This window comes from Columba livia, unplaced genomic scaffold (assembly GCF_036013475.1).
Source record: "Columba livia isolate bColLiv1 breed racing homer unplaced genomic scaffold, bColLiv1.pat.W.v2 Scaffold_102, whole genome shotgun sequence".
NCBI lineage: Eukaryota > Metazoa > Chordata > Aves > Columbiformes > Columbidae > Columba > Columba livia.
The window spans coordinates 140,322-207,653 of record NW_027043007.1 but is presented as its reverse complement, the minus strand read 5'-3'; the positions used below and the strand labels follow the sequence as shown (position 1 = coordinate 207,653).

The 67,332-nt window shown below is 56.7% G+C and overlaps 5 protein-coding genes across 5 annotated transcripts; 3 read left to right on the top strand and 2 right to left on the bottom strand.

Annotated features, from left to right (window-relative positions):
* The first annotated feature begins 10,393 nt into the window (after nt 1-10,393).
* On the top strand, nt 10,394-14,866 carry LOC135577553 (ubiquitin carboxyl-terminal hydrolase 36-like). The gene is made up of 11 exons (XM_065047689.1): nt 10,394-10,643; nt 10,717-10,938; nt 11,222-11,332; nt 11,627-11,729; nt 12,061-12,128; nt 12,499-12,569; nt 12,753-12,835; nt 13,161-13,272; nt 13,562-13,702; nt 13,974-14,074; nt 14,365-14,866. The coding sequence occupies exons 1-11, from the start codon at nt 10,394-10,396 to the stop codon at nt 14,864-14,866; spliced, it is 1,764 nt and encodes a 587-aa protein (XP_064903761.1).
* Nucleotides 14,867-23,704: 8,838 nt separating this feature from the next.
* On the top strand, nt 23,705-28,933 carry LOC135577552 (ubiquitin carboxyl-terminal hydrolase 36-like). Its single transcript, XM_065047688.1, has 11 exons — nt 23,705-24,215; nt 24,289-24,510; nt 25,257-25,367; nt 25,662-25,764; nt 26,096-26,163; nt 26,534-26,604; nt 26,789-26,871; nt 27,197-27,308; nt 27,598-27,738; nt 28,041-28,141; nt 28,432-28,933. Exons 1-11 carry the CDS (start codon nt 23,705-23,707, stop codon nt 28,931-28,933), a joined length of 2,025 nt encoding a protein of 674 aa, XP_064903760.1.
* A 7,081-nt stretch (nt 28,934-36,014) lies between these two features.
* On the bottom strand, nt 36,015-38,325 carry LOC135577598 (olfactory receptor 14I1-like). Its single transcript, XM_065047734.1, has one exon. It carries the CDS (start codon nt 37,155-37,157, stop codon nt 36,222-36,224), a length of 936 nt encoding a protein of 311 aa, XP_064903806.1. The 5' UTR covers nt 37,158-38,325; the 3' UTR covers nt 36,015-36,221.
* Nucleotides 38,326-52,843: 14,518 nt separating this feature from the next.
* Nucleotides 52,844-57,316, top strand: LOC135577551 (ubiquitin carboxyl-terminal hydrolase 36-like). The gene is made up of 11 exons (XM_065047687.1): nt 52,844-53,093; nt 53,167-53,388; nt 53,672-53,782; nt 54,077-54,179; nt 54,511-54,578; nt 54,949-55,019; nt 55,203-55,285; nt 55,611-55,722; nt 56,012-56,152; nt 56,424-56,524; nt 56,815-57,316. Exons 1-11 carry the CDS (start codon nt 52,844-52,846, stop codon nt 57,314-57,316), a joined length of 1,764 nt encoding a protein of 587 aa, XP_064903759.1.
* A 7,095-nt stretch (nt 57,317-64,411) lies between these two features.
* LOC135577600 (olfactory receptor 14I1-like) lies at nt 64,412-66,473 on the bottom strand. Its single transcript, XM_065047736.1, has one exon. The coding sequence runs from the start codon at nt 65,551-65,553 to the stop codon at nt 64,618-64,620; it is 936 nt and encodes a 311-aa protein (XP_064903808.1). The 5' UTR covers nt 65,554-66,473; the 3' UTR covers nt 64,412-64,617.
* Nucleotides 66,474-67,332: the final 859 nt, after the last annotated feature.

Sequence of the window (67,332 nt, the reverse complement as noted above, 5' to 3'; positions counted from 1 at the left end):
CCCCATCAGTGGCCGCTGCCTGTCAGGAGGCTGCTGCCGCGACTCCTGTGCCACCTGCTGGGAAGATGAACGGGAGGCTGGTCCTCAGTGGCCAGAGCATTTTTGCCAGGGTGATCTTTCAGCGCTTCACAATAAGGAAACTGTGTTTCTTACAGGCAAGAAAAATACTGGTCCTGCTGCCAGACATCATGGAGACCATGCAGGACACCAACAGTGATGTCAAGAGGAAGGCCCTGCTACTCTTCAGGAACACGATGGGTCACCTGGACCGGGAGGAGGCGAGCCCCATCGCTCTGCAGCTGGCGGAGAAGCTCCTGCCCCTCTTTGATGATGTAAGGCTGCCCTGGGAGCCCCAGCCCGAGCCCTACAGATGGGCACTCGGCAAAGACAGCTGCCCCTCAGCCCAGCCCCGTGGGCAGCCCTCGGGCAGGGCTCCCCTCATGCTCCTCTTGCATGGCCTTTCAGGGCTCTGGGGCCATCCAGCCTCAGCTGTAGATCTGCCCCACGGCTCCTGTGCTCAGGATCCGACCCCTCACATCAGCCACGCTGACGCCCTTTGCTCACCGTGGGCTGGGAGTGCCTGTTGCTGAAGTTCCCCATCCTCCACCCTACCAGGAGTCCAGCCTGGTGCGGGAGTTCTCCATCAGCCTCTTCAGAGATGTGATGGACACTGTGGTGGGGAGAAACAAGAAGATGCTGAGGAAGACAGTGAAGAGGGTCCTGGTCCCACTGTTCCTCCGTATGAATGACCAGAGCAAGAGCGTGGCCAAGGTGCAGTGACCAGAGTTGTTGGGAAGGCTGTGCTGCAGCAGCAGCCCAAGGCCACCCCACACAAGTCCCTACAGGCTTCCCAACTGTTCCTGCACGTGTGGGAGGCCAGGGCTGTGAGTCCCCATCACTGCCCCCAGGTCTTTGAGCCCCCAGCTCTGTCCCCCAGGGCTGTGCCCAAGAGACCCCCAGGTGTTTGGGCCGGAGACAACCCCAGCCCCTGAGGGCAGGATGGCCTCAGGACAAAGTCCTGCTCACCCAGTTCCCCCTGCCTTGGGCCAGCTAACTCGGGCTGTGCAGGGGGCTGCAGCACTTACAAGGGCTGCAGAGCCAGCTTGTTCAGGTGTCCTGCTGGGGGACGCCCGTGGGAGCTGCTGCTGGCTCCGTCCTGCCCCGGGGTCTCTGGGACTCCAGCCCTCACTGCCTGCAGCCGTGGGCCCTCAGCTCCTCTGCCCCTCAGGCTGCCCCCAGCCCCGGTGGAAGCTCAGCAGCTCTTGAGGATCTCTGTTCTGCTGGCCAGCAGCAGGCTACACCTGAGGTGGCAGCTGCCCCGTGTCCCTGCCCTGGGCACTGAACCCACTTCAGACTCCATTCCCTGATGCCTCTTCCCACAAGGGGCTGGGAACAGCTCATGCTGGGCCAAGAGGAGGGAAGGTGCCAGGTGTCTTCCCCCGGGGTGCGGTGCCATCTCCCAACCTCTGCTTCTCTGCAGGCCTCTAGGGACGCCCTGCTGGACTGTGCAGGGTTCCTGGGATGGAGGAACCTCAGCACCCTGGTCCAGACACATCAGATACACCGCATCGGAGAGTGTTTGGTAAGAATTGGACGAGGGCTGCCCCAGGTGCCCCGTGGGGAGGGCTGTGCAGCTGAGCCTCACCTGCCCTGTTCCAGCCCGGAGCCCACAGCCTGGAGCCACATCCTCCTTCCCTGCCTTCAAGCACAGACCCCCCAAGGGCTCTTCTCCAGGCCCCTCTCCCCTCCCTGCCCCCAGGTGCTAAATAAGACCCTGGCACATGTTGGCCCTGGCCGTGGGACAGAGGGCTCTCAGCACTGCCAGGCCCCCTCTGCCCTCTGCTCTCTCTGAACCTCAGCCCCACAGGGCTCCTGTCTGGGAGGGAAGAGGCCACTGGTAGGAGGGACTGGTCCGGGTGGCTGGGCAATGTCTGTACCAGACCCATGCCCTTGTGTTCTCGCCAGCTCCAGCAGGACAAGAGCAGGCTGGAAGAACAGCTGTGTCAGAGCCTGCTGTATGTGAAGGACGCTCAGGCCACCGTGCGACTGGAGGCCGTCAGGTTCACCGGTGAGCCACAGCCCCCGGGGACCCTCTGCTGGCAGCCTGGCCCCCGTCCCCACCGCTGCACGGGCAGCGGCCTTGGGTCCTGTCCTGCCCGGGGCCAGCCCTGCCCAGGGGTGCAGGGTGTGCAGCCGAGCCGGCCGGGCCGGGGCCGTGCTGCCGGGAGCGTGCTGGGGAGCAGAGGCCTGACAGGAGCTCTGTGCACAGGGCTTGGCGCGCGGTACCTGAAGAACCGCAGCAATAAGGTGGAGAAGCTGAATGAAATCACCAAAGGTGAGTGGGGGCCGTGCTGTGCTGGTGGGCAGGGGACAGGGCCTGGGCAGGGCGCTGCCATGCCTGGTCCTCCTCCAGGAAAGCGCTTCAGGGGCAGAGGATGTGGCAGGGGCACCTGGCACGTCCCGGAGCAGCAGCTTCCAGCTGGCCTGTTGCTCTCATCTGCTCCTCCCGGCCAGGGGAAGAGACGAGTGGGGCTGGCACAGTTCGGAGGGGACTCCTGGGGGTCTCTGCAGGCAGTGGGGGCTCATCTCTGCTCTGCGTCCCTCTCTTGCAGTCCTCCTGCCCTTGATGGAAGACCCTGATACCTGCGTCAAGCACTTGGCATTTCAGACACTCTACAACCTACTGATAGAGTTCCCAAGACCAAAACAGAGATGGTGGTTGCTGAGCTGCTGGATCTGTGGGAGCCAAAGAGAATAAATTCTCTCTCAAAAATGGCCATATTTGAATATCTTTTTTTCACTAAAGCTGGAAGACAAAGCCCAGTCCCATGGTGTCCTTCCCATGGGGACCACCCTGAGCGTTCCAAGCAGTGTCACTCCTGGCCTCTGCCGCTGCCCGCGGGACAACACAGCTGGACCCAGGGTGTCCTGGCAACAAAGCCCCAGTGACCCGTTGGTCCACATACTTCTGTATAACCTGTCCAAGGCCCTTTAGCTGGAGCCACACGTCCTGCCTTTCCCACATCGCAGAGCTCCAGCCTTGGGGATACATGAAGGTACTGAAAGAAAAGAGACAGGCAGTGTGTGTGGGGAGCAGGGCAGGGGATTGGAGAGGCTAGAGAATGGGAAAAGCTTTGCCTGGAGCAGTCCTAACTCATAAGTGTGCTTCCCTCCCATGGCAGTGCCTCATAAACAAAGGGTCGGATGTCCAACACAGCTTCATCACCCAGTTCCTCCTCCTGACATTCACAGACACACGGGAGCTGCAGCTCTTGCACTTCTGGCTCTTCCTGGGCATCTACCTGGCTGCCCTCCCGGGCAACGGCTTCATCATCACCACCATAGCCTGTGACCAGCACCTCCACACCCCCATGTACTTCTTCCTCCTCAACCTCTCCCTCCTAGATGTTGGCTTCATCTCCATCAGTGTTCCCAATGCAATGGCCAATTCCCTCACGGACACCAGGGCCACCTCCTACTTGCGTTGCTATGCAAAGTTATTTCTGCTTCATTCTTGATCGTAACAGAGTATTTTCTCCTCGCCATCATGTCCTACGACCGCTATGTTGCCATCTGCAAACCCCTGCACTACGGGACCCTCCTGGGTAGCAGAGCTTGTGTGCACATGGCAGCAGCTGCCTGGGCCAGTGGGTTTCTCGTTGCTCTGCTGCACACGGCCAATACATTTTCACTGCCACTGTGCACGGGCAATGACCTGGAACAGCTGTTCTGTGAAATCCCCCAGATCCTCAAGCTGTCCTGCTTAAACTCCTACCTCAGGGAAGTCTGGCTTCCCTTGGTCAGTGCCTGTTTACAGTTTGGGTGTTTTGTGTTCATTGTGGTGTCCTATGTGCAGATCTTCAGGGCCGTGCTGAGGATCCCCTCTGAGCAGGGACGGCACAAAGCCTTTTCCACGTGCCTCCCTCACCTGGCCGTGGTCTCCCTGTTTGTTAGCACCCCTTTTTTTGCCTACCTGAGTCCCCCTTCCATGTCCTCTCAGTCCCTGGACCTGGTGGTGTCATTTCTGTACCTGGTGGTACCTCCAGCAGTGAACCCCCTCATCTACAGCATGAGGAACAGAGAGATCAAGGATTCCCTGAGGAAAGGATTTGAACACATACTATTTCAGCATCATTAAGGTACCCATACAACTTAGAAGACTTCCAGGGTATCTCAGGAAAAATCAGGACTATTTTTGGTTTTTTCTTTATTTTATATATTTGCCTTTATACCTATGATAACAAGAAGTGCCATGAAATAGTATTACTCATCCCACCTCTTGACACTGGTGAAACCCCAGTAGGCGGCTCAGCGTCACACAGCTCACTCCTCCAAAGTAGGATGGGGGAGAGAATTGGAACTCTAAAAGTGAGACAACTCAGGAGTTGAGACGAAGGCAATTTGATAGATAAATCTAAAGTTGTGTGCATAAACAAAGCAAAACAAGAACTGCATTTGCTCCTCCCTGTCAGCAGGTGGGTGCCCAGCCACCTCTAGCTAAGCTGGGCTCCAGCACACCTAGCAGTTACTTGGGAAGATAAGCACCATCACTCCAAGTGTCCTGCCCTCCCTTCTTCTGCTCCCGACTTTTACTGCTGAACATGACATCATATGGTGTGGAAGGTCCCTTTGGTCAGCTGTCCCAGCTGTGTCCCCTCCCAGCTCCTTGTGGACCCCCAGCCCACTTGCTGCTGTGGTGTGTGAGAAAAAGAAACGGCCTTGGCGCTGGGTAAGCTCTGCTCAACAGTGACTAAAACATGCGTGTGTTACTAACACTGTTCTCATCCCAAGGGCAATACATAGCGTCATACAAGCATGAAGAAATTGAACTCTATCCCAGATGAAACCAGCACATGTACATACAGAACCAGTCTTCTTGCATAAATAAAGAACCCTGAAGAAAACAATTTGTCTGAGCTCCCATCTCTTCCAATCTTCTCTGGAGCTGGGGATACAGAAAGGGTTAAGGACCCAAAATCCCAGCTGACACGTGGAGGAGCTGCCCATGGGACCCAGAGGCTGCATCCTGCTGACTCAGCAGGCGCTGCCCCTCTGCCGCCTGATTGTCATCACAGCTGCTGCTTCCCTGGAGCCACGGACATGGAGGATGTGGCCTCTTCAATGCTGGCCTCTCCTCACTTCCACTGTCCTCTTGTGCTCTTGCATTTGTGCTGCCGCTAAGGTCTTGTGTACCTTGTGACAGTCCTGGTGTATCTACAGTGGCATCCCTGTGGCTGTGGACAGGAGCAGGCCATGGGAACCACTGTGTGAGATCTGGCCTCACTGCTGGCACCACCAAGAGCACAGGGGCTCCTCAGGGCGGGGTACCCTTCCAAAGCTGGTGTCAGGAATATGCCCGACAAACTGCTCCCTCAAAGGGACTTTTGCTACCTTGGGATGCCTAATGGAGTCACAGCAACAAGCTCAGAGTGCCAGGATGATGTGTGAGGAACCAAAGGATGGGAAAAAAACTTCTCTTTGTGGTGACAAATGTCCATGCAGATAGCACCTGCCTTGGGTCCTATGGCAAATGCTATCCTGGAGAAGAACCACAAGCTGCCAAGTGATGTCAGGAGATTTCCAGGAACAGCATATGAGTCCCAACAGGCAGTGACTGGCACCTCCTAAAATAAGTGACCATCCAAGAAGGAGCCTCCCAGACAAAAAGGTGAAATCAGGAGATCATGGGCTAATGAGAGGAGAGGCTGTGAGGAGCCAGCAGGCAAAGTAACATAAGACTGGAGAGTGTTTCAGGACACCCTCTGGTGAAGGCCCTGGCTGGATCTAGTGCAGCCCTGTCCTGCCCTTTGTGCCATTAGAGACACCCCACGGTCCTGCCCTTGGCTACTGAGCCAGCTGGGAAGATGGAAAGGGCTCAGCAGTGGCGATGCTCATCCAGCTGGGTCTGCTTCCCACCCCGAACAGCGTGGCCAGTGCAAAGACACCCCACGGCCCCAGGGCAACACAGCCCCTGGCTCTGCAGAGCAGCATCGCCAGATCAGGGCCATGCGGGGAGCACGGAGAGGAAACCAGAGCCAGCCAGAGCAGCCTGGACACCTGGAGAAAGGGATGTCCCTGGAGAAGAGCAGGGGAGCATTTCTGTGCCTGCAGGGGGGAATCCAGGAGGAAGAGAAACCCCTTTTTGCAGACGCTCATTTGGGGCCGGCTGCTCTGCTGCTGGAGCAGCACTCCTGTTCTGGCCTGGGGAGAGGGGCTGGCACTGAGGGGCACAGGCCGTCTGTGCTGGGACTCTACTGGAGCTGACACCAGCAGTCCTGGGTTTGCACTGGTCTCCATGCCCTCGTGCCATGTCCAGCTCCAGCCCTGGGGCTGTGGGTGGGGCTGAGACCCGTCTGTGCCCCCAGCAGCTGCTGAGCCCTTCAGAGGGGCTGGGGCTGTGGGCTGAGTGCCCAGAGCTCTGCAGCCCCTGTGCCGGGCACGGCCGTGGGCCAGCCCAGCCTGGGCTGCTCTGCTGGGCTGGGCTGGAGAGAAAGCCGGGGCTGTGGGGAGAGCTGGGCAGGGGCTGGGCTGAGCTGGAAAGTGCTGGCAGAGGACACCCCGGTGCTGGCTGAGCTGTGTGGCCATGCAGGGGGAGGACTCACTCAGCGGGGTGAGCTGCAGAGCCAGGACACGCAGGGGCAGGAGAGAGGAGGCCGCTCTGTGCCCTCGGTGCAGGGACAGGATGGGAAGGTGCCCAGGACATTGGTCTCTCCCGTCGCCATTTCCAGCACTGCGCCACAGTTGCTGGGTCAGGTTTGCTCTCTGTCCATCTCCTTCCTCAGGCGCTGGTGCTCCCTGGCACTGCTGCCATTCCGGGACTGTTTTCCCCTCTACCCACACACAGGAACTGTCCCTGCAGCTCCAAAAAGGCCTTTGAGAAAGGATCTCAGGGAAAAAAATAGTCTCTGAAAGTCCTTTATTTCAGGTAAAGACCCAGAGAGCAGGGCTCCTCGTTTACCCAGCAATTAGGTATGAAAAGAAAAACAGACAGTGAATCAGTAAAGGATGAAAACATTCACACAATTTTAAAATCCCAGCATCACAACAAAATAAAGAAGACATGTCGAGCCTGCAGTGAGTTAAATTAAGACTGCCATGCAGCAGATAAGGGGCAGTTATTGCTTCAGAAAAACATCCAGTCATCAGTTTCCACATGGCGTCCTTGAGATAGGGGGAAATATGGAATTGGTGAAGCTGTGGGGGATAACTGTGTTGTGTTGCTTCAGAAAATATTTGACATGCATATCATAATAATAGTAATAACAACAATAACAACAATAATGAAACAAGCAGGCAAACAAATAAACCCAACAACAACAAAACAAAACAAGCGAAGGTGAATAACCATGAAAGAAAGAGGAAGACTGCCCCGTCCATGGAGCTCTGCAGAAGGAGCGTGGAGCCGTACATCGTATGAGGCGATATAGTTGGCATCAGCACGTAGAGAAGACTTTTGTAGGGAAGACTTTGAAGGGAGCGGCCTGACTCCATGCAGCTGAAAACCTGAGAGCTGGCAGTGTGCTGAAGGGATGGGGAGAAGTGTCCTGGGCTGAACAGAAACCTGTGGATGACACAAGGTTGGAGAGATGTGCTTTGCAGAGACTGGCAGGAGTCCTTCCCAGGGATGAGCGGGATGAGCTTTGGACACACGGAAAAATAAATTGGCTCTCAAGCGTGGTTTGGAATTAGTGCCACTGTCACTAGTAGCAGAAAGAGGACCGTGCCGTAAGGGAACTCCTTGTTCTTCAGGAGAAAAACTGAAGCTTTTTCACGTCCTTCCTTGTCAAAGAAGGTGTAATTTTTCAGTAGTTAGCCTCTGGCACCACAGAATCCCAGAATGTCGGGGTTGGAAGGGACCTGGAAAGCTCATCCAGTGCAATCCCCCCATGGAGCAGGAACACCCAGATGAGGTTACACAGGAAGGTGTCCAGGCGGGTTGGAATGTCTGCAGAGAAGGAGACTCCACAACCTCCCAAGACTCTACACTTGCCCTTGTTATATTTATTAAATTTTTCCCCGCCCAACTCTCCAGCCTGTCCAGGTCTCTGGATGGCAGCACAGCCTCTGGCGTGTCAGCCACTGCTCCCAGCTCGGTGTCATCAGCAAACTTGCTGACAGTCACTCTATTCCCTCGTCCAAATTGTTGATGAATATATTAAATAATACAGGCCCCAGCACTGACCCCTGAGGCACTGCACTAGATACAGGCCTCAACTGGACTCCGCCCCGTTGACCACGATTCTCTTGCTTCTTCCCTTCAGCCAGTTCACAGTCACCTCACTACCTGGTCATCTAGACCGCACTCCCTCAGTTTAGCTGTGAGGATGCTGTGTGAAATGCTTTATTTAAATCACGGTAGACCACATCCACCACTCTGCCATCATCCATCCATCTTGTTATGTCCTCATAAAAGTCAATGAGGTTGGTCAAGCATGACTTACCTTTGGTAAAGCCATGTTGACTGCCCCTAATGACCCTCTTATCCCTGATATGACTTGAGATGGTACCAAGCATGAGTCGTTCCAGCAGTTTCCAGGGGATGGAGGTGAGGCTGACCGGCCTACAGTTGCCCGGGTCCTCCTTCTTGCCCTTTTTGAAGACTACAGTGACATTTGCTTTCCTCCAGTCCTGAGGCACCTTTCCTGTTTCTCAAGACTTGACAAAGATGATGGAGAGCAGTCCAGCAATGACCTCAGCCAGCTCCCTCAGCACCTGCGGGCGCATCCCATCCGGACCCATGGATTTATGGATCTCCAGATTGCCTAACTGCTCCCTAACCCAGTCCTCATCAACCCAGGCAAACTCCTCCATTGTCCTGCCTTCCTCTGGGGCCTCAGCAGTACGGGGCTCCCCAGGACAGCCTCCGGCAGAGCAGACAGAGACAAAGAAGCATTCAGTAACTCTGCCTTCTCTGTATCTTCTGTCACCAGGGCACCCGTCTCATTCATCAGTGGGCCTACATTGCCTCTGCTGTTAGTTTTATCTGCCACATATTTGAAAAAGGTTTTCCTGTTGTTCTTGACCCCTCTCGCCAGGTTTAATTCTAGGGAGGCCTTAGCTTTCCTAGTTGCCTCCCTACACTCTCTGACAACAGCCTTACATTCTCCCCAAGTGGCCAGCCCCTCCTTCCATGATCTATAAAACCTCCTCTTCCACTTGAGCTTACCCAGCATCTCCTGTTTGACCACGCAGGTCTCCTGGTTTTGCTCTCAGGGCTATTCCTTTGTTTAAGTTATATTTAAATGATATTTAAAGATTACACCTCTTAGACAGAATTGCCTTTTTATGATGCCTGATCAATGTATTTTCTCCCTGGTTTTGGTAGGTGGATGAGGGGTAGAATATGGTGGTTGTTTCTCTTTTAGGGTATCAGCCACCCCAGGGTGAGGCTGGGTGACATTTTGGTGAGCTGAAAACCTCCAAAGGCGGGGATCACCGAGAGTCCCCGGGTGTCCTGCTGCAGGGCAGCACCACCCGCCTGCTCAGTTTTTCCTAATGCTCCGTTCAAAGCTCCCTGGAGGGTGTTGGTGGCTGCTGCCTCTGTCCCACCAGCCGCCACTGCAGAAGGGTTTGCCTCCCCCATCATCTCCCCAAGCAGGAGTCGCTGCTTTTCCAGTGCCCTGTGTCCCCTTCAGCAGACTGAAGAGGCCCAATTGACTGAGCTGCTCCACAAAGCTCAAGTGCCCATGACCCCACCATGACAGATGTTCCTCTGGACCTTCACCCGTGTCGTGGTTTAACCCGAGCTGGCAACACAACCGCGGCAGCTGATCACTCACCCCCAACCCCTTCCCCTCCCAATAGGGGAGAGAATCGAAAGTGAAGGGAGAAATTTGGACTGAGAGAAACGCAGTTTAATAAAATGACAAAATGCTAAGAGACTTCTAGTAAATATAGATAAACCCATCATAACTCCCACGCCCTTCTCCTCAGGACTGCTCAGCCGGTCACATCCCAGCCTGTCCCGGGACACCAGGTTTGCTCCGCCCCCAGCGCACACGTTGCACCCTGGCCTTGTAAGACTTGCAGAGGCTTTTGTCGGCCAAATCCACCACGGTGTCCAGGTTCCCCTGCACTGAAACCACAGTGTGTGACCATTTAATGATTCTGGGGCGTGGCCGGAGCGCGATGGTGTCACAAACAAGCCCCGCCCCCGGCAGGCTCCGCCCCTGGCGTTGCCGGGACGCGCAGGCGCAGCTCAGTCCTGTTCTGGACGCGGAGCGGAGCGGACGGCGAAGGCGAGGGGAGGAGTCAGTGGGCCGAGCCGAGCGCGAGCGACCGCAGCGAAGGGCGGGACTTGAGGAGGAGACGCGGGAAGCGTGTGTGGTGGTGGAGAGGGAGAGGCCGAGAGACCGGCGCGACCTCGAGGCGGTGGCACGTGCGGCGACACGCCATGGCGGGCATGGCGAAGCCGAGGGAGCTGCTGAAAGCGCGGCGGGACGCGGGCAAGGCCGGGGCGCTGGGCCGGCTGCTGAGCACCTCGGCCACGAAGGTGCTGCTGCACAAGATCGAGTTCCAGCCCGCCAGCCACGGCTTCTCCGGCCAGCCGGAGCTGCTGCGGGCCAAGTACCTGCTGCTCAACCCCCGCACCGAGCCCGCCGAGCACCCCCGCGGCGCTGAGGAGGGACAGCCGGGCAAGCAGGGTGGGTGCAGAGGGCCGGGGGGCTCTCCCTGCGCTGCGCAGCCCGCGGCTCACCCGCCTCTCTCTCCCCGCAGGCAGCGACCGGACCCCGGGGCGCCTCGGGGACGGCGTCCCTGCGCCCCAGAAGGGGCTGTTCCCTGCAGGGCGCCTCGCCATGCAGTGGCAGCGTGTCCAGCGCATCGGCGCCGGGCTGCTCAACCTGGGAAACACCTGTTTCCTCAACGCCACCCTGCAGTGCCTCACGTACACGCCACCGCTCGCCAACTACCTGCTGTCCAGGGAGCACAGCCGCACCTGTGAGTGGGGAGGGGAGCGCCCGCCTGTCCCGGGGCTGCGCTCAGCACCCTGCGCACGGCTCTGCCGGGGCTGTGCGGCTGCCGGGATGTGCCTTCTCTGCTCCCTCCTGCCCGTTTCTCCGTGGAGAGGACATTCCTGCATACGGGAGCATCCACTTTTCCTGGCCGTAGCAGTGTTCCCGAGCTCTGCATCCTGCGTCTGAGAGGCTCTGTCTGTGCTGGACACAGCCAGGACTAAGATGAGTTTGTCCTCAACGTTCTGTCTTCTCCTCTCCCACTCCAGGTCACCAAAGCGGCTTCTGCATGATGTGCGTCATGCAGAACCACGTCACGCAGGCGTTCGCGAACAGCGGCAGCGTGATAAAGCCAGTGTCCCTTGTCCGAGACCTCAAGAGTAAGGATGGCTGCCCTCGCGTCCCCTCCTGTAGCCGTGCAGGAGGGCAGAGACTATTGCAGGAGCAGAACCTTTGAGATCAGGGCAGGTCTTGGCAGAAGTTCTTCCGAGACGACTCACTGAGCCTGCCAGGGCCTTCACGGGCCTTGTGGGGCTTCCCCCACGGCCCACATGAGTCTGACGTCTGGTTTGGGCCGAGGGAGCTCAAACCCCGCAGTCGCTGTCCCGAGGGAGGGCGGGAGGACCTGCCTCTGTTGCAGCGCGTGCTGCGGCTGATCCCTCCCTCTCCTGCAGAGATCGCCCCGCACATCCGCTTGGGCAGGCAAGAGGACGCACACGAGTTCCTCCGTTTCACCATCGATGCCATGCAGAAGGCCTGCCTGCCCGACTGCACCGAGTATGTGGGGCCTCTGGTGGTGACAACTGCCCTTGTCTGCTGGTCCCCTGTGCCCGTGGGAGGGGACTGTGGGGTGAACGTGTCCCCCGGGCTGGGCTCATGGAGGGAGGTGCTGACTCCAGGGTCTGGGGTGGATGGCCCAGCTCTCTGCCCCTCTGTGACACAGCCCTGGGCTGCTGTCTGCCTTCTCCTGACACCTCCACCCCAGCACAGCTGCGGTTCTGTCCCCAAATCCTGTGACTGGGCTGGGTTTGGATCCTGAGGACACAGCGCTGGCCCGTGGGGGTGGCTCTTGGGACGGGCGCTGTGTGATCCCAGCTGCCGTCTCTAGGTTGGATCGCCAGACCCAAGCCACCACCCTGATCCACCAGATCTTTGGCGGTTCCCTGCGGTCCCGTGGTGAGTGCTGGCTGCCAGGGCCTGGGCCTGTGACTCTCAGGGCTGCTGTTTCCCCGAGAGCCTTGCAATAACTTGGGAAAGTCACTAAGCATGTGCAAATTATGCAGAGCTGCAGCTGGTCAGTGTTTTGGTATCTGTGGGCCACGAAGCTGCTGGCTGTGGGTCCCCAGCTCATTGCCACCAGCAAAGGAACCCACGTTGCCAGCTGTCCCGCAACACTTGTTGTCCCAGCACGTACAGGCTGCGAATGCTGGTGCTGCCGTCCCAGAGCCCAAACGCGGAAAAGGGCAACACGGCAGCCGCCTGCGCTGTGCTGGGGGTGGTGGTGCCGTGTTGTGCCAGGGGGTGCTCACTGCTCGTTCTCTTGCAGTGAAGTGCTCGATGTGCAAAGCAGTCTCGGACACCTTTGACCCCTGTCTGGACCTGCCGGTGGAGATCACGGTACCGGGGCAGGGTCAGGTGGGGAGGAGCTCTGCTCTGCAGGGGATGTTCCTGCAGCTGCACCGCTACTGCTCGAGGCTGTTTAACCTGCCAGTGTCAGGCACGGTGCAGGCAAGAGGGAATCAGCTTCTGTTGTTGCGCTGCCTCCTCTGCCTGGCCCTGACCTCTCCTCTGTCCTGGAAGCAAGCCGCAAACGTAGAGCAGGCACTGGAGCTGTTTGTGAAGCCAGACCTGCTGGGCGGAGAGAACGCCTACCTGTGTGACAAGTGAGTGTGCGGGGCTGGGGCGGGAAGGGGCCGCGGGTGTGCTGGTGGGAAGCAGGAGGGCAGCTGCAGTACAGGAGGGCTTCTCTACCTGCTCCACCGCTAAACCGTGAGGTGCGTGGCTGTGAAGCCTGCGATGAAGCCTGTCACTCCTCATCTCCCTCGTCTTGAGACGGGGACCTGAGCCAGCAGACCTGGCTGTGAGCAGGTGCCCTGGAGCAGAACCCGCTCTCAGCAGGGTCACTTCCGTGGGGTTTGTGGCTTGGCCAGGGCTGGCAAGCACCTGGGTGGTGGAACAGCGTGAACAGCTCAAGCTCTCCCTGTGCAGATGCAAGAAGAAAGTGTCGGCAACCAAACGCTTCACCATCCACCGAGCGCCCAAGGTTCTCACGCTTGCTCTGAAGCGTTTTGCCGACTTCACCGGAGGCAAGATCACAAAGGTGAGTGCTCAGCAATCCAGAGCGGGGCTGTGTCCTGTCCCGAGGCCCTGCTGCCCCGAGCAGGGTGGGAGGTGGTTCTGTGCGCGGTGCGAGCTCTACCGCAGTCCTGCAGCCCTTCCCCAGCTGTGCTGTGCTGTGGTGGGAGTTTGGCTCATCCCGGCATCTTCCTCACCGTGGGCTCTGCCTGTGGACAGCGGGTTCCCCCTCCCTCGCGAGACGGGACTCGTAGGACAGCTGAGCTGCTCTTGCCATCTGCTGTGCAGGCTTCTGAGACATCCTCTCTCTGCAGGACGTGGGCTACCCTGAGCTCCTGAACATCCGCCCGTACATGTCCCAGACCAGCGGGGATCCGGTCATGTACGGGCTCTACGCGGTGCTGGTGCACTCGGGGTACAGCAGCCACGCAGGACACTACTACTGCTACGTGAAGGTGAGCCCAGGGCGCTCTCTTGGCACCTCTCTGTGCTGGGGGTCGGCAGGAGGATGCTCAGCAGAGGTGCGTGGTGTGGAGCACTGTGGGGTACGGGCTGTGCTCCATCACAGGAAGCGTGGAGTTCTGCTCTTGCAGAGACCCCTCACCTGCCCGGGGTCACCTGCGGGTTTTGGGGAGCGGAGCTCTGCCGACGGGCGCTGTTCCTGCTGCTTCTCAGGCCAGGAGCGTCCCTGGACACAGCCCAACCCCGTTCTCTCTCCCTCCGCAGGCCAGCGACAGGCAGTGGTACCAAATGAATGACAACGTGGTCCGCCCCAGTAACATCAAGGTGGTCCTTAACCAGCAGGCGTATGTGCTGTTCTACCTCAGGTGAGCGTGCCCTGTGTCCCCGGCCCCTCTGTCCCTGCTCAGAGTGTGGGACAGGGCTGGGGGCACATGCCTGGATGTGGGAAGGAGCTTGGCCCAAGTAGCCCCAGTGCCCACGTGCGTGTGCTGGCTCAGGGGAGGGCGGCAGCCGTTTGTTGTGGTTTTGCGGCAGCTCAAGAGCTCCTCACCTCCTCGGAGCTTCTGGCTCCTGGTTCTCGTGCGCAGCTATGACGAGAGTGTTGCAGTCGCTCCGACACTGGCAGTTAACACGCGCCCTGCTCTGCCTTCCCCAGGATCCCCAGCCCGGGGAAGAGCTCAGAGGGTCCCGTTTCCAAAGCTGCCTCCAGCCTGCCTGGCCGTGTCAAGCTGCCTTCTGGGTCACCGTCACCCAAGCTGGCCCTGAAAGCCAAACGCGCGGCTGCAGCGTTTCCCGGTGACGCAGCCCAGAGGCCCAAGAAGCCGCGCTCCTCGCAGCCGCCACCCGCGCCCAGAGCGGCTCCAGGACTTTGTGGCCCCAGTCACACCAGTGGGGCCAAAGCGCAGGTTCCCCGGAAGCGCTGCTGGGAGCCCGGGCCCCTGCCCGCCTCCCCTGGGCTGCCGGAGCCCATCCCTGGCCAGGAGCCGTGGAGCAGCGGGGAGAACACCGGGACACCGGCAAGGGACCCTCGCAGCAGGGCTTCTCCGAGCCTGGTGCTGGCAAATCTGAAAGCCTTCTTGTCGGCCAGGGCTGCTCCGCAGCCCAGCAGCACCATGTCACCACCACCGGCCAAGAAGCTGGCGCTTTCCGACACATAGGTGAGTCTGAGCTTCTGCCCAGAGACTTTAGTAGGTGCCTCGTGCCTCCGGAGCCGGGGCTTGTGTTGGGGAGTGCAGGAATGATGCTGGTACCTTGCTAAGCAGGAGGCGGGCGGGGAGAGCGCCTAAACCCCAGGGCTCTGCCCTCCCTCTGGGCTGGGGTGCGGAGCCAGGCCCCCGCTCTTGTTCCCATCCCTGCAGAGGCTGGAGAATTGGCTGCTGCCTCCTTGCTCAGGACGGCGGGGTGGCTGCGCCAGTCCCTGGAGCAGGGCAGCCTTGCCAGCCTTGTCAGGGCAGCGTGTCCCCGGGGGCGATGGGAGCTGGAGACACCACAGCTGGAGGCTGCAGAGTCGCCTCCTCCCCAGGCAGCGGCTGCACCGGCTCTCTGGGCGCCGCTGTGCAGCTGGGGCTGGGGACGGATCTGGGGGTTCTGTTCTTAAAGTTTCCTTCCTTTTTTCCTTTCTGCTTCTAAGGGAAAACCCTTCTGATTCTTCTACTCCCCCACTTCCCTCTCCCTGTCTGTGTCTTTTCCCCTCCCCTTTCTCTGGGCTCCCCTTTTTGTTTTCTCCTCTTAGCTCACAGCAGCCTCTTTTATTTAGACCACCAAGTTGTTCTTTATGTCAATAACTGCAGGGCGGCCCCCCAGGGAAGGAGAGCAGAGGGGACCACCGTGCACGTCCTCACCTGCTGCTGCCGGTTCCTGTGCCCGCCCCAGCCCCGCGCTGGGTCCCTGTGGGGCCGGGGCGCTGCCACCGGGACACCGGGCAAGAAACTGGAGCGTTCCCTCGGGAACCGGCTGGGCTGGCGGGACAGCGGGAGCGGCCAGAGGAGCCACAGGGAGGATCCGAGGCTGGAACAGCTCTGCTGGGAGGAACGGCTGAGAGACAGTCCTCAGCACTCGGACAACTCCTGGGAGAGCTTTCCGTCAGATACCTCATGGTGAAGATTTCAAACATGATCTCATAAAAGAGGGGTTTTTCTTTCCGAGTTGTTTTCTATCATTTTTCATCGTATACAAGAAGTGATAGCAGCATTCTACAATGGGTATTGATCCAGGGGGTCTCCTGGAGACATCTGGATGGGCAGGAGAGCAGCCCTGTGAGGCTGGACATTTTATGGATGAATTTGCCCCTCACCCCTCCCCAATCCCACCTGTTCCCTCACCGGCCACCTGGGACTTGGCCTCACCAAGCTGGAGCACATGTCTGATGAGGAGCGGCTGAGGGACCTGGAGGTTCATCTGGAGAACAGGAGCTGAGGGGAGACCTTCTGATCTCTGAACTGCCTGAAAGGAGCTTGGAGCCAGGGGGGTCGGGCTCTGCTCCCCAGGAACAAGCGCCAGGAGCAGAGGAAACGGCCTCAAGTTGCGCCAGGGGAGGTTGAGGTTGGATGTGGGGAACAATTTCTCCCCCAAAGGGCTGTGGGGCATTGGAACAGGCTGCCCAGGGCAGTGCTGGAGTCACCATCCCTGGAGGGTTGGACAGACCTGAGATGAGGGTCTCAGGACACAGGTCAGTGCCGGGGGTGGGGAACGGTTGGACTCCATGATCTTAGAGGTGTTTTTCAACCAAAATGATTCTATCGCACAGTCTATCTTTGCATTGTAATAGTGCCTCAAGGTCACAGCCAGGGTTTATATTTTCTTGTCCTGGTATTTTTGCAAACGGGTAGAAGTCTGTCTCAAAGGATGTAATGAAAACAAAACAAAAGAGCGTGGGTAGAGCGAACAATGGGAAGGAGGGAGGGCCAAGTATTAAGGTGAATCCCAGTGAGAGCAAGGATTTATAGATCACAAGTGATACGCATCACTTGCAGGCTGTAAATCATTGACACTCTTTTTGTTAGTAATGGAAATGTTTCCTGTGTCCCACAGGATCCTTGTGTCACTGTTGTGAACTGCAGATGCATTTTTGGCATCAAAACGAAGGTGCATCTCAAAGCTGGGTGGGTCAGATTGGAATTGTTACCGACAGTAACAATGGTAGCATAGGAAAGAAAAAGCCTCGCAGTGATCTTTAGCACTGGGAGCTTCTGGCAGGTGTTGATCTGCGAGAAGCAGCCTCAGCAGAGGTGAGAAGATTCTAAAAGATGGAAATAAGGAGAGTCAGAGAGAGAGAAGATTCTGAGGGATCTTAAGAGTGAACATGAAATAACTGAATGCAAAAGCAAGTGTTAATGCTGCGTTCTGACTGAGCTGGAGGGTAGGAGTCTGGGCTTTGGAAAGCTCGGAGTTTGCACAGGCTGGAAGACAAGAGTCATAACAGCAAAAAGGGAGAAGGGCTGGAGCTGACTTCTGCTGGGAAAAGCATTTTTGCCTCCCGTAGAAAAACAGGTGGCTTCCAGAAACATGTTCAGTACCCATTTTCTCAATCTGGAAGTGTCCTGGTGGAGGAAGCCTTAGCACCGCACTGACACACGCAGGGCAGGCGAGGCAGAAGAAGATGCGCTGTCTGGGTTACCGGCTCAGGCCACTGAACAGCGGCACCGACTGTGATAGAGAAAGCAGCGACCGAGGGGAGCTGGAAGGGGCCTTGGCTGCAGGTAACCGTGCCCTGGGCTGAGAGGGGCTGGCGCTGCACCTAATGAACGTGACTGAGCATCTTCCTTGTCTGTGTGCTGATCTTTTTCAATTGTTGTGTTTCACAAGGGAGAGAGAAAGAGAAAGGACATGAAAAGTAAATGTTGTGCTATCGGCATTTCAAAACTGCCTTTCTGTTGTTTTCAAACAGGCTCAGAATTTCTCTTTTCGGAACCTGTGTCTTTGGAGATGTTGGAGGAGACAAAGGAGGAGGACACCCAGGAGGAAGACACGCGAGGAAGATGTGGAGTCCCTGCACAGCCTTCAGGAGAGTCTGAGGAACCAACCAAGGAAGACGTGGAGACTCCACAGAGCATTCAAGAGGCAAGTCACTGGCGTACGGACCATTCTGTGTGACTAGGGGATATTTTAGAGACGGAGGAGGTAAAAACAAACAGCTCATAAAGAACCCAAACCCCAGCCTCCCCAAACCAGGATTTTGTTGCAGTGTCCTCGAAAGAAATCCTCTCTAATTTAGCTATTGCTGTGCTTAACGCTGTGGTACTTAAAAGCCCTGATATTTTAATTGTTCAAGCGCTGTGTATGATGACAAACATTATGCGGTTGCAGGGGGACCAGTATACGTATTTCAAAAGTTAATTGGTACCTCATTGTCTACTATTCTCTTGTTCTTTGCTCCTCCCTGCAAATCCAAACAGCGCTGAAAAGCAAGCTGTGAAGGAGGAGTCTGGTTTAATGATGCCCACTTGGCACTGTAGCAGGGCTGTGAGAGGGTCATAAAACCCTTGTAGGATTTAGTGAAATCAGATAGAATGAATGCAGCATGAAAGAAAAACAAGAGACCCACAGATAAGCTGAATTCTTGCAAGACTGCAATTATTTCCCTTTTAACCCAATGAAGAGAAGAAAAAAGAAGACAACACATTTTAGTCAGATTATTCAAGCCTGTATCTGCCTCAGCCTACTCTAGATCACTTCAGTATTACACAGAAAACCTAAATGCACAGCCCAGCAGATCAGATCAGTTCACCCGTGGCAACACAGCTCAGTCTTGGTTTTGTAGCTCAAAGCGATGTTCTTGCTTTCATGTGCTCCCTCCTGTTCACAGCTGCAAGTTCCAACAGTCTCTGCACCAGCAGAGCTCCTGAGAGAACTGGTACTAACCCTTGTGGATCAAAATGTTCATGCAGCGGCCGTCAGTGCTGGGTGTTAGTGCCCCTTCTCCTGGCAGGGCACAATTCAGGATGGGGTGAAGAAGCAAAAGAAGGAGCTGTTTACCGTGTCACTCTGAAAAGAGTGCAGATCCAGCAAGCTGCCGACGAAGGAGCAGGATGGCTCCGGGTAAATAAAGCTGGCGCGGTGGCATTTAGGACGGCTGCTAATGGACTCTGACACCCAGACCCCGGCTCCCTCCAGACCGCGGCGCCAGCTGCGTGCTGGGCACCATGGGTGTCTGGGCAGGGGAAGGCAGGCGAGGCCAGTCCTGGGCGTCGGGGGAGGCTTTGCGACAGCCCTGTCCCCTGGTGCTCTCACCAGCTCAGGGAGGACAGCAGCAGAGTGGAGGACTACCTGCGCCAGAGCCTGCCGTACCTGCAGAGCCCGCAGGAGCCCTTGCGTGAGGAGGACGTCATGTTCCTGGGTGAGCCACAGCCCTGCCGAGGGACCCTCCCTGCCCCACGGCAGCTTAGCTCCAGCCACGGCTGCTGCCAAATCTGCCGGGAAGCTGCAGAGCCCTGCCTGCCCCATGTGGGGCCCACGGGGATTCCTGCTGCCCTTTTGAACCTGGGCTCGCACACGGGCTCCCCGTGGGAGCTTTGCTGGGTCTCTCGCAGCCTTCTTGGGCTTCCCATTCGGGGCACCGCCCTGGGCTCAGCCTTGCCCAGGGGCAGGAAGGAGCGTGGCCAGGCCCATGGGGCTGGTGGCAGGAAGCTGGGTCTCTGGGCAGGCAGGCTAGCGGGCTGCGTGACAGGCTGTGTGTGCCTGGGGCTCATCGGGCGCCAGCAGGCAGACGTGTGCCAGGAGAAGCTCCGGGTCATCTACGAGGAACAGTGAGGACAGTGGGGTGTCTGTGGAGGCTGGCAGGAAGGAGCAAACATCCCAACTCCTGTCCCAGGCCGGGAGGGCTCTGCTCCCTGCGCAGGTGAGGGTCAGTGTGGGCAGAGCAGACAGAGACTTCAGGGGCACGTTGGACACTGGTGGCCAGCACCCTTGGGCTGATCCCGACACCCCTGCCTCCCTCCTGGCCCTGGGAAGAGCTGGGAGGGTAGGGGTGACCCTGGCCGGAGGAGCTGCAGAGGTCCCCACAGAACAAATAAACCTGACAACAACAAAACAAAACAAGCAAAGGTGAATAACCATGAAAGAAAGAGGAAGACTGCCCCGTCCATGGAGCTCTGCAGAAGGAGCGTGGAGCCGTACATCATATGAGGCGATATAGTTGGCATCAGCAAGTAGAGAAGACTTTTGTAGGGAAGACTTTGAAGGGAGCGGCCTGACTCCATGCAGCTGAAAACCTGAGAGCTGGCAGTGTGCTGAAGGGATGGGGAGAAGTGTCCTGGGCTGAACAGAAACCTGTGGATGACACAAGGTTGGAGAGATGTGCTTTGCAGAGACTGGCAGGAGTCCTTCCCAGGGATGAGCGGGATGAGCTTTGGACACAAGGAAAAATAAAGCGGCTCTCAAGCGTGGCTTGGAATTAGTGCCACTGTCACTAATAGGAGAAAGAGGACCGTGCCGTAAGGGAACTCCTTGTTCTTCAGGAGAAAAACTGAAGCTTTTTCACGTCCTTACTTGTCAAAGCAGGTGTAATTCTTGAGTAGTTAGCCTGTGGCATCACAGAATCCCAGAATGTCAGGGGTTGGAAGGGACCTGGAAAGCTCATCCAGTGCAATCCCCCCATGGAGCAGGAACACCCAGATGAGGTTACACAGGAAGGTGTCCAGGCGGGTTGGAATGTCTGCACAGAAGGAGACTCCACAACCCCCCTGGGCAGCTTGGTCCAGTGTTCTGTCACCCTTCCCATGAAGAAGTTTCTTCTCAAATGTAAGTGGAATCTCTTGTGTTCCAGTTTGAAGGCATTTCCCCTGTCCTACCGTTGGTTCTCACCGAGAAGAGCCTGGCTCCATCTCCTGACACTCACCCTTTATATATTTGTAAACATTAATAAGGTCACCGCTCAGTCTCCTCTTCTCTAGTTCCAGAGCCCCAGCTCCCTCAGCCTTTCCTCACACGGGAGATGCTCCACTCCCTTCAGCATCTTTGTTGCCCTGCGCTGGACTCTCTCCAGCAGTTCCCTGTCCTGCTGGAACTGAGGGGCCACAACTGGACACAGTATTCCAGGTGTGGTCTCCCCAGGGCAGAGCAGAGGGGCAGGAGAACCTCTCTGACCTACTGACCACCCGCCTTCTCATCCACCCCAGGTACCTTCCTGGCCACAAGGGCCCAGTGCTGGCTCGTGCTCATCCTGCTGTCCCCAGGACCCCCAGGTCCCTTTCTTCTATGCTGCTCTCTAATAGGTCATTCCCCAACTGTGGCAGAAAGCAAACCCCCTTATCTCCCCCTCCCTCCTTCATCATGGAAGGAGTAGACACATCTCCCTCTCTCTTTGCTACAGTTTCTTTCGTTTGGCCCCAGAGCCCCCTGGCCAGGGCTGTTAGGAGAAGGGAGTGACGAGGTGCCAGGGAGCCGCTGGACGACCGTGGCCAGTGTGGGGGATGTTTGGAGGCTTCAGGGGCACCCCCACAGGCAGTGTGGTGGTGCAGAGAAGCTTCTGGAATGCCCACAGTCAGATCTGATCACCCAATAAAAAAACGGGACTCTCGTCGAGAGTCCGCCCATTGTTGCGGGTCTCTTGGAGCACGAGCTGAGCCACTGACACCAGGAGCCACGGCGCCCCCTGCCCGGGACAAAGACTCCGCTTGCCTTGCCGCCACGGGTGTGAGTAAAATTAACCCTCGCAGGATTGTGAGTGCATCTACTTTCCGTGCACATTTTGCACATGTGTTTATACTTTCCGTGCACATTTGCATGTGTCCTCCCGTGCTTCCACATAAGCACGTGTAATATTCCGTGCACATTTGCACGTGTATTTAAAAATAATCCCACGCCGTGTTCAGGCAAGTGTGGACTCTTCCCGGACTCAGGGGTGGCTCCGGCATTGTTTTGGGTGAAGCCACGTGCATGCACACTGTGGACCTCCTGTTGTATTAGTTGCTGGCCCTTAATAATTTACTCAACTGATATCTGAACCTGTATTCAAGTCACTTTGAAGGGCTAAAACCCTACTTCTCACTTCTTCACCCTCTTGTCCCTCAAACTAACTCCGGGGTGCCTCCGTGACACCAACTTATAAACTTATACTGGAACCTGGGGTTGTTCCTGCCCAGATTCAAGACTCTGCACTTGCCCTTGTTATATTTCATTTAATTTTTCCCCGCCCAACTCTCCAGCCTGTCCAGGTCTCTGGATGGCAGCACAGCCTCTGGCGTGTCAGCCACTCCTCCCAGCTCGGTGTCATCAGCAAACTTGCTGGAAGTCGCTCTATTCCCTCGTCTAAATCGTTAATTAATGTATTGAATAATACAGGCCCCAGTACTGACCCCTGAGGCACTGCACTAGATACAGTCCTCCAACTGGACTCTGCCCCATTGACCACGACTCTCTGGCTTCTTCCCTTCAGCCAGTTCGCAGTCACCTCACTACCCGCTCATCCAGACCGCACTCCCTCAGTTTAGCTGTGAGGATGCTGTGGGAGACTGTGTCAAATGCCTTACTCAAGTCAAGGTAGATCACGTCCACCGCTCTGCCATCATCCATCCATCTTGTTATGTCCTCAAAAAAGTCAATGAGGTTGGTCAAGCACGACTTCCCCTTGGGAGGTCATGTTGACTGCCCCTAATGACCCTCTTATCCTTGATATGCCTTGAGATGGCACCAAGCATAAGTCATTCCAGCCGTTTCCCAGGGATGGAGGTGAGCCTGACTGGTCTATAGTTACCCAGGTCCTCCTTCTTGTCCTTTTTGAAGACTACAGTGACATTTGCTTTCCTCCAGTCCTCAGGCACCTCTCCCGTTTCCCAAGACTTGGCAAAGATGATGAAGAGTGGTCCAGCAATGACCTCAGCCAGCTCCCTCAGCATCCGTGTGTGGAGGGGTTTCTGTTAGATGGAGATTTATTGTTGAATTAGTCAGGCCCAAAGGAATCTCAAGGCCACTCCGAAAAGCTGAAAACAGGACCTGCTCTGGGAGAGAGGCATTTCTACAATAACAAGGCCTCAACGTGACGTAAATCAACGGACCTGTCATCAGTGGGACTCCAGCGTGTGGACAGCTCGGGAACATAGATGATATCCAATGAGTGAATACATGCTTGGAGCGTGGACGTGCGATCGGAGAATAGTTGCATATATAAGGAAGCTTGTTTCTGTAGTAAATGGCTTTGCGTGATTCACATTAAATTGGAATGCTGAGTCCTTTATCGTTCCAACAGCACGGAAGGGGTTTTGGGAAAGGGACCGATGGGGCAGTCTCTGGTAGGGTATCAGACACCCCAGGGTGAGGCTGGGTGACATTTTCGTGAGCTGAAACCTCCAAAGGCGGGGATCACCGAGAGTCCCCGGGTGTCCTGCTGCAGGGCAGCACCACCCGCCTGCTCAGTTTTTCCTAATGCTCCGTTCAAAGCTCCCTGGAGGGTGTTGGTGGCTGCTGCCTCTGTCCCACCAGCCGCCACTGCAGAAGGGTTTGCCTCCCCCATCATCTCCCCAAGCAGGAGTCGCTGCTTTTCCAGTGCCCTGTGTCCCCTTCAGCAGACTGAAGAGGCCCAATTGACTGAGCTGCTCCACAAAGCTCAAGTGCCCCTGACCCCACCACGACAGATGTTCCTCTGGACCTTCACCCGTGTCGTGGTTTAACCCGAGCTGGCAACACAACCGCGGCAGCTGATCACTCACCCCCAACCCCTTCCCCTCCCAATAGGGGAGAGAATCGAAAGTGAAGGGAGAAATTTGGACTGAGAGAAACGCAGTTTAATAAAATGACAAAATGCTAAGAGACTTCTAGTAAATATAGATAAACCCATCATAACTCCCACGCCCTTCTCCTCAGGACTGCTCAGCCGGTCACATCCCAGCCTGTCCCGGGACACCAGGTTTGCTCCGCCCCCAGCGCACACCTTGCGCCTTGGCCTTGTAAGACTTGCAGAGGCTTTTGTTGGCAAATCCACCACGGTGTCCAGGTTCCCCTGCACTGAAACCACAGTGTGTGACCATTTAATGATTCTGGGGCGTGGCCGGAGCGCGATGATGTCACAACAAGCCCGGCCCCCGGCAGGCTCCGCCCCTGCCGTTGCCGGGACGCGCAGGCGCAGCTCAGTCCTGTTCTGGACGCGGAGCGGAGCGGACGGCGAAGGCGAGGGGAGGAGTCAGTGGGCCGAGCCGAGCGCGAGCGACCGCAGCGAAGGGCGGGACTTGAGGAGGAGGCGCGGGAAGCGTGTGTGGTGGTGGAGAGGGAGAGGCCAAGAGACCGGCGCGACCTCGAGGCGGTGGCACGTGCGGCGACACGCCATGGCGGGCACGGCGAAGCCGAGGGAGCTGCTGAAAGCGCGGCGGGACGCGGGCAAGGCCGGGGCGCTGGGCCGGCTGCTGAGCACCTCGGCCACGAAGGTGCTGCTGCACAAGATCGAGTTCCAGCCCGCCAGCCACGGCTTCTCCGGCCAGCCGGAGCTGCTGCGGGCCAAGTACCTGCTGCTCAACCCCCGCACCGAGCCCGCCGAGCACCCCCGCGGCGCTGAGGAGGGACAGCCGGGCAAGCAGGGTGGGTGCAGAGGGCCGGGGGGCTCTCCCTGCGCTGCGCAGCCCGCGGCTCACCTGCCTCTCTCTCCCCGCAGGCAGCGACCGGACCCCGGGGCGCCTCGGGGACGGCGTCCCTGCGCCCCAGAAGGGGCTGTTCCCTGCAGGGCGCCTCGCCATGCAGTGGCAGCGTGTCCAGCGCATCGGCGCCGGGCTGCTCAACCTGGGAAACACCTGTTTCCTCAACGCCACCCTGCAGTGCCTCACGTACACGCCACCGCTCGCCAACTACCTGCTGTCCAGGGAGCACAGCCGCACCTGTGAGTGGGGAGGGGAGCACCCGCCTGTCCCGGGGCTGCGCTCAGCACCCTGCGCACGGCTCTGCCGGGGCTGTGCAGCTGCCGGGATGTGCCTTCTCTGCTCCCTCCTGCCCGTTTCTCTGTGGAGAGGACATTCCTGCATACGGGAGCATCCACTTTTCCTGGCCGTAGCAGTGTTCCTGAGCTCTGCATCCTGCGTCTCAGAGGCTCTGTCTGTGCTGGACACAGCCAGGACTAAGATGGGTCCATGAGGGTCTGAGCAGGGGTCCCAAACAGCCGCAGCCTGTGGGGACCGTGTGAGCGCAGGGCACAAGGCTGCGTACAGGCTGCAGGTGGTGTTCACAGGCGGCTTTGAACGGGAATCTGGTGGGCTCTGCTCCGAGCCGTGACCGAGGGGAGCACGTGGGGCTCACAGCCCTGTCCGTAGGGCTCCGGTGGGATCGACCCCTCAGGGCTGACCCGTGGGCTCATCAGCGAGTCCCTGTGCCCTGTTTCCCCTCCACGTGGATGCTGTCTCATCTGGAGGGTTGCAGCGACTGGTGCTGTGACTGGGGCTGTTCCAGCCGGGGTGGTGTGTGCTGGTCCCTGTGACCCCGGGATGCCCCAGAGCTCTGCTGCAGCACAGAGCTCATAGGAAAACTGAGCGTGGATGAGCCGTGCTGGACCAGAGATTCCCTGTCCCCTGTACTGCCTCCATCTCTCCTGGGTTTGTCCTCAACGTTCTGTCTTCTCCTCTCCCACTCCAGGTCACCAAAGCGGCTTCTGCATGACATGCGTCATGCAGAACCACGTCACGCAGGCGTTCGCGAACAGCGGCAGCGTGATAAAGCCAGTGTCCTTTGTCCGAGACCTCAAGAGTAAGGATGGCTGCCCTCGCGTCCCCTCCTGTAGCCGTGCAGGAGGGCAGAGACTATTGCAGGAGCAGAACCTTTGAGATCAGGGCAGGTCTTGGCAGAGGTTCTTCCGAGACGACTCACTGAGCCTGCCAGGGCCTTCACGGGCCTTGTGGGGCTTCCCCCATGGCCCACATGAGTCTGACGTCTGGTTTGGGCCGAGGGAGCTCAAACCCCGCAGTCGCTGCCCCGAGGAAGGGCGGGAGGACCTGCCTCTGTTGCAGCGCGTGCTGCGGCTGATCCCTCCCTCTCCTGCAGAGATGGCCCCACACATCCGCTTGGGCAGGCAAGAGGACGCATACGAGTTCCTCCGTTTCACCATCGATGCCATGCAGAAGGCCTGCCTGCCCAACTGCACCGAGTATGTGGGGCCTCTGGTGGTGACAGCTGCCCTTGTCTGCTGGTCCCCTGTGCCCGCGGGAGGGGACTGTGGGGTGAACGTGTCCCCCGGGCTGGGCTCATGGAGGGAGGTGCTGACTCCAGGGTCTGGGGTGGATGGCCCAGCTCTCTGCCCCTCTGTGACACAGCCCTGGGCTGCTGTCTGCCTTCTCCTGACACCTCCACCCCAGTACAGCTGCGGTTCTGTCCCCAAATCCTGTGACTGGGCTGGGTTTGGATCCTGAGGACACAGCGCTGGCCCGTGGGGGTGGCTCTTGGGGCGGGCGCTGTGTGATCCCAGCTGCCGTCTCTAGGTTGGATCGCCAGACCCAAGCCACCACCCTGATCCACCAGATCTTTGGCGGTTCCCTGCGGTCCCGTGGTGAGTGCTGGCTGCCAGGGCCTGGGCCTGTGACTCTCAGGGCTGCTGTTACCCCGAGAGCCTTGCAGTAACTTGGGAAAGTCACTAAGCATATGCAAATTATGCAGAGCTGCAGCTGGTCAGTGTTTTGGTATCTGTGGGTCACGAAGCTGCTGGCTGTGGGTCCCCAGCTCATTGCCACCAGCAAAGGAACCCACGTTGCCAGCTGTCCCGCAACACTTGTTGTCCCAGCACGTACAGACTGCGAATGCTGGTGCTGCCGTCCCAGAGCCCAAACGCGGAAAAGGGCAACACGGCAGCCGCCTGCACTGTGCTGGGGGTGGTGGTGCCGTGTTGTGCCAGGGGGTGCTCACTGCTCGTTCTCTTGCAGTGAAGTGCTCGATGTACAAAGCAGTCTCGGACACCTTTGACCCCTGTCTGGACCTGCCGGTGGAGATCACGGTACCGGGGCAGGGTCAGGTGGGGAGGAGCTCTGCTCTGCAGGGGATGTTCCTGCAGCTGCACCGCTACTGCTCGAGACTGTTTAACCTGCCAGTGTCAGGCACGGTGCAGGCAAGAGGGAATCAGCTTCTGTTGTTGCGCTGCCTCCTCTTGCCTGGCCCTGACCTCTCCTCTGTCCTGGCAGCAAGCCGCAAACGTAGAGCAGGCACTGGAGCTGTTTGTGAAGCCAGACCTGCTGGGCGGAGAGAACGCCTACCTGTGTGACAAGTGAGTGTGCGGGGCTGGGGCGGGAAGGGGCCGCCGGTGTGCTGGTGGGAAGCAGGAGGGCAGCTGCAGTACAGGAGGGCTTCTCTACCTGCTCCACCGCTAAACTGTGAGGTGCGTGGCTGTGAAGCCTGCGATGAAGCCTGTCACTCCTCATCTCCCCCGTCTTGAGACGGGGACCTGAGCCAGCAGACCTGGCCGTGAGCAGGTGCCCTGGAGCAGAACCCGCTCTCAGCAGGGTCATTTCCGTGGGGTTTGTGGCTTGGCCAGGGCTGGCAAGCACCTGGGTGGTGGAACAGCATGAACAGCTCAAGCTCTCCCTGTGCAGATGCAAGAAGAAAGTGTTGGCAACCAAACGCTTCACCATCCACCGAGCGCCCAGGGTTCTCACGCTTGCTTTGAAGCGTTTTGCCGACTTCACCGGAGGCAAGATCACAAAGGTGAGTGCTCAGCAATCCAGAGCGGGGCTGTGTCCTGTCCCGAGGCCCTGCTGCCCCGAGCAGGGTGGGAGGTGGTTCTGTGCGCAGTGCGAGCTCTACCGCAGTCCTGCAGCCCTTCCCCAGCTGTGCTGTGCTGTGGTGGGAGTTTGGCTCATCCCGGCATCTTCCTCACCGTGGGCTCTGCCTGGGGAGAGTGGGTTCCCCCTCCCTCGCGAGACGGGACTCGTAGTACAGCTGAGCTGCTCTTGCCATCTGCTGCGCAGGCTTCTGAGACATCCTCTCTCTGCAGGACGTGGGCTACCCTGAGCTCCTGAACATCCGCCCGTACATGTCCCAGACCAGCGGGGATCCGGTCATGTACGGGCTCTACGCGGTGCTGGTGCACTCGGGGTACAGCAGCCACTCAGGACACTACTACTGCTACGTGAAGGTGAGCCCAGGGCGCTCTCTTTGCACCTCTCTGTGCTGGGGGTCGGCGGGTGCTCAAGGGTCCGTGTAATGCGCAGACAGGAGGGTGCTCAGCAGAGGTGCGTGGTGTGGAGCACTGTGGGGTACGGGCTGTGCTCCATCACAGGAAGTGTGGAGTTCTCCTCTTGCAGAGACCCCTCACCTGCCCGGGGTCACCTGCGGGTTTTGGGGAGCGGAGCTCTGCCGACGGGCGCTGTTCCTGCTGCTCCTCAGGCCAGGAGTGTCCCTGGACACAGCCCAACCCCGTTCTCTCTCCCTCCGCAGGCCAGCGACGGGCAGTGGTACCAAATGAATGACAACGTGGTCCGCCCCAGTAACATCAAGGTGGTCCTTAACCAGCAGGCGTATGTGCTGTTCTACCTCAGGTGAGCGTGCCCTGTGTCCCCGGTCCCTCTGCCCCTGCTCAGCGTGTGGGACAGGGCTGGGGGCACATGCCTGGATGTGGGAAGGAGCTTGGCCCAAGTAGCCCCAGTGCCCACGTGCGTGTGCTGGCTCAGGGGAGGGCGGCAGCCGTTTGTTGTGGTTTTGCGGCAGCTCAAGAGCTCCTCACCTCCTCGGAGCTTCTGGCTCCTGGTTCTCGTGCGCAGCTATGACGAGAGTGTTGCAGTCGCTCTGACACTGGCAGTTAACATGTGCCCTGCTCTGCCTTCCCCAGGATCCCCAGCCCCGGGAAGAGCTCAGAGGGTCCCGTTTCCAAAGCTGCCTCCAGCCTGCCTGGCCGTGTCAAGCTGCCTTCTGGGTCACCGTCACCCAAGCTGGCCCTGAAAGCCAAACGCGCGGCTGCAGCGTTTCCCGGTGACGCAGCCCCGAGGCCAAAGAAGCCGCGCTCCTTGCAGCCGCCACCCGCGCCCAGAGCGGCTCCAGGACTTTGCAGCCCCAGTCACACCAGTGGGGCCAAAGCGCAGGTTCCCCGGAAGCGCTGCTGGGAGCCCGGGCCCCTGCCCGCCTCCCCTGGGCTGCCGGAGCCCATCCCCAGCCAGGAGCCGTGGGGCAGCGGGGAGAACACCGGGACACCGGCAAGGGACCCTCGCAGCAGGGCTTCTGCCAGCCTGGTGCTGGCAAAGCTGAAAGCCTTCTTGTCGGCCAGGGCTGCTCCGCAGCCCAGCAGCACCATGTCACCACCACCGGCCAAGAAGCTGGCGCTTTCCGACACATAGGTGAGTCTGAGCTTCTGCCCAGAGACTTTAGTAGGTGCCTCGTGCCTCTGGATCCGGCGCTTGTGTTGGGGAGTGCAGGAATGATGCTGGTACCTTGCTAAGCAGGAGGCGGGCGGGGAGAGCCCCTAAACCCCAGGGCTCTGCCCTCCCTCTGGGTTGGGGTGCAGGGCCAGGCCCCCGCTCTTGTTCCCATCCCTGCAGAGGCTGGAGAATTGGCTGCTGCCTCCTTGCTCAGGACGGCGGGGTGGCTGCGCCAGTCCCTGGAGCGGGGCGGCCTTGCCAGCCTTGTCAGGGCAGCGTGTCCGCGGGGGCGATGGGAGCTGGTGACACCACAGTTGGAGGCTGCAGAGTCGCCTCCTCCCCAGGCAGTGGCTGCACCGGCTCTCTGGGCGCCGCTGTGCAGCCGGGACTGGGGACGGCGCTGGGGGTTCTGTTCTTAAAGTTTCCTTCCTTTTTTCCTTTCTGCTTCTAAGGGAAAACACTTCTGATTCTTCTACTCCCCCACTTCCCTCTCCCTCTCTGTGTCTTTTCCCCTCCCCTTTCTCTGGGCTCCCCTTTTTGTTTTCTCCTCTTGGCTCACAGCAACCTCTTTTATTTAGACCACCAAGTTGTTCTTTATGTCAATAACTGCAGGGCGGCCCCCCAGGGGAGGAGAGCAGAGGGGACCACCGTGCACGTCCTCACCTGCTGCTGCCGGTTCCTGTGCCCGCCCCAGCCCCGCGCTGGGTCCCTGTGGGGCCGGGGCGCTGCCACCGGGACACCGGGCAAGAAACTGGAGCGTTCCCTCGGGAACCGGCTGGGCTGGCGGGACAGCGGGAGCGGCCAGAGGAGCCACAGGGAGGATCCGAGGCTGGAACAGCTCTGCTGGGAGGAACGGCTGAGAGACAGTCCTCAGCACTCGGACAACTCCTGGGAGAGCTTTCCGTCAGATACTTCATGGTGAAGATTTCAAACACGATTTCATAAAAGAGGGGTTTTTCTTTCCGAGTTGTTTTCTATCATTTTTTGGTTTATACAAGATGTGATAGCAGCATTCTACAATGGGTATTGATCCAGGGGGTCTCCTGGAGACATCTGGACAGGCAGGAGAATAGTCCTGTGAGGCTGGACATTATATGGATTACTTTGCCCCTCACCCCTCCCCAATCCCACCTGCTCCCTCACTGACCACCTGGGACTTGGCCTCACCAAGCTGGAGCACAAGTGTGATGGGAGCAGCTGAGGGACCTGGGGGTTCAGCTGGAGAACAGGAGCTGAGGGGAGACCTTCTGATCTCTGAACTGCCTGAAAAGAGCTTGGAGCCAGGGAGGTCGGGCTCTGCTCCCCAGGAATAAGTGCCAGGAGCAGAGGAAACGGCCTCAAGTTGCGCCAGGGGAGGTTGAGGTTGGATGTGGGGAACAATTTCTTCCCCAAAGGGCTGTGGGGCATTGGAACAGGCTGCCCAGGGCAGTGCTGGAGTCACCATCCCTGGAGGGTTGAACAGACCTGAGATGAGGGTCTCAGGACACGGGTCAGTGCTGGGGGTGGGGGAGCAGTTGGACTCCATGATCTTAGGGGTGTTTTTCAACCAAACCTTTGCATTGTAATAGTGCCTAAAGGTCACAGCCAGGGTTTCTATTGTCTTGTCCTGGTATTTTTGCAAATGGGTAGAAGTCTGTCTCAAAGCATGTAATGAAAACGAAAAAAAAGAGCATGGGTAGAGCAAACCATGGGAAGGAGGGAGGGCCAAGTATGAAGGTAAATCTCAGCAAGAACAAGTATTTACACATCACTAGTGATACGCAAAACTTGCAGGCTGTAAATCATTGACACTTTTTTTGTTACTCATGGAAACATTTCCTGTGTCCCACAGGATCCTTGTGTCACTGTTGCGAACTGCAGATGCATTTTTGGCATCAAAACAAAGGTGCATCTCAAAGCTGGGTGGGTCAGTTTGAAATTGTTACCGAGTGTATATTGGTAGCATATGAAAGAAAAAGCCTCGCAGTGATCTTTAGCACTGGGAGCTTCTGGCAGGTGTTGATCTGCGAGAAGCAGACTCAGCAGGGGTGAGAATATTCTAAAAGATGGAAATAAGGAGAGTCAGAAGAGAGATTAGATTCTGAGGGATCTTAAGAGTGAACATGAAATAACCGAATGCAAAAGCAAGTGTTAATGCTGCATTTTGACTGAGCTGGAGGGTAGAAGTCTGGGCTTTGGAAAGCTCGGAGTTTGCACAGGGTGGAAGGCAAGAGTCATAACAGCAAAAAGGGAGAAGGGCTGGAGCTGACTTCTGCTGGGAAAAGCATTTTTGCCTCCCCTAGAAAAACAGGTGGCTTCCAGAAACACGTTCAGTACCCATTTTCTCAATCTGGAGGTGTCCTGGTGGAGGAAGCCTTAGCACCGCACTGACACACGCAGGGCAGGCGAGGCAGAAGAAGATGCGCTGTCTGGGTTACCGGCTCAGGCCACTGAACAGCGGCACCGACTGTGATAGAGAAAGCAGCGACTGAGGGGAGCTGGAAGGGGCCTTGGCTACAGGTAACCGTGCCCTGGGCTGAGAGGGGCTGGCGCTGCGTCTAATGAACGTGACTGAGCATCTTCCTTGTCTGTGTGCTGATCTTATTCAATTGTGGTGTTTCACAAGGGAGAGAGAAAGAGAAAGGACATGAAAAGTAAATGTCGTGCTATTGGCATTTCAAAACTGCCTTTCTGTTGTTTTCAAACAGGCTCGGAATATCTCCTTTCGGAACCTGTGTCTTTGGAGATGTTGGAGGAGACAAAGGAGGAGGACACCCAGGAGGAAGACACACGAGGAAGATGTGGAGTCCCTGCACAGCCTTCCTGAGAGTCTGAGGAACCAACCAAGGAAGACGAGGAGACTCCACAGAGCGTTCAAGAGGCAAGTCACTGGTGTACGGACCGTTCTGTGTGACTAGGGGACATTTTAGAGACGGAGGGGAAAAACAAACAGCTTATAAAGAACCCAAACCCCAGCCTCCCCAAACCAGGATTTTGTTGCAGTGTCCTCAAAAGAAATCCTTTCTAATTTAGCTATTGCTGTGCTTAAGGCTGTGGTAGTTAAAAGCCCTGAAATTTTAATTGTTCAAGCGGTGTGTTCAAGTGCGGATTGGACTAGATGATCTTCTGAGGTCCCTTCCAATCCCAAACATACTGTGTGATACTGTGTGTGATGACCAAACATTAGGCAGTTGCAGGGGACCAGTATATGTATTTCTAAAGTTAATTGTTACCTCATTGTCTACTATTCTCTTGTTCTTTGCTCCTCCCTGCAAATCCAAACAGCGCTGAAAAGAAAGCTGTGGAGGAGAAGTCTGGTTTAATGGTGCCCACTTGGTGCTGTAGCTGGGCTGTGAGAGGGTCTTAAAATCCTTGTAGGATTTGGTGAAATCAGGTAGAATGAAGGTAGCATGAAAGAAAAACAAGAGACCCATAGATAAGCTGAATTCTTGCAACAATGCAATTATTTCCCTTTTAACCCTATGAAGAGAAGAAAAAAGAAGATAACATATTTTAGTCAGATTATTAAAGCCTGTATCTGCCTCAGCATACTCTAGATCACTTCAGTATTACACAGAAAACCTAAATGCACAGCCCAGCAGATCAGATCAGTTCACCTGTGACAACACAGCCCAGTCTTGGTTTTGTAGCTCAAAGCGATGTTCTTGCTTTCATGTGCTCCCTCCTGTTCACAGCTGCAAGTTCCAACAGTCTCTGCACCAGCAGAGCTCCTGAGAGAACTGGTACTAACCCTTGTGGATCAAAATGTTCCTGCAGCGGCTGTTAGTGCTGTGTTCAGGAGATCTGGACACTCTGGTTCAGTTCTTACCTCTTTCATTGGTGTGCACAGTAACTTGTGCACTCAGGTCCTCTCTGCTTTCGTTTGAAGTCCAAAAAAACCCCAGGTAAGTCAAGGCAGCTAAAAGAGCCCGGGAGGGCTCTGCTCCCTGAACACAATATTCCAGGTGTGGTCTCCCCAGGGCAGAGTAGAGGGGCAGGAGAACCTCTCTGACCTACTGACCACCCCCTTCTAACCCACGCCAGGTACCATTGACCACCACTCTCTGGCTTCTTCCCTTCAGCCAGTTCACTGTTGAGTGCACCAGGTTGGGAGTGCCTTGGTGATATCCTTGATCTGGGCTGCAGGTAGACTACAAACTTCCCTTTGATGAGGGTCAACTCTGCATGTTGGGCGCTCTGTCCCTCTCAGAAGGGAATTACCTACTACAATTACCCTTCTTTCTTTCTTATCAGAGTCAGTCTTGAGGTGTGGGGTCAACTGCCTCTTTCTATGTGGCCTTGTAGGTGGGCCTTGCACCACATCCTCACCTACCTCTTCTTCAAGTTCCAGGGCCTCAAACTTATTACGGAGGGGCACCTGAGGAAGCAAAGCAGGCAAGGAGTGGGGGTTGCCCGTGACGCTGAACTGGAACTTGCTTCCAACCCTCATCATCTTTGTGGTCCCCTACCTCAGCCCAACAGCAACAGGGCAGGGGCTGTCTCGGGTCTTCCCCCTCTGCCTGACAGGGCAGGGGGTCCATCACCTTTTGGAGGGTATCCCCCTGGGACCTTTCTGACTGGTACATCAGGGAGTTACTCCACCAGTTAATCTCCTTTTCACACTCCCTGATGGACCTCGGTGTCTGGACCTTCTCCCTAAGATTTGCGATCATGCTGAGCAGATCTTGCACCAGCTCACACCTCACACATGTGGGATGCTGGCCATCCTCCCCAAGCAGCAGCAGGCTCTGGCAATCCCTGCAGCCAGAAACCTGAACAGCCACGGTTCGGGGCAAGGCCTCTGTCTGAGTTGCGACAGTCTTTTTGTGACAAGCTCTCTTTCTGGAGACCGTGGTCAGCAGCGCTCTGGGACACTGGCAATAGGTGAGAGGGTCTACCAAGCAAGGAGTGACACCCTCTGCACCCTACTACACGAGCTAACACACCCGCTGCTGCAGCAAAGTGTGGGTGGTACTCACCCACTTGACAAGCTGGTTGCTCCCCTCCCAGTGTCTGCTGAGCAGTGACAGTCGCTACCCTCTCGGAGGCTTTTTCAAGGCAAGGGGTCGGGGTGTGATCGCCGACACTGTGGTAACACCACGCCACGTCAGCCACTCTTGCAAGGGCTGCCGGGGGCTTCCAGGTCGAAAAATTGGGATCCGGGGAACCGCAAAACCCCGTGTACCTCAGGATCCGCTGAAACGACTCCAGCTGAGCTGGCGCCAATCAGCTGACCCCGGGGACTGAGATTTAGATTGCATATTAGGAAAATATTCTTCTCAGAAAGGGTTGTCAGGCGTTGGAACAGGCTGCCCAGCGCAGTGGTAGAATCACCATCCATGGAGGGGTTTAAAAGGCATTTAGACAAGGTTATTAGGGACATGATTTAGTACCAGAGTTAGATTAGGTTATGGTTGCACTTGGTGATCCTGAGGGCCCCTTCGAACTGAAACGATCCTATAATTCTATGATTGTATGATTTATATCTGGTCTTCAGAACTTGTACACTTAATCAGATCAGTTTCAAAAGTGTGGTTGAAGAGGAAGGGATGTAAAGAGAAGAAGTGATAGAGGAATTCTCCAATTGATATTGATACAGAGTTCCTCCTAAAGAGGTGTGTATGGGAAGGAGAAGCCATCTCCTTGGGGTCCATCATTGCATGGACAGTGTTGTTCCTCACCTCCCCAGCCCAACTGTGTCTATTTGTATGTTTGGCTGTGTCAGTGGAAAATATACATCCATATGACACACATAAGGTTTAGAACCCTCCAAGAGCAGGTCTTAGATTTGGAATCTATTCAGAAGTTGACCTTGGGTCACCTCATCTCCCCAGTACCCCAGAGACAGACAAACAGACACACACACAGACAAACTCACTCACACACACACACAAATCAGTCAGGGAAGGACTAATCTGGAGTTTGAAAATCATAGAATAACTTGAGTTGAAAAGGACCCATAAGGATCATTGAATCCAAGTCTCTGCTCCTCACAGGACTACCTAAACTAAACCATAAAACTAAGAGCATCTGCCAGATGCTCCTTGAACTCTGACAGATGTGGTGTCATGACCACTTCCCTGAGGAGCCGGTTCCAGTGACTGACCACCCTCTCAGTGAAGAACCTTTTCCTAATGTCCAATCTGAACTTCCCCCGATGCAGTTTCACTCCATTTACATGTCCTATCACAGGTCATCAGGAAGAAGAGATCAGCGCATCCCCCTCCACTGCCCACCATGAGGAAGGTGCAGACTGCAATGACGTCCCATCCAGCCCCAGCCGTGTCCCATGCAGGGGCTGCTACAGCCCTGCTCTGGCTCTGCCAACCTCTGGGCAAGAAGGGAGGCCGGGCAGGGCTGGCTGTTCCCTGACACAGGCACCGAGTCCCACAGCAGGAAGAAGATGGACAGAGAGCAAACCTCACACGTGAACTTGGGGAAGTGGTCAGTGCTGTAAATGGCAGCGGGAGAGACAAATGTCCTGGGAACCTTCCCAGTCTGGCTGGAGCTGGACATGGCACGAGGACATGGAGACCAGTGCAAAACCAGCACTGCTGGTGTCAGCTCCAGGAGATCCCCAGCACAGACGGCCTGTGCCCCTCAGTGCCAGCCCCTCTCCCCAGCCCAGAACAGGAGTGCTGCTCCAGCAGCAGAGCAGCCGGCCCCAAATGAGTGTCTGCAGAAGGGGGTTTCTCTTCCTCCTGGATTCCTCCCTGCAGGCACAGCAATGCTCCCTTGCTCTTCTCCAGAGACGTCCCTTTCCCTGGGTGACTGTGTCCAGGCTGGGCTGGCCAGGCAGCCTTGGTTCCCACTCTGGGCTCTCCTCAGGGCCCTGAGCTGGCCCCGCTGCTCTGAAAAGACCATGAACTGCTCTTGTCCATGACCATGGCTCCAGGGAGCCCAATGCAAAAGTGGCAGAAAGGATCTGTCCAGTGAGGCGGTGAGGAGCAGCCCTGAGGTCCACAAGTGCCTGATCCTCCTCATGGCAGCTGGGCTCTTGGCTCCTTGACCCCTCCTGCGTGCCAGGACTGAACCCCCAGTTCCAGAGGACATGTACAAGATGAGACACAGACAAATAATTTCCTGCTGGTTTCTTTGCTGTGTTTACCTGCACTGGGAGCAATGCTCCATTTGTATATGAGGACTTTACACCACAAAACACTGGTAGAGGGCAATAAATAATATTCTTTCAGTGGGAATATGATTTGAAGTATATTAAACAAAAAGAAAACCAAGACATATATGTTAAAAAAAGCCTCCAAGCTTTCTCCTGAGGATGATAGACTGCTTATTGATACTGCAGTATTCCTTGGTCAAATAATTTCCTCAGGGAATCCTTGATCTCTTTGTTCCTCATACTGTAAATGAGGGGGTTCACTGCTGGAGGCACCACCGAGTACAGAACGGACACCACCCGATCTAGGTTTGGGGAGAAGATGGAAGGGGGCTTCAGGTGAGCAAAAATACCAGTGCTGACAAACAGGGAGACCACGGCCAGGTGAGGGAGGCACGTGGAAAAGGCTTTGTGCCGTCCCTGCTCAGAGGGGATCCTCAGCACGGCCCTGAAGATCTGCACATAGGACACCACAATGAACACAAAACACCCAAAGACTAAACAGGAGCTAACAACAAGAAGCCACACTTCCCTGAGGTAGGAGTGTGAGCAGGAGAGCTTGAGGATATGAGGAATTTCGCAGAAGAACTGGTCCACAGCATTGCCCTTGCAGAGTGGCAGTGAAAATGTGTTGACCGTGTGTAGAAAAGTGTTGAGAAAGCCACTGGCCCAGGCAGCTGCTGCCATGTGCACACAAGCTCTGCTGCCCAGGAGGGTCCCGTAGCGCAGGGGTTTGCAGATGGCAACGTAGCGGTCATAGGCCATGATGGTGAGAAGGGAATACTCAACAGAGATCAAGGAGAGAAAAAAAAAGAGCTGTGTAGCACATCCTCGATAGGAGATAGTCCTGGTGTCCCAAAGGGAATTGGCCATGGATTTGGGGACAATGGTGGAGATGGAGCCCAAGTCAAGGAGGGAGAGGTTGAGGAGGAAGAAGTACATGGGGGTGTGGAGGTGCTGGTCACAGGCTATGGTGGTGATGATGAGGCCGTTGCCCAGGAGGGCAGCCAGGTAGATGCCCAGGAAGAGCCAGAAGTGCAAGAGCTGCAGCTCCCGTGTGTCTGTGAATGGCAAGAGGAGGAACTGGGTGATGGAGCTGCTGTTGGACATTGGCTGTTTCTCTGTTCAAAAAAGGAAACAACAACTTAATATTAGGACAGACTCCACGGAGCAAAACTACTCTCTTTTTCATTAACATCACCCCAACTGAAATGCGTTTCCTTTCTCTGGTCTGTGCTGGCTGAGTGTGCTGTGAGCAGCAGAACCTCTGCCCGTGTGCTGCCAAGCAGCCAGCTCTGCTCTGCTGCACTGGGGACACGGGAGCTGGGTTGTGGCAGCTCCAACGTTCACAAGCGGTGTCCGATTTTATGCATTGTTAATGGAAATCGTCAGTATCTGCACTCTTGACACTGAAAAGCACGGGAAGCAGAGCCGTGTTTTAACATGTCTTTGTAATGATTTTGTCTGTGTTTTTAGTTTTTCACCATCACATCCCGTGACTGGGTTTTTGTAGGGGTCAAAATCTTCATCTTTATGAGGTAAAATGTGAAGAGTCTTGAGAGAGGACAGGCGAAAGGGCTCATCTTTCTGTGGCTCAGTGCAGAGTCAGGACAGCAGAAGAGTCCATCAGTCTTCTTGCCATCGCTCCTGTGCCTTTGCTTGTGCTACTTTGAAGATGACTTCACACACAAATTACTCCTTAAAAAACCCCAAATATTTGGACTCATATGGGAGCGGGGGAGCATTGTTTGAAAGGGCAGATCTGCAAACTGTTCTCTGTTCCAGCCCACTGTCGGAGATGTGATGGAGAGAGCAGGACCCGACCTCTCACCGAGTGAAGCAAAGAACTCTGAGAGGACAGTGCGGACCCCAAGGAAAGGCTCAGCACTGCTGGGATCCTACAGCAGACCTGAGCCTTTCTGGGGGCAGCTCGTGAGCCCAGCAGGACAGGCAGAGCAGGGTCAGGCTCCTGAAAGCGACATGTCCTAAAGGGACAGTCAGATCATTGCCCAGCACACAACACCCAGCATCATCTGCAGACAAGGACCGAAAGAGCTCCTGAACACCCCCTGCTCTGCTGCCTGGAGCTGTCCCTGCCTGCAGCTGTGTCTGTGTCCCCAGGTCTCCTGCTGTCAGTGCCACAGATCCCATCCCACTCGCTGTGTGCTCAGCTCTGCCCTGCAGACCCCTCCCAGCAGCCGGCACTGCCCAGGGACAGCTCTGTGTGACTCCAGGAGTTACAGCTGAATTACCCTGCACCCAGAGACTTACCATGTCAAGGGCTGCAGAGATGTCTCCTCCAGTGAACTCTCGGTCACGCTCCCAGTCCTGAGCCACTTCCTCACTCCTCCCTCCTCAGCAGCTCCAGGCAGAGCCCTCATCCCTGCTGCGTGTGCAGAGGAGCTGCTCCTGGGCAGAGCTGTCTCTCTGCAGCGCTGCCGCTGCCATGAGCTCCCTCTGTGCCAGGAGCCCGGCCCAGCTCAGCAGCACAGGAGCAGCACAAGGCACTTTAATGACCCCTCTGGTGGGTTTGCTGCTGAGTCCATGAACCTCAGGCCCTGAGAGGAAGTTGAAGAAACATCTCAAGAAGTCAATGTCAGATTCAAACTCCAAACTTCCTTGTAGTGCTAATGGGTCCCACCGAGGAACACTACTGAGAAACCAGGTGCAGGGTCTGGGTAGAGAAGAAAACTGGAAGCAGAGATGACATATCAGGAAAAGCAAAGTAAAGGTGGCTCTGATGGGCAGTGAACATGGATGTGCTGCATGAACGCTGCAGGCCGGGGAAGAGCAGCTAGAAAGTGCCTGGAGGAAAAGGCCCTAAGGGTGTTGGTGACAGCGTCTGAACATGAGCCAGTGTGTGCCCAGGTGGCCAAAAAGGCCACCAGCATCCTGGCTTGTATCAGGAATAGTGTGGCCAGCAGGACCAGGGAAGTGAGCGTTCCCTGTCAGTAGATGAAACACTCCCACCCAATTTGTTGTCATCTGCAAATTTACTAAGGGTGCACTCAATCCCTTCATCCAGATCATTGATAAAGAGGTTAAACAGAACTGCCCTTGACGCATCCAGCAGCAGGTACAGCGAGTGATGGCACCACCAGCTGAGGTGCCATCACAGGTGGAGGAACCATGGCACATGAAGCTATTGACACAAATACAGCTGAAGAGAAGGTTACAGAGAGCAGCACAGATGACAATACAGGTGCTGTTACACCTACAGGTCCACCCCGCAGTGGACGCCCTGCCCCTCCCAGCCTGGGTGATGCGTCACAGTGAGGCCCTTTGTGACCCGCTGTGTGACACCACACGGTGCCATATACAGGTGGCGTGACCGCAGCCCTGCACTGTCTGTCAAGACAGCGACGGGACAGGACAGGAGAGCGGAGCTGGCGAGGAGACCCCGAGCACAGCCCACGACTTTCATTGCCAGTCCCGGCACTTCAGAGCACAGAGGCCTTTGCCTGAAGTTCCCCCTTCCCCAATAGTACAGAGGACTTTCCCTTAAGTTCCCGTCCTTTCCCCCCGCTTCCCGGCATTTCACAGGATGGCAAAGAGACCGCCCCCCAGCACCCCAAGGGCGGCCTGGGAAGAGGTGGAGGCTTCCCAGGAGAGCAGTTCTCTGCTGGACGCCTGCAAGGTCCCCACGGTCCAGCTGATGCAGACCGGTGAGTGCAGGGCTGCCTCAGGGCTGGGCAAGGGTCCGGGCCAGTAAACAAATGGGCCAGTGAGAGCGACCAGCTCGATGCCAGGATCACGTTTCCTTGGCACAGCGGCAGTGCAGTCCTGCAGGTGGGGGACATGGCGGTGCTTGACCACCAGGGCTGCCCAGGAGCAGCTGGAAGCCGGCCCCAGCACAGCCGCCCTCCTCAGCCGTGCTGAGCTTCAAGCTCTTTTCATGGTTGCGGAAGCTTGTTGGCAAAGATGCTGTGTCCAACTGACTCCTCTGTGTTTCCCCTCCACGTAGGCGAGACACTGCCAGAGGAGAACCCAAAGCATCCAGAGCTCCAACCTGCATGGGATTCTGTGAGCATCTGGACAATTGCTTCACTCCACCACGGTATCAACATGGCCAAGGTAACGAGCTCCCACCTTGTGTCAGGAGACACCTGTGAGCAAAGCGACCCAGAATCAGCAGAGTTGGCATGGCCTCACTGTCCCTGGTGAGAGGGTTCCTGCTCTCCCCACGTAGGGACTGTCCGAGGGTGGTACAGCCGTCCTGGACACCAGGGAGCCCTGGTTCCCAGCAGGGCAAACACATAATGCCCATGCTCCCAACCCTCCTCCCTCCACCTGGGGAGCCTCTGCTCTAATCCTCCCCCCTGCAGTGACGGCAGACCCTGTTTCCAGCTTCCCTGCAGGCACTGCTGACAGCGCTGCCGGGCATCTCTGGCCAGAGCTGCTCATGGTGCTCAGCCAAGCAGCACCAGCAGGGTGGTCAGCACGACATGTCTTCCCCATCTTCCTTCCTCCTGTAGGAGTTTGGAGAAAACCGCCAGCCTGCCCAGATGACGGACATTCTCATGGTGGCCATTGAGGCCTTGACAGCAGAGGATATCTGTGACAGGCAGATGGGCAGCAGGGTCCTGGACACGGCCATGGGAGACCCGGCCTCCTGGATGACAGATGTAAGTGCCCTGTGGCTGGATTGTCCTGCCTGTGAGCCCTGTCAGGCCTTGTCCTTCCCTCCTTCCCTAAAGCAGCTCTCTCAGGCACCTGAAGCCATTTCAAGAGAGCGGAGAAGGACGGGGAGGGCAGCAGTTTCAGTGGCAGCTTGGGGAATGGCTGCAGCAGCACCAGGGGCTGCAGCATCCTCACCCGTCTCACATCCAGGTGCCAAAGCTCATGAGATACATCTACAAAAACATCGAGGGCGTCTCCACGGAGCCAGCCCGGCACAGCCTGCACTCACTCCTCCTCCTGCTGACGGAGCGGTGCTCCAGGGAAGTGGTGAGGAGCCTGTTGGAGATCTCTCCAACATGTGACAGGTATTGGCCCTGACAGCCCTGGGGGCTTGTTCCCTGTGGGGAGGAGGGCACAGGGATTCTCTGGCTGCCAGACCCACATCCCCAAGGAGAAGGGCTTCCATCCCACCACGTGTCCCAGCCCCACTGGGTCAGCCAGGCCCGCAGCAGCCCAAACTGGCCAATCTGGAGCCCAGCGCCACCACGCTCCTCCCTGCCCAAAGGGCAACACCACCTCAGGCCCGTCCTGCCTGCCCGGGCAGGGCCCCCGGGCACCCCAAGCAAAAATGGTGGGCAGGGCCAGGGCTGCAGCACCGCCCGGCTCTGGAGGACCTGGCTTGGATATGCTGCCCTGGCCGAGGCAGCCCCGCTGACGGGCGCTCTGGCTCTGCAGCGCTGCCCTGGCCATGTGGGAGGTGATGATCTCCATGCCTGGGACTTTGTGGAGCGTCCTGACCGAGCTGCGCAGCGTGCTCCAGGACCTGCAACTGCACAAGGTGTTCAGCTGTGCCATGGAGGACGCCTGCATCAGTCTCTTGGCTGTGAGTGTCCACGCTCATCTTCAGGGCTGTGCCTGCCCCTGCGGGGAACCAGGCACAGCCCCCTCCCTGTCTGTCAGCTCAGAATGGCCAGCTCCCCCAGGACATACAGACACGGCCTCTCAGGGTCAGCATGGACCTGACCAGTACCACCAGACCCTGTGCCAGACGCCTGGGGCTGCCCCGTGCGGTTTCGGCCCTGGTGAAAACACACCACGTCTGCCCCTGCCCAGGCAGCACTGTGCTCACCCCCGCCTGCATTGCCCTGCCTGGCTCTGCCCCCTGGAAAGCTGGGGCAGGGACAGAGAAAGGGGCAGAAGCCAGAGACAGCCCAGTTGCTGGCCCTGGGGCAGAGGAACGGTCTCTGCACGGGCTGAGGGCCTTCAGCTCTGGGGAGAGGAGACACTTGCCACCGGCCTTGTCATGCCTCCTTCGTGTCAACACACTGGAGGGAGCCCCACCGGCTCTGCTGTTCTCTCACTGCTGCCTTCACTTTAGCTGCTGCTGCGCACTGACTTTGGATCAGAGAAGTTTGCTGCCCTCTACAAACCCGAGAGTTTCCTGAGGAATCCGAGTTGGATGATGCTCTCGGTGGTGCTCGAGAGCCTCATCACGCTTTCAAAGGCACATATGATGGTGAGTGAGGCACAGTCAGCTGGAGCCATGTTGGCAGCTGGGGGCTGCAGCAGTGGGTAATGCGTTGGCTTGGCCTTGGTGGGAGTCTGAATGTGGAGTGATGGCTCCAGTCCCCCTCTCTGCTATGGAGGGGGCTGGTGGGCGCCTGGGGAGCCCTCCAGGCACAGAGGGTTTCCCATCCTTCCGCCCCTTCAGGCTTGTCAGAAAAGGGGGTGGCTGAGCAGGGGACACTGCTCTCCTGCCCCCCCTTCCCTGATCCATGCTCTCCCCACATCCCCATCAGTGGCCGCTGCCTGTCAGGAGGCTGCTGCAGCGACTCCTGTGCCACCTGCTGGGAAGATGAACGGGAGGCTGGTCCTCAGTGGCCAGAGCATTTTTGCCAGGGTGATCTTTCAGCGCTTCACAATAAGGAAACTGTGTTTCTTACAGGCAAGAAAAATACTGGTCCTGCTGCCAGACATCATGGAGACCATGCAGGACACCAACAGTGATGTCAAGAGGAAGGCCCTGCTACTCTTCAGGAACACGATGGGTCACCTGGACCGGGAGGAGGCGAGCCCCATCGCTCTGCAGCTGGCGGAGAAGCTCCTGCCCCTCTTTGATGATGTAAGGCTGCCCTGGGAGCCCCAGCCCGAGCCCTACAGATGGGCACTTGGCAAAGACAGCTGCCCCTCAGCCCAGCCCCGTGGGCAGCCCTCGGGCAGGGCTCCCCTCATGCTCCTCTTGCATGGCCTTTCAGGGCTCTGGGGCCATCCAGCCTCAGCTGTAGATCTGCCCCACGGCTCCTGTGCTCAGGATCCGACCCCTCACATCAGCCACGCTGACGCCCTTTGCTCACCGTGGGCTGGGAGTGCCTGTTGCTGAAGTTCCCCATCCTCCACCCTACCAGGAGTCCAGCCTGGTGCGGGAGTTCTCCATCAGCCTCTTCAGAGATGTGATGGACACTGTGGTGGGGAGAAACAAGAAGATGCTGAGGAAGACAGTGAAGAGGGTCCTGGTCCCACTGTTCCTCCGTATGAATGACCAGAGCAAGAGCGTGGCCAAGGTGCAGTGACCAGAGTTGTTGGGAAGGCTGTGCTGCAGCAGCAGCCCAAGGCCACCCCACACAAGTCCCTACAGGCTTCCCAACTGTTCCTGCACGTGTGGGAGGCCAGGGCTGTGAGTCCCCATCACTGCCCCCAGGTCTTTGAGCCCCCAGCTCTGTCCCCCAGGGCTGTGCCCAAGAGACCCCCAGGTGTTTGGGCCGGAGACAACCCCAGCCCCTGAGGGCAGGATGGCCTCAGGACAAAGTCCTGCTCACCCAGTTCCCCCTGCTTTGGGCCAGCTAACTCGGGCTGTGCAGGGGGCTGCAGCACTTACAAGGGCTGCAGAGCCAGCTTGTTCAGGTGTCCTGCTGGGGGACGCCCGTGGGAGCTGCTGCTGGCTCCGTCCTGCCCCGGGGTCTCTGGGACTCCAGCCCTCACTGCCTGCAGCCGTGGGCCCTCAGCTCCTCTGCCCCTCAGGCTGCCCCCAGCCCCGGTGGAAGCTCAGCAGCTCTTGAGGATCTCTGTTCTGCTGGCCAGCAGCAGGCTACACCTGAGGTGGCAGCTGCCCCGTGTCCCTGCCCTGGGCACTGAACCCACTTCAGACTCCATTCCCTGATGCCTCTTCCCACAAGGGGCTGGGAACAGCTCATGCTGGGCCAAGAGGAGGGAAGGTGCCAGGTGTCTTCCCCCGGGGTGCGGTGCCATCTCCCAACCTCTGCTTCTCTGCAGGCCTCTAGGGACGCCCTGCTGGACTGTGCAGGGTTCCTGGGATGGAGGAACCTCAGCACCCTGGTCCAGACACATCAGATACACCGCATCGGAGAGTGTTTGGTAAGAATTGGACGAGGGCTGCCCCAGGTGCCCCGTGGGGAGGGCTGTGCAGCTGAGCCTCACCTGCCCTGTTCCAGCCCGGAGCCCACAGCCTGGAGCCACATCCTCCTTCCCTGCCTTCAAGCACAGACCCCCCAAGGGCTCTTCTCCAGGCCCCTCTCCCCTCCCTGCCCCCAGGTGCTAAACAAGACCCTGGCACATGTTGGCCCTGGCCGTGGGACAGAGGGCTCTCAGCACTGCCAGGCCCCCTCTGCCCTCTGCTCTCTCTGAACCTCAGCCCCACAGGGCTCCTGTCTGGGAGGGAAGAGGCCACTGGTAGGAGGGACTGGTCCGGGTGGCTGGGCAATGTCTGTACCAGACCCATGCCCTTGTGTTCTCACCAGCTCCAGCAGGACAAGAGCAGGCTGGAAGAACAGCTGTGTCAGAGCCTGCTGTATGTGAAGGACGCTCAGGCCACCGTGCGACTGGAGGCCGTCAGGTTCACCGGTGAGCCACAGCCCCCGGGGACCCTCTGCTGGCAGCCTGGCCCCCGTCCCCACCGCTGCACGGGCAGCGGCCTTGGGTCCTGTCCTGCCCGGGGCCAGCCCTGCCCAGGGGTGCAGGGTGTGCAGCCGAGCCGGCCGGGCCGGGGCCGTGCTGCCGGGAGCGTGCTGGGGAGCAGAGGCCTGACAGGAGCTCTGTGCACAGGGCTTGGCGCGCGGTACCTGAAGAACCGCAGCAATAAGGTGGAGAAGCTGAATGAAATCACCAAAGGTGAGTGGGGGCCGTGCTGTGCTGGTGGGCAGGGGACAGGGCCTGGGCAGGGCGCTGCCATGCCTGGTCCTCCTCCAGGAAAGCGCTTCAGGGGCAGAGGATGTGGCAGGGGCACCTGGCACGTCCCGGAGCAGCAGCTTCCAGCTGGCCTGTTGCTCTCATCTGCTCCTCCCGGCCAGGGGAAGAGACGAGTGGGGCTGGCACAGTTCGGAGGGGACTCCTGGGGGTCTCTGCAGGCAGTGGGGGCTCATCTCTGCTCTGCGTCCCTCTCTTGCAGTCCTCCTGCCCTTGATGGAAGACCCTGATACCTGCGTCAAGCACTTGGCATTTCAGACACTCTACAACCTACTGATAGAGTTCCCAAGACCAAAACAGAGATGGTGGTTGCTGAGCTGCTGGATCTGTGGGAGCCAAAGAGAATAAATTCTCTCTCAAAAATGGCCATATTTGAATATCTTTTTTTCACTAAAGCTGGAAGACAAAGCCCAGTCCCATGGTGTCCTTCCCATGGGGACCACCCTGAGCGTTCCAAGCAGTGTCACTCCTGGCCTCTGCCGCTGCCCGCGGGACAACACAGCTGGACCCAGGGTGTCCTGGCAACAAAGCCCCAGTGACCCGTTGGTCCACATACTTCTGTATAACCTGTCCAAGGCCCTTTAGCTGGAGCCACACGTCCTGCCTTTCCCACATCGCAGAGCTCCAGCCTTGGGGATACATGAAGGTACTGAAAGAAAAGAGACAGGCAGTGTGTGTGGGGAGCAGGGCAGGGGATTGGAGAGGCTAGAGAATGGGAAAAGCTTTGCCTGGAGCAGTCCTAACTCATAAGTGTGCTTCCCTCCCATGGCAGTGCCTCATAAACAAAGGGTCGGATGTCCAACACAGCTTCATCACCCAGTTCCTCCTCCTGGCATTCACAGACACACGGGAGCTGCAGCTCTTGCACTTCTGGCTCTTCCTGGGCATCTACCTGGCTGCCCTCCTGGGCAACGGCTTCATCATCACCACCATAGCCTGTGACCAGCACCTCCACACCCCCATGTACTTCTTCCTCCTCAACCTCTCCCTCCTAGATGTTGGCTTCATCTCCATCAGTGTTCCCAATGCAATGGCCAATTCCCTCACGGACACCAGGGCCACCTCCTACTTGCGTTGCTATGCAAAGTTATTTCTGCTTCATTCTTGATCGTAACAGAGTATTTTCTCCTTGCCATCATGTCCTACGACCGCTATGTTGCCATCTGCAAACCCCTGCACTACGGGACCCTCCTGGGTATCAGAGCTTGTGTGCACATGGCAGCAGCTGCCTGGGCCAGTGGGTTTCTCGTTGCTCTGCTGCACACGGCCAATACATTTTCACTGCCACTGTGCACGGGCAATGACCTGGAACAGCTGTTCTGTGAAATCCCCCAGATCCTCAAGCTCTCCTGCTTAAACTCCTACCTCAGGGAAGTCTGGCTTCCCTTGGTCAGTGCCTGTTTACAGTTTGGGTGTTTTGTGTTCATTGTGGTGTCCTATGTGCAGATCTTCAGGGCCGTGCTGAGGATCCCCTCTGAGCAGGGACGGCACAAAGCCTTTTCCACGTGCCTCCCTCACCTGGCCGTGGTCTCCCTGTTTGTTAGCACCCCTTTTTTTGCCTACCTGAGTCCCCCTTCCATGTCCTCTCAGTCCCTGGACCTGGTGGTGTCATTTCTGTACCTGGTGGTACCTCCAGCAGTGAACCCCCTCATCTACAGCATGAGGAACAGAGAGATCAAGGATTCCCTGAGGAAAGGATTTGAACACATACTATTTCAGCATCATTAAGGTACCCATACAACTTAGAAGACTTCCAGGGTATCTCAGGAAAAATCAGGACTATTTTTGGTTTTTTCTTTATTTTATATATTTGCCTTTATACCTATGATAACAAGAAGTGCCATGAAATAGTATTATTCATCCCACCTCTTGACACTGGTGAAACCCCAGTAGGCGGCTCAGCGTCACACAGCTCACTCCTCCAAAGTAGGATGGGGGAGAGAATTGGAACTCTAAAAGTGAGACAACTCAGGAGTTGAGACGAAGGCAATTTGATAGATAAATCTAAAGTTGTGTGCATAAACAAAGCAAAACAAGAACTGCATTTGCTCCTCCCTGTCAGCAGGTGGGTGCCCAGCCACCTCTAGCTAAGCTGGGCTCCAGCACACCTAGCAGTTACTTGGGAAGATAAGCACCATCACTCCAAGTGTCCTGCCCTCCCTTCTTCTGCTCCCGACTTTTACTGCTGAACATGACATCATATGGTGTGGAAGGTCCCTTTGGTCAGCTGTCCCAGCTGTGTCCCCTCCCAGCTCCTTGTGGACCCCCAGCCCACTTGCTGCTGTGGTGTGTGAGAAAAAGAAACAGCCTTGGCGCTGGGTAAGCTCTGCTCAACAGTGACTAAAACATGCGTGTGTTACTAACACTGTTCTCATCCCAAGGGCAATACATAGCGTCATACAAGCATGAAGAAATTGAACTCTATCCCAGATGAAACCAGCACATGTACATACAGAACCAGTCTTCTTGCATAAATAAAGAACCCTGAAGAAAACAATTTGTCTGAGCTCCCATCTCTTCCAATCTTCTCTGGAGCTGGGGATACAGAAAGGGTTAAGGACCCAAAATCCCAGCTGACACGTGGAGGAGCTGCCCATGGGACCCAGAGGCTGCATCCTGCTGACTCAGCAGGCGCTGCCCCTCTGCCGCCTGATTGTCATCACAGCTGCTGCTTCCCTGGAGCCACGGACATGGAGGATGTGGCCTCTTCAATGCTGGCCTCTCCTCACTTCCACTGTCCTCTTGTGCTCTTGCATTTGTGCTGCCGCTAAGGTCTTGTGTACCTTGTGACAGTCCTGGTGTATCTACAGTGGCATCCCTGTGGCTGTGGACAGGAGCAGGCCATGGGAACCACTGTGTGAGATCTGGCCTCACTGCTGGCACCACCAAGAGCACAGGGGCTCCTCAGGGCGGGGTACCCTTCCAAAGCTGGTGTCAGGAATATGCCCGACAAACTGCTCCCTCAAAGGGACTTTTGCTACCTTGGGATGCCTAATGGAGTCACAGCAACAAGCTCAGAGTGCCAGGATGATGTGTGAGGAACCAAAGGATGGGAAAAAAACTTCTCTTTGTGGTGACAAATGTCCATGCAGATAGCACCTGCCTTGGGTCCTATGGCAAATGCTATCCTGGAGAAGAACCACAAGCTGCCAAGTGATGTCAGGAGATTTCCAGGAACAGCATATGAGTCCCAACAGGCAGTGACTGGCACCTCCTAAAATAAGTGACCATCCAAGAAGGAGCCTCCCAGACAAAAAGGTGAAATCAGGAGATCATGGGCTAATGAGAGGAGAGGCTGTGAGGAGCCAGCAGGCAAAGTAACATAAGACTGGAGAGTGTTTCAGGACACCCTCTGGTGAAGGCCCTGGCTGGATCTAGTGCAGCCCTGTCCTGCCCTTTGTGCCATTAGAGACACCCCACGGTCCTGCCCTTGGCTACTGAGCCAGCTGGGAAGATGGAAAGGGCTCAGCAGTGGCGATGCTCATCCAGCTGGGTCTGCTTCCCACCCCGAACAGCGTGGCCAGTGCAAAGACACCCCACGGCCCCAGGGCAACACAGCCCCTGGCTCTGCAGAGCAGCATCGCCAGATCAGGGCCATGCGGGGAGCACGGAGAGGAAACCAGAGCCAGCCAGAGCAGCCTGGACACCTGGAGAAAGGGATGTCCCTGGAGAAGAGCAGGGGAGCATTTCTGTGCCTGCAGGGGGGAATCCAGGAGGAAGAGAAACCCCTTTTTGCAGACGCTCATTTGGGGCCGGCTGCTCTGCTGCTGGAGCAGCACTCCTGTTCTGGCCTGGGGAGAGGGGCTGGCACTGAGGGGCACAGGCCGTCTGTGCTGGGACTCTACTGGAGCTGACACCAGCAGTCCTGGGTTTGCACTGGTCTCCATGCCCTCGTGCCATGTCCAGCTCCAGCCCTGAGGCTGTGGGTGGGGCTGAGACCCGTCTGTGCCCCCAGCAGCTGCTGAGCCCTTCAGAGGGGCTGGGGCTGTGGGCTGAGTGCCCAGAGCTCTGCAGCCCCTGCGCCGGGCACGGCCGTGGGCCAGCCCAGCCTGGGCTGCTCTGCTGGGCTGGGCTGGAGAGAAAGCCGGGGCTGTGGGGAGAGCTGGGCAGGGGCTGGGCTGAGCTGGAAAGTGCTGGCAGAGGACACCCCAGTGCTGGCTGAGCTGTGTGACCATGCAGGGGGAGGACTCAGCGGGGTGAGCTGCAGAGCCAGGACACGCAGGGGCAGGAGAGAGGAGGCCGCTCTGTGCCCTCGGTGCAGGGACAGGCTGGGAAGGTGCCCAGGACATTGGTCTCTCCCGTCGCCATTTCCAGCACTGCGCCACAGTTGCTGGGTCAGGTTTGCTCTCTGTCCACCTCCTTCCTCAGGCGCTGGTGCTCCCTGGCACTGCTGCCATTCCGGTACTGTTTTCCCCTCTACCCACACACAGGAACTGTCCCTGCAGCTCCAAAAAGGCCTTTGAGAAAGGATCTCAGGGAAAAAAATAGTCTCTGAAAGTCCTTTATTTCAGGTAAAGACCCAGAGAGCAGGGCTCCTCGTTTACCCAGCAATTAGGTATGAAAAGAAAAACAGACAGTGAATCAGTAAAGGATGAAAACATTAACACAATTTTAAAATCCCAGCATCACAACAAAATAAAGAAGACATGTCGAGCCTGCAGTGAGTTAAATTAAGACTGCCATGCAGCAGATAAGGGGCAGTTATTGCTTCAGAAAAACATCCAGTCATCAGTTTCCACATGGCGTCCTTGAGATAGGGGGAAATATGGAATTGGTGAAGCTGTGGGGGAAAACTGTGTTGTGTTGCTTCAGAAAATATTTGACATGCATATCATAATAATAGTAATAACAACAATAACAACAATAATGAAACAAGCAGGCAAACAAATAAACCCAACAACAACAAAACAAAACAAGCGAAGGTGAATAACCATGAAAGAAAGAGGAAGACTGCCCCGTCCATGGAGCTCTGCAGAAGGAGCGTGGAGCCGTACATCAGGAGGCGATATAGTTGGCATCAGCACGTAGAGAAGACTTTTGTAGGGAAGACTTTGAAGGGAGCGGCCTGACTCCATGCAGCTGAAAACCTGAGACCTGGCAGTGTGCTGAAGGGATGGGGAGAAGTGTCCTGGGCTGAACAGAAACCTGTGGATGACACAAGGTTGGAGAGATGTGCTTTGCAGAGACTGGCAGGAGTCCTTCCCAGGGATGAGCGGGACGAGCTTTGGACACAAGAAAAAATATAGCGGCTCTCAAGCGTGGTTTGGAATTAGCGCCACTGTCACTAATAGCAGAAAGAGGACCGTGCCGTAAGGGAACTCCTTGTTCTTCAGGAGAAAAACTGAAGCTTTTTCACGTCCTTCCTTGTCAAAGAAGGTGTAATTCTTCAGTAGTTAGCCTCTGGCACCACAGAATCCCAGAATGTCGGGGTTGGAAGGGACCTGGAAAGCTCATCCAGTGCAATCCCCCCATGGAGCAGGAACACCCAGATGAGGTTACACAGGAAGGTGTCCAGGCGGGTTGGAATGTCTGCACAGAAGGAGACTCCACAACCTCCCAAGACTCTACACTTGCCCTTGTTCTATTTATTAAATTTTTCCCCGCCCAACTCTCCAGCCTGTCCAGGTCTCTGGATGGCAGCACAGCCTCTGGCGTGTCAGCCACTGCTCCCAGCTCGGTGTCATCAGCAAACTTGCTGACAGTCACTCTATTCCCTCGTCCAAATTGTTGATGAATATATTAAATAATACAGGCCCCAGCACTGACCCCTGAGGCACTGCACTAGATACAGGCCTCAACTGGACTCCGCCCCATTGACCACGATTCTCTGGCTTCTTCCCTTCAGCCAGTTCACAGTCACCTCACTACCTGGTCATCTAGACCGCACTCCCTCAGTTTAGCTGTGAGGATGCTGTGTGAAATGCTTTATTTAAATCACGGTAGACCACATCCACCACTCTGCCATCATCCATCCATCTTGTTATGTCCTCATAAAAGTCAATGAGGTTGGTCAAGCATGACTTACCTTTGGTAAAGCCATGTTGACTGCCCCTAATGACCCTCTTATCCCTGATATGACTTGAGATGGTACCAAGCATGAGTCGTTCCAGCAGTTTCCAGGGGATGGAGGTGAGGCTGACCGGCCTACAGTTGCCCGGGTCCTCCTTCTTGCCCTTTTTGAAGACTACAGTGACATTTGCTTTCCTCCAGTCCTGAGGCACCTTTCCTGTTTCTCAAGACTTGGCAAAGATGATGGAGAGCGGTCCAGCAATGACCTCAGCCAGCTCCCTCAGCACCTGCGGGCGCATCCCATCCGGACCCATGGATTTATGGATCTCCAGATTGCCTAACTGCTCCCTAACCCAGTCCTCATCAACCCAGGCAAACTCCTCCATTGTCCTGACTTCCTCTGGGGCCTCAGCAGTACGGGGCTCCCCAGGACAGCCTCCGGCAGAGCAGACAGAGACAAAGAAGCATTCAGTAACTCTGCCTTCTCTGTATCTTCTGTCACCAGGGCACCCGTCTCATTCATCAGTGGGCCTACATTGCCTCTGCTGTTAGTTTTATCTGCCACATATTTGAAAAAGGTTTTCCTGTTGTTCTTGACCCCTCTCGCCAGGTTTAATTCTAGGGAGGCCTTAGCTTTCCTAGTTGCCTCCCTACACTCTCTGACAACAGCCTTACATTCTGCCCAAGTGGCCAGCCCCTCCTTCCATGATCTATAAAACCTCCTCTTCCACTTGAGCTTACCCAGCATCTCCTGTTTGACCACGCAGGTCTCCTGGTTTTGCTCTCAGGGCTATTCCTTTGTTTAAGTTATATTTAAATGATATTTAAAGATTACACCTCTTAGACAGAATTGCCTTTTTATGATGCCTGATCAATGTATTTTCTCCCTGGTTTTGGTAGGTGGCTGAGGGGTAGAATATGGTGGTTGTTTCTCTTTTAGGGTATCAGCCACCCCAGGGTGAGGCTGGGTGACATTCTGGTGAGCTGAAACCTCCAAAGGCGGGGATCACCGAGAGTCCCCGGGTGTCCTGCTGCAGGGCAGCACCACCCGCCTGCTCAGTTTTTCCTAATGCTCCGTTCAAAGCTCCCTGGAGGGTGTTGGTGGCTGCTGCCTCTGTCCCACCAGCCGCCACTGCAGAAGGGTTTGCCTCCCCCATCATCTCCCCAAGCAGGAGTCGCTGCTTTTCCAGTGCCCTGTGTCCCCTTCAGCAGACTGAAGAGGCCCAATTGACTGAGCTGCTCCACAAAGCTCAAGTGCCCCTGACCCCACCATGACAGATATTCCTCTGGACCTTCACCCGTGTCGTGGTTTAACCCGAGCTGGCAACACAACCGCGGCAGCTGATCACTCACCCCCAACCCCTTCCCCTCCCAATAGGGGAGAGAATCGAAAGTGAAGGGAGAAATTTGGACTGAGAGAAACGCAGTTTAATAAAATGACAAAATGCTAAGAGACTTCTAGTAAATATAGATAAACCCATCATAACTCCCACGCCCTTCTCCTCAGGACTGCTCAGCCGGTCACATCCCAGCCTGTCCCGGGACACCAGGTTTGCTCCGCCCCCAGCGCACACGTTGCACCCTGGCCTTGTAAGACTTGCAGAGGCTTTTGTCGGCCAAATCCACCACGGTGTCCAGGTTACCCTGCACTGAAACCACAGTGTGTGACCATTTAATGATTCTGGGGCGTGGCCGGAGCGCGATGGCGTCACAAACAAGCCCCGCCCCCGGCAGGCTCCGCCCCTGGCGTTGCCAGGACGCGCAGGCGCAGCTCAGTCCTGTTCTGGACGCGGAGCGGAGCGGACGGCGAAGGCGAGGGGAGGAGTCAGTGGGCCGAGCCGAGCGCGAGCGACCGCAGCGAAGGGCGGGACTTGAGGAGGAGGCGCGGGAAGCGTGTGTGGTGGTGGAGAGGGAGAGGCCGAGAGACCGGCGCGACCTCGAGGCGGTGGCACGTGCGGCGACACGCCATGGCGGGCACGGCGAAGCCGAGGGAGCTGCTGAAAGCGCGGCGGGACGCGGGCGAGGCCGGGGCGCTGGGCCGGCTGCTGAGCACCTCGGCCACGAAGGTGCTGCTGCACAAGATCGAGTTCCAGCCCGCCAGCCACGGCTTCTCCGGCCAGCCGGAGCTGCTGCGGGCCAAGTACCTGCTGCTCAACCCCCGCACCGAGCCCGCCGAGCACCCCCGCGGCGCTGAGGAGGGACAGCCGGGCAAGCAGGGTGGGTGCAGAGGGCCGGGGGGCTCTCCCTGCGCTGCGCAGCCCGCGGCTCACCCGCCTCTCTCTCCCCGCAGGCAGCGACCGGACCCCGGGGCGCCTCGGGGACGGCGTCCCTGCGCCCCAGAAGGGGCTGTTCCCTGCAGGGCGCCTCGCCATGCAGTGGCAGCGTGTCCAGCGCATCGGCGCCGGGCTGCTCAACCTGGGAAACACCTGTTTCCTCAACGCCACCCTGCAGTGCCTCACGTACACGCCACCGCTCGCCAACTACCTGCTGTCCAGGGAGCACAGCCGCACCTGTGAGTGGGGAGGGGAGCGCCCGCCTGTCCCGGGGCTGCGCTCAGCACCCTGCGCACGGCTCTGCCGGGGCTGTGCGGCTGCCGGGATGTGCCTTCTCTGCTCCCTCCTGCCCGTTTCTCCGTGGAGAGGACATTCCTGCATACGGGAGCATCCACTTTTCCTGGCCGTAGCAGTGTTCCCGAGCTCTGCATCCTGCGTCTGAGAGGCTCTGTCTGTGCTGGACACAGCCAGGACTAAGATGGGTTTGTCCTCAACGGTCTGTCTTCTCCTCTCCCACTCCAGGTCACCAAAGCGGCTTCTGCGTGACATGCGTCATGCAGAACCACGTCACGCAGGCGTTCGCGAACAGCGGCAGCGTGATAAAGCCAGTGTCCTTTGTCCGAGACCTCAAGAGTAAGGATGGCTGCCCTCGCGTCCCCTCCTGTAGCCGTGCAGGAGGGCAGAGACTATTGCAGGAGCAGAACCTTTGAGATCAGGGCAGGTCTTGGCAGAGGTTCTTCCGAGACGACTCACTGAGCCTGCCAGGGCCTTCACGGGCCTTGTGGGGCTTCCCCCACGGCCCACATGAGTCTGACGTCTGGTTTGGGCCGAGGGAGCTCAAACCCCGCAGTCGCTGTCCCGAGGGAGGGCGGGAGGACCTGCCTCTGTTGCAGCGCGTGCTGCGGCTGATCCCTCCCTCTCCTGCAGAGATCGCCCCGCACATCCGCTTCGGCAGGCAAGAGGACGCACACGAGTTCCTCCGTTTCACCATCGATGCCATGCAGAAGGCCTGCCTGCCCGACTGCACCGAGTATGTGGGGCCTCTGGTGGCCGTCACTGCCCTTGTCTGCTGGTCCCCTGTGCCCGCGGGAGGGGACTGTGGGGTGAACGTGTCCCCCGGGCTGGGCTCATGGAGGGAGGTGCTGACTCCAGGGTCTGGGTTGGATAGCCCAGCTCTCTGCCCCTCTGTGACACAGCCCTGGGCTGCTGTCTGCCTTCTCCTGACACCTCCACCCCAGCACAGCTGCGGTTCTGTCCCCAAATCCTGTGACTGGGCTGGGTTTGGATCCTGAGGATACAGCGCTGGCCCGTGGGGGTGGCTCTTGGGGCGGGCGCTGTGTGATCCCAGCTGCCGTCTCTAGGTTGGATCGCCAGACCCAGGCCACCACCCTGATCCACCAGATCTTTGGCGGTTCCCTGCGGTCCCGTGGTGAGTGCTGGCTGCCAGGGCCTGGGCCTGTGACTCTCAGGGCTGCTGTTTCCCCGAGAGCCTTGCAGTAACTTGGGAAAGTCACTAAGCATGTGCAAATTATGCAGAGCTGCAGCTGGTCAGTCTTTTGGTATCTGTGGGCCACGAAGCTGCTGGCTGTGGGTCCCCAGCTCATTGCCACCAGCAAAGGAACCCATGTTGCCAGCTGTCCCACAACACTTGTTGACCCAGCACGTAGAGGCTGCGAATGCTGGTGCTGCCGTCCCAGAGCCCAAACGCGGAAAAGGGCAACACGGCAGCCGCCTGCGCTGTGCTGGGGGTGGTGGTGCCGTGTTGTGCCAGGGGGTGCTCACTGCTCGTTCTCTTGCAGTGAAGTGCTCGATGTGCAAAGCAGTCTCGGACACCTTTGACCCCTGTCTGGACCTGCCGGTGGAGATCACGGTACCGGGGCAGGGTCAGGTGGGGAGGAGCTCTGCTCTGCAGGGGATGTTCCTGCAGCTGCACCGCTACTGCTCGAGGCTGTTTAACCTGCCAGTGTCAGGCACGGTGCAGGCAAGAGGGAATCAGCTTCTGTTGTTGTGCTGCCTCCTCTGCCTGGCCCTGACCTCTCCTCTGTCCTGGCAGCAAGCCGCAAACGTAGAGCAGGCACTGGAGCTGTTTGTGAAGCCAGACCTGCTGGGCGGAGAGAACGCCTACCTGTGTGACAAGTGAGTGTGCGGGGCTGGGGTGGGAAGGGGCCGCAGGTGTGCTGGTGGGAAGCAGGAGGGCAGCTGCAGTACAGGAGGGCTTCTCTACCTGCTCCACCGCTAAACCGTGAGGTGCGTGGCTGTGAAGCCTGCGATGAAGCCTGTCACTCCTCATCTCCCCCGTCTTGAGACGGGGACCTGAGCCAGCAGACCTGGCCGTGAGCAGGTGCCCTGGAGCAGAACCCGCTCTCAGCAGGGTCATTTCCGTGGGGTTTGTGGCTTGGCCAGGGCTGGCAAGCACCTGGGTGGTGAAACAGCATGAACAGCTCAAGCTCTCCCTGTGCAGATGCAAGAAGAAAGTGTCGGCAACCAAACGCTTCACCATCCACCGAGCGCCCAGGGTTCTCACGCTTGCTCTGAAGCGTTTTGCTGACTTCACCGGAGGCAAGATCACAAAGGTGAGTGCTCAGCAATCCAGAGCGGGGCTGTGTCCTGTCCCGAGGCCCTGCTGCCCCGAGCAGGGTGGGAGGTGGTTCTGTGCGCAGTGCGAGCTCTACCGCAGTCCTGCAGCCCTTCCCCAGCTGTGCTGTGCTGTGGTGGGAGTTTGGCTCATCCCGGCATCTTCCTCACCGTGGGCTCTGCCTGGGGAGAGTGGGTTCCCCCTCCCCCGCGAGACGGGACTCGTAGGACAGCTGAGCTGCTCTTGCCATCTGCTGTGCAGGCTTCTGAGACATCCTCTCTCTGCAGGACGTGGGCTACCCTGAGCTCCTGAACATCCGCCCGTACATGTCCCAGACCAGCGGGGATCCGGTCATGTACGGGCTCTACGCGGTGCTGGTGCACTCGGGGTACAGCAGCCACGCAGGACACTACTACTGCTACGTGAAGGTGAGCCCAGGGCGCTCTCTTGGCACCTCTCTGTGCTGGGGGTCGGCAGGAGGGTGCTCAGCAGAGGTGCGTGGTGTGGAGCACTGGGGGGTACGGGCTGTGCTCCGTCACAGGAAGTGTGGAGTTCTGCTCTTGCAGAGATCCCTCACCTGCCCGGGGTCACCTGCGGGTTTTGGGGAGCGGAGCTCTGCTGACGGGCGCTGTTCCTGCTGCTTCTCAGGCCAGGAGCGTCCCTGGACACAGCCCAACCCCGTTCTCTCTCCCTCCGCAGGCCAGCGACGGGCAGTGGTACCAAATGAATGACAACGTGGTCCGCCCCAGTAACATCAAGGTGGTCCTTAACCAGCAGGCGTATGTGCTGTTCTACCTCAGGTGAGCGTGCCCTGTGTCCCCGGCCCCTCTGTCCCTGCTCAGAGTGTGGGACAGTGCTGGGGGCACATGCCTGGATGTGGGAAGGAGCTTGGCCCAAGTAGCCCCAGTGCCCACGTGCGTGTGCTGGCTCAGGGGAGGGCGGCAGCCGTTTGTTGTGGTTTTGCAGCAGCTCAAGAACTCCTCACCTCCTCGGAGCTTCTGGCTCCTGGTTCTCGTGCGCAGCTATGAGGAGAGTGTTGCAGTCGCTCCGACACTGGCAGTTAACACGTGCCCTGCTCTGCCTTCCCCAGGATCCCCAGCCCCGGGAAGAGCTCAGAGGGTCCCGTTTCCAAAGCTGCCTCCAGCCTGCCTGGCCGTGTCAAGCTGCCTTCTGGGTCACCGTCACCCAAGCTGGCCCTGAAAGCCAAACGCGCAGCTGCAGCATTTCCCGGTGATGCAGCCCAGAGGCCCAAGAAGCCGCGCTCCTCGCAGCCGCCACCCGCGCCCAGAGCGGCTCCAGGACTTTGCGGCCCCAGTCACACCAGTGGGGCCAAAGCGCAGGTTCCCCGGAAGCGCTGCTGGGAGCCCGGGCCCCTGCCCGCCTCCTCCGGGCTGCCGGAGCCCATCCCCAGCCAGGAGCCGTGGGGCAGCGGGGAGAACACCGGGACACCGGCAAGGGACCCTCGCAGCAGGGCTTCTGCCAGCCTGGTGCTGGCAAAGCTGAAAGCCTTCTTGTCGGCCAGGGCTGCTCCGCAGCCCAGCAGCACCATGTCACCACCACCGGCCAAGAAGCTGGCGCTTTCCGACACATAGGTGAGTCTGAGCTTCTGCGCAGAGACTTCAGTAGGTGCCTCGTGCCTCCGGAGCCGGGGCTTGTGTTGGGGAGTGCAGGAATGATGCTGGTACCTTGCTAAGCAGGAGGCGGGCGGGGAGAGCCCCTAAACCCCAGGGCTCTGCCCTCCCTCTGGGTTGGGGTGCGGGGCCAGGCCCCCGCTCTTGTTCCCATCCCTGCAGAGGCTGGAGAATTGGCTGCTGTCTCCTTGCTCAGGACGGCGGGGTGGCTGCGCCAGTCCCTGGAGCGGGGCGGCCTTGCCAGCCTTGTCAGGGCAGCGTGTCACCGGGGACGATGGGAGCTGGTGACACCACAGCTGGAGGCTGCAGAGTCACCTCCTCCCCAGGCAGCGGCTGCACCGGCTCTCTGGGCGCCGCTGTGCAGCCGGGGCTGGGGACGGCGCTGGGGGTTCTGTTCTTAAAGTTTCCTTCCTTTTTTCCTTTCTGCTTCTAAGGGAAAACCCTTCTGATTCTTCTACTCCCCCACTTCCCTCTCCCTGTCTGTGTCTTTTCCCCTCCCCTTTCTCTGGGCTCCCCTTTTTGTTTTCTCCTCTTGGCTCACAGCAACCTCTTTTATTTAGACCACCAAGTTGTGCTTTATGTCAATAACTGCAGGGCGGCCCCCCAGGGAAGGAGAGCAGAGGGGACCACCGTGCACGTCCTCACCTGCTGCTGCCGGTTCCTGTGCCCGCCCCAGCCCCGCGCTGGGTCCCTGTGGGGCCGGGGCGCTGCCACCGCGACACCGGGCAAGAAACTGGAGCGTTCCCTCGGGAACCGGCTGGGCTGGCGGGACAGCGGGAGCGGCCAGAGGAGCCACAGGGAGGATCCGAGGCTGGAACAGCTCTGCTGGGAGGAACGGCTGAGAGAGAGTCCTCAGCACTCGGACAACTCCTGGGAGAGCTTTCCGTCAGATACTTCTTGGTGAAGATTTCAAACATGATTTCATAAAAGAGGGGTTTTTCTTTCCGAGTTGTTTTCCATCATTTTTCATCGTATACAAGAAGTGATAGCAGCATTCTACCATGGGTATTGATCCAGGGGGTCTCCTGGAGACATCTGGATGGGCAGGAGAGCAGCCCTGTGAGGCTGGACATTGTATGGATGAATTTGCCCCTCACCCCTCCCCAATCCCACCTGTTCCCTCACCGGCCACCTGGGACTTGGCCTCACCAAGCTGGAGCACAAGTCTGATGAGGAGCGGCTGAGGGACCTGGAGGTTCATCTGGAGAACAGGAGCTGAGGGGAGACCTTCTGATCTCTGAACTGCCTGAAAGGAGCTTGGAGCCAGGGGGGTCGGGCTCTGCTCCCCAGGAACAAGCACCAGGAGCAGAGGAAACAGCCTCAAGTTGCGCCAGGGGAGGTTGAGGTTGGATGTGGGGAACAATTTCTTCCCCAAAGGGCTGTGGGGCATTGGAACAGGCTGCCCAGGGCAGTGCTGGAGTCACCATCCCTGGAGGGCTGGACAGACCTGAGATGAGGGTCTCAGGACACGGGTCAGTGCCGGGGGTGGGGAACGGTTGGACTCCATGATCTTAGAGGTGTTTTTCAACCAAAATGATTCTATCGCACAGTCTATCTTTGCATTGTAATAGTGCCTCAAGGTCACAACCAGGGTTTATATTTTCTTGTCCTGGTATTTTTGCAAAGGGGTAGAAGTCTGTCTCAAAGGATGTAATGAAAACAAAACAAAAGAGCGTGGGTAGAGCGAACAATGGGAAGGAGGGAGGGCCAAGTATTAAGGTGAATCCCAGTGAGAGCAAGTATCTATAGATCACAAGTGATACGCATCACTTGCAGGCTGTAAATCATTGACACTCTTTTTGTTAGTAATGGAAATGTTTCCTGTGTCCCACAGGATCCTTGTGTCACTGTTGTGAACTGCAGATGCATTTTTGGCATCAAAACAAAGGTGCATCTCAAAGCTGGGTGGGTCAGTTTGAAATTGTTACCGAGAGTATATTGGTAGCATATGAAAGAAAAAGCCTCGCAGTGATCTTTAGCACTGGGAGCTTCTGGCAGGTGTTGATCTGTGAGAAGCAGCCTCGGCAGAGGTGAGAAGATTCTAAAAGACGGAAATAAGGAGAGTCAGAGAGAGAGAAGATTCTGAGGGATCTTAAGAGTGAACATGAAATAACCGAATGCAAAAGCAAGTCTTAATGCTGCATTTTGACTGAGCTGGAGGGTAGAAGTCTGGGCTTTGGAAAGCTCGGAGTTTGCACAGGGTGGAAGGCAAGAGTCATAACAGCATAAAGGGAGAAGGGCTGGAGCTGACTTCTGCTGGGAAAAGCATTTTTGCCTCCCCTAGAAAAACAGGTGGCTTCCAGAAACACGTTCAGTACCCATTTTCTCAATCTGGAGGTGTCCTGGTGGAGGAAGCCTTAGCACCGCACTGACACACGCAGGGCAGGCGAGGCAGAAGAAGATGCGCTGTCTGGGTTACCGGCTCAGGCCACTGAACAGCGGCACCGACTGTGATAGAGAAAGCAGCGACTGAGGGGAGCTGGAAGGGCTGCAGGTAACCGTGCCCTGGGCTGAGAGGGGCTGGCGCTGCGTCTAATGAACGTGACTGAGCATCTTCCTTGTCTGTGTGCTGATCTTATTCAATTGTGGTGTTTCACAAGGGAGAGAGAAAGAGAAAGGACATGAAAAGTAAATGTCGTGCTATTGGCATTTCAAAACTGCCTTTCTGTTGTTTTCAAAGAGGCTCAGAATTTCTCCTTTCGGAACCTGTGTCTTTGGAGATGTTGGAGGAGACAAAGGAGGAGGACACCCAGGAGGAAGACACGCGAGGAAGATGTGGAGTCTCTGCACAGCCTTCCTGAGAGTCTGAGGAACCAACCAAGGAAGATGAGGAGACTACACAGAGCGTTCAAGAGGCAAGTCACTGGTGTACGGACCGTTCTGTGTGACTAGGGGACATTTTAGAGACGGAGGGGAAAAAGAAACAGCTCATAAAGAACCCAAACCCCAGCCTCCCCAAACCAGGATTTTGTTGCAGTGTCCTCAAAAGAAATCCTCTCTAATTTAGCTATTGCTGTGCTTAAGGCTGTGGTAGTTAAAAGCCCTGAAATTTTAATTGTTCAAGCGGTGTGTTCAAGTGCAGATTGGAATAGATGATCTTCTGAGGTCCCTTCCAATCCCAAACATACTGTGTGATACTGTGTGTGATGACCAAACATTAGGCAGTTGAAGGGGACCAGTATATGTATTTCTAAAGTTAATTGTTACCTCATTGTCTACTATTCTCTTGTTCTTTGCTCCTCCCTGCAAATCCAAACAGCGCTGAAAAGAAAGCTGTGGAGGAGAAGTCTGGTTTAATGGTGCCCACTTGGTGCTGTAGCAGGGCTGTAAGAGGGTCTTAAAATCCTTGTAGGATTTGGTGAAATCAGGTAGAATGAAGGTAGCATGAAAGAAAAACAAGAGACCCATAGATAAGCTGAATTCTTGCAACAATGCAATTATTTCCCTTTTAACCCTATGAAGAGAAGAAAAAAGAAGATAACATATTTTAGTCAGATTATTAAAGCCTGTATCTGCCTCAGCATACTCTAGATCACTTCAGTATTACACAGAAAACCTAAATGCACAGCCCAGCAGATCAGATCAGTTCACCTGTGACAACACAGCCCAGTCTTGGTTTTGTAGCTCAAAGCGATGTTCTTGCTTTCATGTGCTCCCTCCTGTTCACAGCTGCAAGTTCCAACAGTCTCTGCACCAGCAGAGCTCCTGAGAGAACTGGTACTAACCCTTGTGGATCAAAATGTTCCTGCAGCGGCTGTTAGTGCTGGGTTCAGGAGATCTGGACACTCTGGTTCAGTTCTTACCTCTTTCATTGGTGTGCACAGTAACTTGTGCACTCAGGTCCTGTCTGCTTTCGTTTGAAGTCCAAAAAAACCCCAGGTAAGTCAAGGCAGCTAAAAGAGCCCGGGAGGGCTCTGCTCCCTGAACACAATATTCCAGGTGTGGTCTCCCCAGGGCAGAGTAGAGGGGCAGGAGAACCTCTCTGACCTACTGACCACCCCCTTCTAACCCACGCCAGGTACCATTGACCACCACTCTCTGGCTTCTTCCCTTCAGCCAGTTCACTGTTGAGTGCACCAGGTTGGGAGTGCCTTGGTGATATCCTTGATCTGGGCTGCAGGTAGACTACAAACTTCCCTTTGATGAGGGTCAACTCTGCATGTTGGGCGCTCTGTCCCTCTCAGAAGGGAATTACCTACTACAATTACCCTTCTTTCTTTCTTATCAGAGTCAGTCTTGAGGTGTGGGGTCAACTGCCTCTTTCTATGTGGCCTTGTAGGTGGGCCTTGCACCACATCCTCACCTACCTCTTCTTCAAGTTCCAGGGCCTCAAACTTATTACGGAGGGGCACCTGAGGAAGCAAAGCAGGTAAGGAGTGGGGGTTGCCCGTGACGCTGAACTGGAACTTGCTTCCAACCCTCATCATCTTTGTGGTCCCCTACCTCAGCCCAACAGCAACAGGGCAGGGGCTGTCTCGGGTCTTCCCCCTCTGCCTGACAGGGCAGGGGGTCCATCACCTTTTGGAGGGTATCCCCCTGGGACCTTTCTGACTGGTACATCAAGGAGTTACTCCACCAGTTAATCTCCTTTTCACACTCCCTGATGGACCTCGGTGTCTGGACCTTCTCCCTAAGATTTGCGATCATGCTGAGCAGATCTTGCACCAGCTCACACCTCACACATGTGGGATGCTGGCCATCCTCCCCAAGCAGCAGCAGGCTCTGGCAATCCCTGCAGCCAGAAACCTGAACAGCCACGGTTCGGGGCAAGGCCTCTGTCTGAGTTGCGACAGTCTTTTTGTGACAAGCTCTCTTTCTGGAGACCATGGTCAGCAGCGCTCTGGGACACTGGCAATAGGTGAGAGGGTCTACCAAGCAAGGAGTGACACCCTCTGCACCCTACTACACGAGCTAACACACCCGCTGCTGCAGCAAAGTGTGGGTGGTACTCACCCACTTGACAAGCTGGTTGCTCCCCTCCCAGTGTCTGCTGAGCAGTGACAGTCGCTACCCTCTCGGAGGCTTTTTCAAGGCAAGGGGTCGGGGTGTGATCGCCGACACTGTGGTAACATCACGCCACGTCAGCCACTCTTGCAAGGGCTGCCGGGGGCTTCCAGGTCGAAAAATTGGGATCCGGGGAACCGCAAAACCCCGTGTACCTCAGGATCCGCTGAAACGACTCCAGCTGAGCTGGCGCCAATCAGCTGACCCCGGGGACTGAGATTTAGATTGCATATTAGGAAAATATTCTTCTCAGAAAGGGTTGTCAGGCGTTGGAACAGGCTGCCCAGCGCAGTGGTAGAATCACCATCCATGGAGGGGTTTAAAAGGCATTTAGACAAGGTTATTAGGGACATGATTTAGTACCAGAGTTAGATTAGGTTATGGTTGCACTTGGTGATCCTGAGGGCCCCTTCGAACTGAAACGATCCTATAATTCTATGATTGTATGATTTATATCTGGTCTTCAGAACTTGTACACTTAATCAGATCAGTTTCAAAAGTGTGGTTGAAGAGGAAGGGATGTAAAGAGAAGAAGTGATAGAGGAATTCTCCAATTGATATTGATACAGAGTTCCTCCTAAAGAGGTGTGTATGGGAAGGAGAAGCCATCTCCTTGGGGTCCATCATTGCATGGACAGTGTTGTTCCTCACCTCCCCAGCCCAACTGTGTCTATTTGTATGTTTGGCTGTGTCAGTGGAAAATATACATCCATATGACACACATAAGGTTTAGAACCCTCCAAGAGCAGGTCTTAGATTTGGAATCTATTCAGAAGTTGACCTTGGGTCACCTCATCTCCCCAGTACCCCAGAGACAGACAAACAGACACACACACAGACAAACTCACTCACACACACACACAAATCAGTCAGGGAAGGACTAATCTGGAGTTTGAAAATCATAGAATAACTTGAGTTGAAAAGGACCCATAAGGATCATTGAATCCAAGTCTCTGCTCCTCACAGGACTACCTAAACTAAACCATAAAACTAAGAGCATCTGCCAGATGCTCCTTGAACTCTGACAGATGTGGTGTCATGACCACTTCCCTGAGGAGCCGGTTCCAGTGACTGACCACCCTCTCAGTGAAGAACCTTTTCCCAATGTCCAATCTGAACTTCCCCCAATGCAGTTTCACTCCATTTACATGTCCTATCACAGGTCATCAGGAAGAAGAGATCAGCGCATCCCCCTCCACTGCCCACCATGAGGAAGGTGCAGACTGCAATGACGTCCCATCCAGCCCCAGCCGTGTCCCATGCAGGGGCTGCTACAGCCCTGCTCTGGCTCTGCCAACCTCTGGGCAAGAAGGGAGGCCGGGCAGGGCTGGCTGTTCCCTGACACAGGCACCGAGTCCCACAGCAGGAAGAAGATGGACAGAGAGCAAACCTCACACGTGAACTTGGGGGAGTCGTCAGTGCTGTAAATGGCAGCGGGAGAGACAAATGTCCTGGGAACCTTCCCAGTCTGGCTGGAGCTGGACATGGCACGAGGACATGGAGACCAGTGCAAACCCAGCACTGCTGGTGTCAGCTCCAGGAGATCCCCAGCACAGACGGCCTGTGCCCCTCAGTGCCAGCCCCTCTCCCCAGCCCAGAACAGGAGTGCTGCTCCAGCAGCAGAGCAGCCGGCCCCAAATGAGTGTCTGCAGAAGGGGGTTTCTCTTCCTCCTGGATTCCTCCCTGCAGGCACAGCAATGCTCCCTTGCTCTTCTCCAGAGACGTCCCTTTCCCTGGGTGACTGTGTCCAGGCTGGGCTGGCCAGGCAGCCTTGGTTCCCACTCTGGGCTCTCCTCAGGGCCCTGAGCTGGCCCCGCTGCTCTGAAAAGACCATGAACTGCTCTTGTCCATGACCATGGCTCCAGGGAGCCCAATGCAAAAGTGGCAGAAAGGATCTGTCCAGTGAGGCGGTGAGGAGCAGCCCTGAGGTCCACAAGTGCCTGATCCTCCTCATGGCAGCTGGGCTCTTGGCTCCTTGACCCCTCCTGCGTGCCAGGACTGAACCCCCAGTTCCAGAGGACATGTACAAGATGAGACACAGACAAATAATTTCCTGCTGGTTTCTTTACTGTGTTTACCTGCACTGGGAGCAATGCTCCATTTGTATATGAGGACTTTACACCACAAAACACTGGTAGAGGGCAATAAATAATATTCTTTCAGTGGGAATATGATTTGAAGTATATTAAACAAAAAGAAAACCAAGACATATATGTTAAAAAAAGCCTCCAAGCTTTCTCCTGAGGATGATAGACTGCTTATTGATACTGCAGTATTCCTTGGTCAAATAATTTCCTCAGGGAATCCTTGATCTCTTTGTTCCTCATACTGTAAATGAGGGGGTTCACTGCTGGAGGCACCACCGAGTACAGAACGGACACCACCCGATCTAGGTTTGGGGAGAAGATGGAAGGGGGCTTCAGGTGAGCAAAAATACCAGTGCTGACAAACAGGGAGACCACGGCCAGGTGAGGGAGGCACGTGGAAAAGGCTTTGTGCCGTCCCTGCTCAGAGGGGATCCTCAGCACGGCCCTGAAGATCTGCACATAGGACACCACAATGAACACAAAACACCCAAAGACTAAACAGGAGCTAACAACAAGAAGCCACACTTCCCTGAGGTAGGAGTGTGAGCAGGAGAGCTTGAGGATATGAGGAATTTCGCAGAAGAACTGGTCCACAGCATTGCCCTTGCAGAGTGGCAGTGAAAATGTGTTGACCGTGTGTAGAAAAGTGTTGAGAAAGCCACTGGCCCAGGCAGCTGCTGCCATGTGCACACAAGCTCTGCTGCCCAGGAGGGTCCCGTAGCGCAGGGGTTTGCAGATGGCAACGTAGCGGTCATAGGCCATGATGGTGAGAAGGGAATACTCAACAGAGATCAAGGAGAGAAAAAAAAAGAGCTGTGTAGCACATCCTCGATAGGAGATAGTCCTGGTGTCCCAAAGGGAATTGGCCATGGATTTGGGGACAATGGTGGAGATGGAGCCCAAGTCAAGGAGGGAGAGGTTGAGGAGGAAGAAGTACATGGGGGTGTGGAGGTGCTGGTCACAGGCTATGGTGGTGATGATGAGGCCGTTGCCCAGGAGGGCAGCCAGGTAGATGCCCAGGAAGAGCCAGAAGTGCAAGAGCTGCAGCTCCCGTGTGTCTGTGAATGGCAAGAGGAGGAACTGGGTGATGGAGCTGCTGTTGGACATTGGCTGTTTCTCTGTTCAAAAAAGGAAACAACAACTTAATATTAGGACAGACTCCACGGAGCAAAACTACTCTCTTTTTCATTAACATCACCCCAACTGAAATGCGTTTCCTTTCTCTGGTCTGTGCTGGCTGAGTGTGCTGTGAGCAGCAGAACCTCTGCCCGTGTGCTGCCAAGCAGCCAGCTCTGCTCTGCTGCACTGGGGACACGGGAGCTGGGTTGTGGCAGCTCCAACGTTCACAAGCGGTGTCCGATTTTATGCATTGTTAATGGAAATCGTCAGTATCTGCACTCTTGACACTGAAAAGCACGGGAAGCAGAGCCGTGTTTTAACATGTCTTTGTAATGATTTTGTCTGTGTTTTTAGTTTTTCACCATCACATCCCGTGACTGGGTTTTTGTAGGGGTCAAAATCTTCATCTTTATGAGGTAAAATGTGAAGAGTCTTGAGAGAGGACAGGCGAAAGGGCTCATCTTTCTGTGGCTCAGTGCAGAGTCAGGACAGCAGAAGAGTCCATCAGTCTTCTTGCCATCGCTCCTGTGCCTTTGCTTGTGCTACTTTGAAGATGACTTCACACACAAATTACTCCTTAAAAAACCCCAAATATTTGGACTCATATGGGAGCGGGGGAGCATTGTTTGAAAGGGCAGATCTGCAAACTGTTCTCTGTTCCAGCCCACTGTCGGAGATGTGATGGAGAGAGCAGGACCCGACCTCTCACCGAGTGAAGCAAAGAACTCTGAGAGGACAGTGCGGACCCCAAGGAAAGGCTCAGCACTGCTGGGATCCTACAGCAGACCTGAGCCTTTCTGGGGGCAGCTCGTGAGCCCAGCAGGACAGGCAGAGCAGAGTCAGGCTCCTGCAAGCGACATGTCCTAAAGGGACAGTCAGATCATTGCCCAGCACACAACACCCAGCATCATCTGCAGACAAGGACCGAAAGAGCTCCTGAACACCCCCTGCTCTGCTGCCTGGAGCTGTCCCTGCCTGCAGCTGTGTCTGTGTCCCCAGGTGTCCTGCTGTCAGTGCCACAGATCCCATCCCACTCGCTGTGTGCTCAGCTCTGCCCTGCAGACCCCTCCCAGCAGCCGGCACTGCCCAGGGACAGCTCTGTGTGACTCCAGGAGCTACAGCTGAATTACCCTGCACCCAGAGACTTACCATGTCAAGGGCTGCAGAGATGTCTCCTCCAGTGAACTCTCGGTCACGCTCCCAGTCCTGAGCCACTTCCTCACTCCTCCCTCCTCAGCAGCTCCAGGCAGAGCCCTCATCCCTGCTGCGTGTGCAGAGGAGCTGCTCCTGGGCAGAGCTGTCTCTCTGCAGCGCTGCCGCTTCCATGAGCTCCCTCTGTGCCAGGAGCCCAGCCCAGCTCAGCAGCACAGGAGCAGCACAAGGGGGCACTTTAATGACCCCTCTGGTGGGTTTGCTGCTGAGTCCATGAACCTCAGGCCCTGAGAGGAAGTTGAAGAAACATCTCAAGAAGTCAATGTCAGATTCAAACTCCAAACTTCCTTGTAGTGCTAATGGGTCCCACCGAGGAACACTACTGAGAAACCAGGTGCAGGGTCTGGGTAGAGAAGAAAACTGGAAGCAGAGATGACATATCAGGAAAAGCAAAGTAAAGGTGGCTCTGATGGGCAGTGAACATGGATGTGCTGCATGAACGCTGCAGGCCGGGGAAGAGCAGCTGGAAAGTGCCTGGAGGAAAAGGCCCTAAGGGTGTTGGTGACAGCGTCTGAACATGAGCCAGTGTGTGCCCAGGTGGCCAAAAAGGCCACC

What these genes read in the sequence shown, in the direction of transcription:
- LOC135577598 (XM_065047734.1), bottom strand. Translation starts at nt 37,157, where the DNA reads ATGTCCAACAGCAGCTCCATCACCCAGTTCCTCCTCTTGCCATTCACA.
- LOC135577600 (XM_065047736.1), bottom strand. Translation starts at nt 65,553, where the DNA reads ATGTCCAACAGCAGCTCCATCACCCAGTTCCTCCTCTTGCCATTCACA.
- LOC135577551 (XM_065047687.1), top strand. Translation starts at nt 52,844, where the DNA reads ATGGCGGGCACGGCGAAGCCGAGGGAGCTGCTGAAAGCGCGGCGGGAC. An exon ending in CGGTTCCCTGCGGTCCCGTG is followed by an intron (nt 54,579 to 54,948) that starts GTGAGTGCTGGC and finishes GTTCTCTTGCAG; the next exon opens with TGAAGTGCTCGATGTGCAAA. An exon ending in TATGTGCTGTTCTACCTCAG is followed by an intron (nt 56,525 to 56,814) that starts GTGAGCGTGCCC and finishes TGCCTTCCCCAG; the next exon opens with GATCCCCAGCCCCGGGAAGA.
- LOC135577553 (XM_065047689.1), top strand. Translation starts at nt 10,394, where the DNA reads ATGGCGGGCATGGCGAAGCCGAGGGAGCTGCTGAAAGCGCGGCGGGAC. An exon ending in ACCTGCCGGTGGAGATCACG is followed by an intron (nt 12,570 to 12,752) that starts GTACCGGGGCAG and finishes CTGTCCTGGAAG; the next exon opens with CAAGCCGCAAACGTAGAGCA. An exon ending in CCGGAGGCAAGATCACAAAG is followed by an intron (nt 13,273 to 13,561) that starts GTGAGTGCTCAG and finishes CTCTCTCTGCAG; the next exon opens with GACGTGGGCTACCCTGAGCT.
- LOC135577552 (XM_065047688.1), top strand. Translation starts at nt 23,705, where the DNA reads ATGTCACAACAAGCCCGGCCCCCGGCAGGCTCCGCCCCTGCCGTTGCC. An exon ending in CTTTGTCCGAGACCTCAAGA is followed by an intron (nt 25,368 to 25,661) that starts GTAAGGATGGCT and finishes CCTCTCCTGCAG; the next exon opens with AGATGGCCCCACACATCCGC. An exon ending in CCGGAGGCAAGATCACAAAG is followed by an intron (nt 27,309 to 27,597) that starts GTGAGTGCTCAG and finishes CTCTCTCTGCAG; the next exon opens with GACGTGGGCTACCCTGAGCT.